The sequence below is a fragment of the Pongo abelii genome, chromosome Y, assembly GCF_028885655.2.
Source record: "Pongo abelii isolate AG06213 chromosome Y, NHGRI_mPonAbe1-v2.0_pri, whole genome shotgun sequence".
NCBI classification, from domain to species: Eukaryota; Metazoa; Chordata; class Mammalia; order Primates; family Hominidae; genus Pongo; species Pongo abelii.
The window spans coordinates 40,257,886-40,329,974 of NC_072009.2; the positions used below are offsets into that span (position 1 = coordinate 40,257,886).

General features: G+C 36.0%; 1 protein-coding gene across 1 annotated transcript; it reads right to left on the reverse strand.

Annotated features, from left to right (window-relative positions):
• Positions 1-29,345: 29,345 nt before the first annotated feature.
• LOC129053177 (deleted in azoospermia protein 3-like) lies at positions 29,346-55,188 on the reverse strand. Its single transcript, XM_063721496.1, has 13 exons — positions 55,150-55,188; positions 54,784-54,875; positions 54,172-54,223; positions 53,673-53,736; positions 53,444-53,583; positions 47,100-47,189; positions 44,702-44,773; positions 42,283-42,354; positions 39,870-39,941; positions 37,418-37,507; positions 35,020-35,091; positions 32,593-32,664; positions 29,346-29,357 (listed from the first exon to the last, which is right to left on the reverse strand). The coding sequence occupies exons 1-13, from the start codon at positions 55,186-55,188 to the stop codon at positions 29,346-29,348; spliced, it is 939 nt and encodes a 312-aa protein (XP_063577566.1).
• Positions 55,189-72,089: the final 16,901 nt, after the last annotated feature.

Sequence of the window (72,089 nt, forward strand, 5' to 3'; positions counted from 1 at the left end):
TATCTTTCTTAAGCAGTCATGTATTAAAAAAATGAGAATTATACTCTAAATGCTATTTTTATAAACTCATTGCTATTTTTCAACATTCCTTTTCCTAATCAGGAGCATGCAGTAGATCTCATGAGATGTTGCATCTTTTTTTTTAATGTGATGTCAGCTATTGTCATTTATATGCATTGGGCTGACATAAAATTCTGCAGAATCTAACTCAGGCCACCTATGTTCATTCACCTCTACCTTATCTTGTAGGTGCTGCCTCTTGTCCCAGTGTGGAAGGAACCGTGACCTTGCAATTGAAAGGCCTTTCTTCTGGTGCTGACCATGTTCTGACCCTCGGCCATCCCTTAAACCTCCCTAAGTTCCAATGTTCTGTTCCGTAAAATGAAGGTTGTAAATATTTGCCCTGCCTGCCTTCTTCCTACCGGCTATTCCCTCTACCAAAAACTGGGCTACTTGACCTCCAGGAATCTACAGGCCAGTGGGGGATACAGGTAAGAAAAAACAAAATTGCAAAACACTGTCAAGGGCTACCTCTACCCTAATACCCTAACAGTTTGTTCTCAACTCAGTATCTAGAGTGACTCCTTAAATACATAAATCAAATCTTGCCACTTGTATTAGTGTGTTCTCATGCTGCTAATAAAGATTGGATGATTTATAAAGAAACAGAGGTTTAATGGACTCACAGTTCCACCTGGCTGGGGAGGCCTCACAATCATGGTGGAAGGCAAAGGAGGAGCAAAGGCATTTCTTACATGGTGGCAGGCAAGACATTGTGTGCCGGGGAACTTCCCTTTATAAAACCATCATATCCCATGAGACTCATTCACTATCATGAGAACAGCATGGCAACCACCACCCACTCCCACCATGATTCAATTACCTCCCACCAGATCCCTCTCATGACATGTGGGGATTACGGAAGCTACATTTCAAGATGAGATTTAGGTGGAGACACAGCCAAACAATATCAATACTGCTCTATTCAAAAATATTTCAGTGGCTAAGAACTCATTCGGAGTTAAAAACAATGTCCTCACTATGATCTCTGAGGGCCTTTGTGATCTGGCCACCCATTACCAATCTGTCCTCACTCCTGCCACTGTGTTCTTCCCTCACTCCACTTCAGCTACACCAAAAAATCAACAGACTTGCTGTTCCTTAAGATCACTAGGCATGCTTTTCCCTCAGACCCTATGCACTAGCTGTCCCCACTGTCTGCAATGCTCTTCCCCAAGATATCAGTATGATTTCCTACTTGACCTCTTTCAAGTATTTGCTCATTTGTAACTTTCTGAGTAAGGCCTGCTGCCACCATTCTATTTAAAATGGAAATCTCACTCTGCTGAAGCCATGTGGATCTCCCTTGCCACCTTGCTCTATTACTACTTGTTAACCTTGCATATGTGTCACTGCTTATTCTCCTTATCATCTTTCTCCTTCACTAGAACATACGCGCTACAAGGGCAAACATTTTTATATGCTTTGTTTCCTGATATTTCTGTCTAGAACAATGTCTAGTGTAGTAGATGCCAAACAAATCCTTGTTGAATTAACTGGATAGAGCTGAACAGAGAATGGGAGGTGGGAAGACTGCCTCATCACACAACTCTGGGGGCATCCTTCACATTGTAGTCCACGTGATGGCATCTCCTGGAATTGTGCAACTACACAGGCTTCACAGCTGTGCGGCAACCCCAACAACAACCATGGAAGTACTTTGTCAAAGAGTATGAATTATTAAATAAAAATATTTTTTCTAGTAATGAAAAAATGTGAAAACAAAAAAAGGAAAAAAAATCATCTCAAATTCTTCAACCTAGTGATAATATCTTCATTAATATTTGCTGAACATCCTTTGGACACTTCTGTACTGATATATATATGTACCAATCTTCATTTTGCATAAGTGACATCATACCATAAATGCTATACTGATATCTGCTTTTGTTTTTACCCAATAGTATATTACAATCAGCTCTCTTTGTCAGTAAATACAAATCCATATCATCTCTATAAACCAGGGGTCTGCAAATTAAGGCTCACAAGCCAATTCCACCTGGTTTTTTTTTTTTTCATAAATAAACAAAGTTTTATCAGAACATGAATGTGCTGATTCCTTTATGTACTATCTATGGCCATTTCTGTGCTACAATAGCAGAATTGATTATTTCTGACAGAAATCACAGGGCCCACAAATCTACAATACTTACTATCTATTCTTTTCCAGAAAAGTTTGCCAGCCCTGCTTCGTAGCTGAGTATTAAATGGTATGAAAATACTCTATTTGAATTATTCCTCTATTAGAACATATTTAGCTTGTTCCAATTTTTGTTGATGAATATGTCGTATACACATCTTTCAACTCATCTCCGGTATATCACCTTAAGATAACTTCCCAGAAGTGGATTGGCTGGGCCAGACATGAACTCTATAAAGGTTCTTGATACACATGATTAAAATGTCCATGGCATGGAACCCTCATCTATTTCTGTGCTTTTGTATTTTCTGTGCGTATTTCAGTTTTGTTTAGTTGGCTCAAGTAAAATTAGTTCCTTTTGGAAACGTTCAGCTTGTAGGAACTCAACTAAGGGTACCAGGAATTTCCATCCACAACCCAGCCAGGAGTTTGCCAGAGGCCAGGAGAGCTCCTGTCCAGGCAGCTCCAAAGAGGCCCGGGGTCCAGTGAGGAATGGAGAAGAGCAAGACTGAAAACTTAGAAGAGAGCAGCCAGGGACTGATGCCAGATCCTTTGACCCTGTCAAAAGATCTGAACTCTGGCCCACATTTGTCCTTTTGACCCCATCAAGTTAACCAAGAGTTTAGCCATCCATGCTCCACACAACTGTAGCTTTTCTTCTTCTTCTGAGCACCTATAACTCTGTCTCATTAGATTGCTCTGAATTTTGTTACTGATTATCTAGGAAATAAATACAAACAACTTTTTGCCTATTTCCCAATTGTTGCAGCTGGTAGAAATAATCAGCATAAAATAAAACTGACAACAGGTGATACCACACATGGCAACAGTGCTATTGATTAAAAATGGAAAGAAGGCTCGCATCCTTTTAATAAAATTCATTCAAATTTTATTTTTTGTTTTGTTTTTACTTTTTATTTTGATAGCTTTAGGGGTACACGTGGTTTTTTGTTACATGGATGAATTGTGTAGTGGCGAAATGTGAAATTTTAGTGCACCCATCACCTGAGTAGTGTATATCGTACCCAAAATGTAGTTTTTAGCCCTCATGCCTCACCCACCTTCTCCCCCTTTTTGAGTCTCTGATGTCCATTGTAGAACTCTGAATGTCTTTGTGTCTTTATAGCTTAGCTCTCACTTGTAACTGAGAACACATGGTTTCTGGATCTCCATTGTTAAGTTACTTCATTTAGAATAATGGCCTCCAGTTACATCCAAGTTGCTGCAAAAGACATTTTCTTTACATTTAGACTTGCAACATTTGATGTCAGGGAGATTTGGATTTGGAAAACAAAAGCAAAAATTGCAGTGGTTGAAACTAAATAAGGAAAAATTAATGTGATACAGAAAACTGATCAATGAATCTAATTTGTGTAAAAACAATGGAAATAAGGAAAGAATTGCAGTGAAAAGAAAGTTCAACGAAATAAAAATAAACACAGCAAACATGGAAACTGGCTTTGCTGCACGGTACAGAATACAATCAAGGGATTAAATTGGCTTGAGATTGTGCTGGAAAATATTTTCTTGATGAAAAGCCACCTATGTTGGGGATGAAATTTCTTTAAACCAACAGCTAGACAAATAACTTTCTACTCATTATTGGACTTCTTTAGTCAATTTTTCACAAGAATGTTGGGGTCTCTGAAATCACTAAAGCCCCAGTAAAAAGGAAAATGGAATCTCCTATCAGTTGCTGTATGTAGAACCTCTTTTGTAAGCAAGTGGCAGCCAATGTTAACACTTCTCACACTGACCTTAACAGTTCTTAGAATATTAAAAAAATTCTGCACAGAAATTAAGTATTACGTACTTATTTCTAATAATTTCAAGGAGGTAAACATTATTGTACAATTTCAAAGTCTTTTTATAGTGCACATTTAATAGCAAATAAGAGAATATTTTACAGTTTGATTACATAATTTTACATGTGAGTTTTGTAGGGTTTATAGGCCATATTACTTCTTACCCATCTACTATACTTATTTAATAGGCTTCTGGAGAGGATTTTATAATGTTACACTAATTTGTCTTATTTTTATTAGAATACGCTTTTTATTGAAGATTTCCTATATCAAAGAAACAAAAGAGAAAAATAAAATACAAAAATTAGAAATCAGCCATAGCCTCTATGGAGTGCAGTCACCAATATGCCAATTCCAGAGGCAAAGTATTTTTGTTTTATTTATATTGTTATGGCTCATGTGGTGACTTCATTTAAAGACACTGTTCCCAAAGCTGAATTATGTATGAAAGCAAATACGGGAGACAGGAAGCAGGGAAGGGAAAGAGTAAAATCAAGAAAGCAACATCTCAAATACCATGAATGATCCCGTTACTTTTTCCCCCTCATCAGGACTGACTCAAGGCCAGGGCTGCAAAATACTGAGAAAGACCAATTAAAAACTAAACTGTCTGAAATGACTGTGGTCACACAGGTGAAATTTTTTCTTAAGAGAAAAGAGAAATTTGTCAGCTTCTTGAGGGCAGAAATATTGTTGTAGATCTCTATGTTGCCGACACTTAGTAAAGAGCTAGTATAGTTCTTTTTGAATAAATGAATGGGTAAGAAAAAAATGATGCACAAATGAAAATATGTCATTATTTAAATACCTGGGACTTGTCTGTCTAGTCTTGCTCAGTGGTTCTCGGTGGTTCTCAACATTGACTGCACATTACAATCGTTTAGAGAGTTACTTTTTCTTCACTTTTTACTATGTATTATATACAGAGAAGTACACATTTCTAGGGGAGCTTTTAGAAACCGCTAATGACTCCTATAATGGTTTAAATTTAAAATACTGACAATATTGATGTTGTGGCAAAAATGTAGGACAACTGAACACTCACACATCACTGGTGGATGTGCGAAACAGTACAACTACTTTGAAAAATGGTTTGGAGGTTAGGCACAGTGGCTCGTGGCTGTAATCCCAGCACTGTGGTAGGCCGGAGAGGGTAGATTATGAGGTTAGGAGTTGGAGACCAGCCTGGCCAACATGGTGAAACCAACGCCTCTACTAAAAACACAAACATTACCCGGGCATGGTGGCATGTGCCTGTAATCCCAGCTATTCAGAAGACTGAGGCAGGAGAATTGCTTGAACCTGGGAGGCCGAGGTTGCAGTGAACCGAGATCACGCCATTGCACTCTAGTCTGGGAGACAGAGCAAGACTCTGTCTTGGAAAAAAAGAAAAATGATTTGTAAGTTTCTTATAAAGTTAAACAGACACTTACCATAAGACCCAGCAATTCTACTCCTACACATTTACCCAAGAGAAATGAAAACATATCTCCACACAAAGACTTACATGAACGTACACAGCAGCTCTATTCATGACAGTCAACACGTGGAAACAGCCCAGATATCCATCAACGGGTGAATGGATAAACAAAATGTGGTACCTCCATACAATGAAATACAAATCAGTAGTGAAAAAGAATAAACTATGGACATATGTAACTATGTGATGACTCTGAGCCAGACTGTTAGATTCTGTGTATACAAAATTCTCAAATAATCACCATTAATCTATAGTAACAAGCCAGATCAGGGGTTGCCTGAGGTGAAATGTGGGGTATTTGAAGATGATGGAAATATTGTATACTTGATTAGAGTGGTGTTTATACGGAGGATATATACTTGTCAAAACTCATTGAACTGTACACTTAAATGCATTTTGTTGTATGTAAATCACTACCTTTGAAAGACTGATTTAAAAAAAAAAAAAAAAAACTATTGACACCCAGACTCCACCTCAGACCAATTAAATTAGAATCTCTAATGGAATCCAGACATTAGACCTTATTTAAAAGAGCTTCCTGAGTAGTCTGATGTGTAGGAAGAGTTGAGAACTAGTGGCCTTAACTTTAAGAGAATACTGGAGAGAAAATAAAACAACAAAATAATTTTTTAAAGAGTGACATGAAGGATCATGGATGATTTTTATTTTCTTCTTTAAGCTACTCTTTATTTTTGGATTTGTTTCCATCATGAATTACGTGCATAATTTTCAAAGACAGTGTTATTTTATTTATTTACCTATTCTACTCCTTTCATCCTCTCCAATTTTGCCCTCTCATTCATTTTGGTTCAGATAAGCCATTATCTGACATTCGTTCATCCAAAGCTGATTAGCCATCCTTTTATGCAAAGGACTGTTTTAGGAATTGAAGGTGCAAAAAAGAACAAATAAATCTACTCCAGGCAATCAAACGCATGGGCGACAAAGATGTACACATTTATTTTTAAAAGAACCTCCAAATATTACAGTAGCACAAAGATGACAAGAGATAAGATTATGTTAATTTATTCTTGTGTGTTTCCAGAAAACAGTGTGGAAATTTCTTTAAAAACTTAAAATGCACCTAACATAGAACCTTGCTGTTCAATTCCTGGGTGTTTGCCCAGAAGAAATAAAAGCATACCTCTACACAAAGACTTACACACTAATGTTAGCAGCAACTTTATTTGCAATAGCCCCAAACTTGAAATAGCCCAAATGCCCATCAGCATAAGAATGGAAGCACAAGTTGTGTAAAATCCTTATTATGAAATACTACTCAGCAATAAAAATGAAGAAACTATTGATACATGCAACAACACAGACAAATCTAAAAATCATTATGAGAAATGAAAGAAGTCACAGATCAAAGGGTATATACTGTATGATTCCATTTATATAAACCTCTAGAAAGCTTGAAGTAATTCACAGTGACAGAAAACAGATTATTAGTTGAGGGTGGGTTGGAGAATGAATTACAATGAGATGATGGGAATGTTTCTTATCTTCACTGTTGTGATGGTTTCACAGTTGTATACATATGTCAAAACTCAGCAACGTGTACAATTTTAATATGTGCAGTTTATGTACTGCACATATTAAATAACAGCAATGAAGCTGTTAAAATTAAAAGGAGGAAGGAAGAAAAAGTGAAACCAACAAGGCTGTGAATGGGCCTGAATGAGACCCATGGCATCCAATTTGTATCCTTGCTAACAACAAAGAACCATTTCGTGGGTCTGGACTAGGGAGAAGAATCTGGTGACTTCCTAAACTTTAGAGTCTGTTACTAATAGGAGAAGCAGCCAGTGGAGAGGAGGACACTTGGGATGGGCCTTCTTTGAACCTTGAGAAGAACCTGCATGGATGACAGACATATCAAGAAAACATGCGGCAGAGTCCCAGCCCTTCCTTGTCTCATTGATTCTTTGGATTAAGCTAAAGTGATTTCAATCACTATTCAACAAACAAAAAGGTACCAAGACCTTTTAGTGGGGGAAAGAATTGTTTTTAATGATGCTGGGACCACTGAATATCCAAATGCAAAAGAAGAAAGACAAGACCCTACTTCATACTATATAAAACGTTAACTCAAGATGAATCAATAACCTAAATATAAAAGCTAAAACTATACCCCTTAGAAGAAACCATAGGTGTAAATCTTCTTGAAAGTGGATTTAGCAATAGATTATTACATATGACACCAAAAGCATGAAAAACAAAAAAAGATAAATTATATTTTGTCAAAATTTTAAAATTTTATGCATCAAAGCAAGGACATTACCAAGAAAGTAAAAATCCAGCCTACAAAATGGGTGAAAATAATTGCGAATCACATTTTTGATAAAGATCTGGTACTGAGAACATACATATAAACAACTTTTAACAACTCAACTACAAAAATACCTAACAATCCAATTTAAAAATGAGCAAAGGACTGAATAGGTATTTCTATAAAGAATATATACAAATGGCAAACAAACATGATTTACAAATGTTGAATATCATTAGTCATTAGGGAAATGCAAATAAAAGCCACAACAAAGTATCATTTCACAGCCTCTAGGATAGCCATACGTTTTTTAAACAGAAAATTAACAAGTGCTGGTGAGAAATTAGAACTTGTACATTGCTGGTTATAATGCAATATGGTTCGGCTGCTGTGGAAAACAGTTTGGCAATCTCTCAAAGGATTAAACACAGAATTACCATGTGACCCCCAAGTTCATTTCTGTGTATACCCCCAGGAGAATTAAAAATCGGAACTCAACAAAAAATAATAGATGCTAGTGAGGTTGCAGAGAAAAGGGAACCCTTATACACCATTGGTGGAGCGTAAATTCATTCAACCCTTATGAAAAGCGGTATGGCAATTCCTCAAACAGCTAAAAGCAGAACTACCATTCCACCCAACAATCCTATTACTGGGTATATACCCAGAGGAATACAAATCATTCTGCCTTAAAGACAAATGCACACAAATGTTCATTGCAGCACTATTCACAATAGCAAAAACAAAGAATCCACCTAAATGCCCATCAATGACAAATTGGATAAAGCAAATGTGGTACACATACACTATCAAATACTATGTAGCCATACAAAAAGAACAAGATCATGTCTTTTGCAGGAACGTGGATGGAGCTGGAAGCCATTATGCTCAGCAAACTAGTGCAGGAACAGAAAACCAAATACTGCATGTTCTCACTTATAAGTGGGAGCTAAATGATGAGGACTTATGAATACAGAGAAGGAAACAACAGGCACTGAGGGGCACTTGAGGCAGGAGGGTGGGAGGAGAGAGAGGAGCAGAAAAGGTAACTGTTGGGTACTGGGTTTAACTCCTGGGTGACGAAATAATCTGTACAACAAACACTCCCATGACACGAGTTTATCTATGTAACACACCTTCACATGTGCCCCCAAGCCTAAAATAAAAGTATTAAAAAAGAAGAAAATAGGGACTCATAAATAAGTACATGTGCACACATGTCTATAGCAGCACTATTTACAATAATCAAAAAGTAGAAACAGCCCAAAAGTCCAGCAGGGGGAATGGATAAACATAATGTGGTATATTCATGGAACGGAATATTATTCAACCATGAAAAGGAATGAAGTATTTGATACCTGCTACAATGTATGCTAAGTGAACAAAACATACTAAGTGAAAGCAGATAAAAGGTCACATACTGCTTATTCAATTTATACAACATATCCAGAAAAGGTAAGAGTGCACATTGGTGGTTTCCAATGATTGCAGTTGTAGTGGGATGGGGAAAAATTGCTTAAAGGTATTTTTACTTTGGCATGATGAAAACATTTTAGAACTAAGATAGAGGTGCTGTTTGTATGACATTATGAATCTACTTAGTGCTACTTTAAAATGGTTAATTTCATTATTTTAATTTCACCTCAACAAATTAATTTTTAAAAAGATTCTCCATATTCTAAACAAATCAGATCTGTTCTATGTAAACCACTGCCTTCTAAGAAAAGGGCATGGAGTGAGAAAGGATTGAAGTTTAAGTGACAGAGGAATTTAGGGTGGTAAACTGGGGGGCTCTGCAGTCAGACCCCTGACTCTGTAGCTAACTAACTCTGTGACATCAGCTAAGATATTTTATAGTATAAGTATTTGTGTTCTCACATACAAAAAATAAGAATAATATCTAACTTCACTAGGGTGTTGTAAGGATTAAATGAGGGGAGTTACTGAACGCAATTTTGTACAGAGCCTGCTGACACATGGTAAATTTTAGCTCAACCTATTCCAAGTAAATTTTTTTCTCCCTCAAATTTTAAGTTGTCCATTTCACATTATAGTCCTGGTTATAGCTTTTATAAAGCCCAGTCAAAAATATTTCTGTCTCTTGGATTAATTAAGAGCAAGGCTGACTAGAAGCCCCTAGAGCTTGTCTCCATCACAGATGCCAGAAAGACTAAAAAAGACGACATTTTAATGAGAGTAACTGAAGGAGAGTTCCAGAGAAACTCAGAGGAATAGCAGGAACCCTGATGAGCACAGAAACAGAACAGCTACAAAGAGAATGGAAGGAAATGCCAGGCCTTCACCACTCCATCCCCAAATTGAGGTAAGCTAGGAACAAAGAGGAACTTCTTCATACAGTGAGGAGGTAAGCAAGAGAACACCAGCAACCCCGATCAACATCTTGGACATCCACAGACCTCACCATGGCAGAGGTGGCCTACGGTCCTCACAGGCACTACCTAAGCCCACCTGAAGGAGCTGTCTAGAGTTCACAAAGCTGTGCTCCCTTCAGAGAAGTAGCTAAAACTATGTTCTCCTCTGTGGCCCACATGTCTACTGTGCTATATACCATCTTGCAGCTAGACCTACGGCTGGAGTGTGTTGTGCTCAGGGTTCAAGTAGGCACAGGGCCCCTTCACCCCTGAGGCTAAACTGCCACCACAACACCCCCAGCCTAGTGACTGAACATCCCCAAGGTGAGCTATAAGCAGCTGTTACACACTTCTCCTGGGGCCAAGTGGAGGTGGAGCTGATCCACCTACTCTTCCCCTGACTCCTCAGGCCAGATCTGAAACAGTACCCTGTCTCCAAGAAAACAATACCTTAGTCACTTTGAGCAGTCATGTCTCCCTGTGCCTAAGTTTTAGCAGTGCCCTGTGTCCCAGAAAATGGTGTCTGGGCCACCTGGGGAATCAGTGCCCTGGCCAAGCTGAACTAAACTGCTGCAGTACCTTGCATCCCAGAGAAGCAAAACCGTGGCTGAACTGAGACAGTCAGCCCTACAGGCCAGACAACTCTAGTATCCTAACTCCCTGGAGAGCTGGACTAGCCACCTAGAGCTGGAGCTGCTGAGACACCCCTCTCCCTGGAAAGTAAAATCATCACGGTGCTGTTTCCTGCCTAACACGGCCCAAAGGACAGCTGTTCTCCACTTGCTACTTGCTACTGCTACATCTGGCCTCAGGGTACTTGCTACTGCTACACCTGGCCTCAGAGAATCTGGAATACTGCTGACTCCACCATCACAATGTCTAGAGTAACTACTACTGCCACTACAACAACTACTACTACTACTACAACTACAACAACTACAACTACAACTACTACTACAACTACTTCTACGACAGCTACAACTACTACCACTACTACTACTACTACTACTACTACAATGGGACCCACATTGCCACTGATACCTATTGGCTTAGGTTCCCGAATTGCAGCACTACCCTGCCATCCCTAGGTCCAAACATCCAGAGCACCCCTTCTTCACCAGAGTTCGTCCAGTGCTGCTCCCTGGCCACTAGGGATAGAATCACAGCTGCAACCCAAATCCCTGTAAACAAGCTGCTAGGGGGTACCTCAGAGTCACACATCTTTGGGCAACCTGCATTCAACCTCACCACAGAGAATAAACAAGCACCCCAAGATCCAAGTGCCACAAACAGTTCATGAGACCTTGAGCCTAGGAACCTAGCACCATAGCCATTTGGAACACCTAAACCTGGAACCCAGCACTGCTATAGCTACTTAAAGGCCATGTCAGACTTGAATCCAGAAAGGATACTCTAGTCTAAATCTACCCAGTGTGTGGAAAATGAGAATGAAGAAAACCCCCAAAGCCTTTGATACGGAGGATATTAACAACTTATGCCACCATGACTACCACAAATTTTTATGGTCTAGGCAACTGAGGTACCCACAGCTACTGCTGATATTGAATGAAGCCAAAGAAGCTGCATGAGGCCATACCATTTCACCTATCTTGAAAAAGAGTCACTACACCCTTCTCAACTGGCACACTAAAACTCAGATGCACATGAAAGTCTTTCTCTACAAAGGCAAGAGAAAAGCATCAAGTCACATTTAAGGGAATCTCCATTAGACTAGCAGTGGATTTCTCTGCAGAAATCTTACAGGCCAGGAGAAAATGAGATGATATAATTCAAAGTGCTAAAAAAAAAAAAAATCAGTCAAGAATGCTATTCCCAGCAAAGCAATCCTTCATAAATGAGGGAGAAATAAAGTCTGCCTAAGGCAAGCAAAAACTGAGGGAGTCCATCACTGCTAGATTGGCCTTACAAGAAATGGTTAAGGAAGTCCTACATCTGGAAGTAAAAAGATGTGTCACTATTTTTTTTTCTGTTTTTTTTTGTTTGTTTTGTTTATTATTATTATTATTATTATAGAGACATAGACAAGTGTAAAGATCATTGGTAAAGCAGATATACAAAAAAAGGAATAATAATCAAATCTTATCACTATGGAAATGACCAAACTGCAATGATAAACAATGAGACAGAAATAAATGAACAAAGGATATACAAAACAACCAGAAAATAATTAACAAAATGACAGGAGTAAGTCCTCACCTGTCAGTAATACCTTGAATGTAAGCAGATTAAATTCCTCACATAAAAGACTTAGGCTAGCAGAATGGACTGAGAAAAAAAAAAAATGACCCAACCGGATGCTGCCTACAAGTAACTGACTTCATCTGTAAAGACACTTGTGTGATTACATAGACTGAAAGTGAAGGAACAGAAAAAGATATTCCATGTGAACAAAAACCAAAAGTGAATTAGAGTAGCTATGCATATCAGATGAAACAGACTTAAAGTCAAAAACTGTAAAAAGAGACCAAAAAGGTCATTATGTAATGATAAAGGGTCCAATTGAACCAGAAGATATAACAATTGTGAATATATATTCACCCAACATCAGAGCACCCAGATATATAAAAACCAAATATTATTAAATCTAAAGGGTGAGACAGACTTCAATATAGTAATTGTTGGGGACTTCAACACTCACTCTCTGCATTAGACAGATATATATATATATATATATACAGAAACCAACAAAGAAACGTTGAACAGGAAATGAATCTCAGACCAGACAGACCTAACAGACATTTCTAGAACATTTCATCCTATAGTTGCAGAATACACATTCTTTTCATCAGTAAATTCTGAACATGGAATGTTCTTGAGGAAAGACCACATGTTCATCCACAAAATGAAGTTTCAACAAATTTAAATAAACTGAAAACATGGTAAGTATCTTCTCTTACCACAATGGAATAAAACTAGAAATCGATAACAAGAGTAACTTTTGAAATTATACAAATACATGGAAATTAAACAGCATGCTCCTGAATGAGAAGTAAGTCAATGAAAAAATTAAAAAGATAATTTAAAAATTTCTGGAAACAGATGAAAATAGCAACATCTGAAAACCTATGCAATACAACAAAGCCATTTTAGGAGGGAAACTTACAGCAATAAATACCTATATCTGAAAAGTGGAAAGAAAATTAAAAACCTAACAATGTATATCAAGGAACTGGAAAAGTAAGAGCAAACCATGACCAAAATTAGTAGAAGAAAAAAATAATGAAGATCAGAGCAGAAATAAAATGGGAGCTACAAAAATACAAAAGATCAACAAAAGAAAAAGTTGGTTTTGTGAAAAGATAAAATCTGCAAATGGTTAGCTACACAAACCAAGAATAAAAGAGACAAAGACCCAAATAAATAAAATCAGAAATGAAATAGGAGACTACCAGAGAAATATAAAGGATCATTAGAGACTATTCTGAACAACTATACACCAAAAAATTAGAAAACCTAGCAGAAAGAAATAGACAAATTCCTGGACACATAAAACCTACCAAGATTGAACCAGTAAGAAATAGAAAACCTGGGCCGGGCGCGGTGGCTCATGGCTGTAATCCCAGCACTTTGAGAGGTCGAGGTGGGCGGATAATGAGGTCACGAAATCGAGACCATCCTGGCTAACATGGTGAAACCGCATCTCTACTAAAAATACATAAAATTAGCTGGGCATCGTGACAGGTGCCTGTAGTCCCAGCTGCTCAGGAGGCTGAGGCAGGAGAATGGCATGAACCTGGGAGGAGGAGTTTGCAGTGAGCCAAGATCGCACCACTGCACTCCAGCCTGGGTGACAGAGAGAGACTCCGTCTCAAAGAAAGAAATAGAAAACCTGAACAGACCAATTATGAGTAACAAGATTGAATCTGTAATAAACAGCCTCTCATCAAATAACTGAGGAGCTGAGGGCTTCAATGCTGAATTACACCACAAATTTAAATAAATAATAGCAATTCTTCTCAAACCCTTCCAGAAAGTTGAAGAGGAGAGAATTCTTCAAAGTTCATTATTTCAGGTCAGCATTACTCTAATACCAAATCCAGAGAAGGACACAACAAAAAAAAACAAAACTATAGACCAGTATCTCTGATTAACATAAACGCAAAAAACCTCAACCAAATACTAAGAAACTGAAACCAAATACTAAGCACATTAAAAAGATCATTCCCCATGACCTCAAGTGGGATTTATCCCAGAGATGCAAGGGATTCATCCCAATAGAGCAGATATACAAGGGAGAAAGGAAAAAGAATCAAACTTTGTCACCACAGGAAAATACTAAACTGCAATGATAAACAATAAGAAAGAAATCAACAAACGTTATACAAAACAACCAGAAAATAATTAACAAAATGACAGGATATTTCAACATATGCAAGCCACCTTAAATATGATACATCACATTGACAGAGTGAAGAACAAAAACCATTTGATCATCTCAATAGATGCAGAAAATGCATTTGATAAAATTCAACAGGACTTCATGATAAAAACTCTCCACAGGTCAGAGGTAAAAGGAATATATCTGAACACAATAAAGGCCATATATAACAAACCCACAACCAACATCACACTGAACAGGGAAAAATTCAAAGGTTTTCCTCTAACATATGGAACAGACAAAAATATCCACTTTCACAACTTTTATTCAGCATAGTACCAGAAGTTCTAGCCACAGCAATTAGGCAAGGGAAAAAAAAAAAAAAAGAGCATCCAAATTGGAAAGGAAGAAGTCAAATTGTCCCTGTTTGCAGATGACATTATCTTATACACACAAAACCCTTAAAACTCTACCAAAAAACTTTCAGAGGTGATAAATGAATTCTGTAAATTTGCAGTACACAAAATTAATATACAAAACCAGTAGAATTTCTGTGTACCAACAACAAGCCAGCAGGAAAAAATAATCAAGGAAGCGATCCCATTTACAATAGGTACAAAAAATAAAATAAAGTATCTGGGAATAAATTTAACCAATGAGATAAAAACCTCTACAAGGAAAACTATTTAAAAAACTTATGAAATAAATTAAAGATTACACAAAAAAGTAGAAAGACACCCCAACCTCATGTTCACAGGTTGGAAGAATTAATATTGTTAAAATAACCAATTCTGCCAAAAGTGATCTACAGATTTCATGCAATCCCCGTGAAAATACCAAATACTTCTTCATAGAAATTAGAACAAAAAAAAACTCATAAAATTCTATGGAACCACAAAAGACTCCAAGCAGTGAAAGCGATCCTGAGTCAAAAGAATAAAGCTGAAGGCATCACACTAGCAAATTTCAAAATGTACTGCAAAACTGTAGGAGTAACCAAAACAGCATGGCGTGTTGAAGGGATCTCTGCACTCTCATGTTCATTGCAGTACTATTCACAATATCCAAGATTTGGAACCAACCTAAGTATCCATCAACAGATGAATGCATAAAGAAAATGTGGTACATCTACACAATGGAGTACTACTGAGCCATTAAAAAGGATGAGATCCTGTCATTTGCAGCAACATGGATGGAACCGAGGACATTATTTTAAGAGAAATAAACCAGGCACAGAAAGACAAATGTCGTTATTCTCACACATATGTGGGAGCCAAAATAATTGATCTCATGGAGGTAAAGTGTAGAACAGTAGTTAACAGAGCCTATAGAGAGGGAGTGTTGGGGTTGGGGGAGGGGAATTAAGAGAGGTTGTTTACTGGATACAAAAATACAGTTAGAAGGAATAAGTTCTAGTGTTTGACAGCACAGGAGGGTGACTATAGTTAACAATAATTTATTGTGTAGTTCCAAATAGGTAGAAAATGCTCCCCACACAAAGAAATGATAAATGTTTGAGGTGATGGATATCCCAATTACCCTGTTTTGATCACCACACATTGTATGGAAGTATGAAATTGTCAGAGATATCCCATAAATGTGTATAATTATTATGTATTAGTGAAAATATTTCTGTATTTTGATTTGGAGAGTCTGCTATCTATGAGATAGTATAAAAAGCAATGGCCCAGATGTAAAGTCTCAGTTTCTTATTTATCTGAATCCCAGGGTGTGTAAATTTAAGAAAATCACACCTAAAACCTAGACATGTCAAGCACTTCAAAGGAGTTGACGAAGACTGAACAAAATCATATATACGAAGCAGCTCTGAAAACCCTAAAATCCTATACAAATATCAGGGAGTATGCATGTGATAAGAAGAATGGGATATGAAATCCTGCCTGCCACCTCCAGCATTCCATGAAGGAAAAACAGAAATTGTGCTTAGGGAATGCTGGCCTATGTACCATTATTTCACTCATTTGTTAGTGTTCTACTCATTCAAGGCCCTCTCAGAAAAAGGGAACTATTCTAGAAAATATCCTGAAGAGCCTAGCATAATGAGCTCCTTCCTACCACCAAAGAAGATACACAAAAGACTACATTTCAGGACACAGTCATTCACCAAACCATGGCTGCTCTGTACATAGACCACTTGTGAAGTTCTAGTTACTGAAATGTAAAGGCTACAGAAAACTTAGGTGGGTTTGAGTGGGAGGCAGGTGGGTAGATTTGTGGATGGCAAGCTAACCACATTGATGCGTTGCCCAATATAATCTCATCGTAACACTATGAAGTAGATATTAGTATCGTTGTTTTAAAAAGGAGGAAACCAAGACTCAGTGAGAAGCTCATCCAAGCTTACTCAGGAAGTATTTGGGGCTGGGATTTAAAGTTCACTCTTTATTGTGACATTCAAGTACCTAAGTGATCAGAGGCATTTAACAATGTTCGTAGGAGCATAGTTTGTAACAGCAATCAACGAATCAACACAATTTACATTTAAAATTTTAAAATGAAGAATAAAATTCAATTGTCCCCCAGCAAGGGAAATAATAAGCCATAAAATATTCAACTGATACAACTAAAAAGCAGTGAAAATAAATACAACCTCCAAGTCAACACGGATGAGTCTAACAACGTGCCAAAAAAAAAAAAAAAAATTCAGTATATGTTCTCTTAAATTTCAAAATCTTGGGAAAAGAAACATTTTATTCAGTTGATGATTAAACCAAAATTCAATTTAGTGGTTTCTTCTTCTTGGGGAGGAAGAGGGTGTGATCAGGGAGGGCACTTTTTTTAATTAATGAAATTTTCTATTTCTCAAGCCAACTTGGGTATTTATTATTCTTTAAATAAATATTTTTATACTTTTGAGTGAATTAAATGTGAAATTTTAAAACACAAAGACACATACAAAAAGAATATGGGTATCAAATGCCTAAGGCTGTCTCTGGAACTTGATCTCAACATATTTTTTGATATTGATTTGTTATTATCATTCTTGCTTAAAGATGTAAAAGGTAGTAGTTAATTCCACAGCAGGAAAAGGAGCAATGTCAGGCCATACTTTTCTAAGAACCATGGGTAATACTATTTGTAAAGTTTGTCAAGTGAGTCAAAGGCATAGTTCTTCACTCCAGGAGGCAAACACAGTGTTTCTGTCCTCACGATATCCACTCTGCCCCCTCCCACTGGAGCCTAGTCCCTCACCCTTGGCTTGCCTGCTCTTGGCCTTGGAACCCAGCTTTGCCTCTGTAGTCACTCCCTCCTGTCACTGATTTCTGGCCACAAGTCTTGATTTTCAAACTTTTTGTTCCATCTATTTCAGCCCACTCATGAATTACTCTTGCCTGTGGACAGACGGCATTCCCAGGCACGGGCTTGGCAGGGAAAGATGAATTCGGTGAATTAAGCCAACGGAATCCTTTCTGAAAGTCATAATTGACCTGACAGGGCCGTTTCTATCCTAAATCCAGGGGTAGCTTGAGATGATATAATGAGAGCTCCACAACTGAGGCCATATTTCTCAAAGTATGTTACACTGGTCAGAATCACCTGGGGCACATGTTAAAAATGCAGATTACTGGGCCCATCCAGAGCATTAGCACAGGAGCATCTGAGAATGGGGCCCAGGACTTGGCCTCTGAAAAACACCCCTTATGATAGCTCTGATGCTCTTTGACTTCCCTGTAAAATTGGTATCTTGAGGAAACCTGCCCTATCAAATATTGAACTGATCTAAACATGGACACAACTTTGGATGGTGAGCATATGGGTTTGTGAAAAACACATCACCAACCAAAATGATGAGCAACAACCAAGTCATGTTCAGGGAAAAAAAAATAAAAAGTGCAGGTCACACTTTTCTCAATATAGCCATTTTACTGCTTAAACACTGTTCAGATTTTACTCACAATGAAGCTGCTCCAACACTAGGTAGGGGATCAGCATAGGTAAAAACGAAGAGAAAATGTCTTCTGCCTTTTAAATTACCTCTCTCTATTCTTATTGGCCTAGTCAGATTTATGGAGGGTGTGAAGGAGGCGGGAAGAGTCATATCAAAATTTTTAAACAAATGTAGAAGGGCAGAGGGGACATGTCCACTTAAACAGCTGGCCTGGTTGTATCATTATCAACTGCCTTTCTTCTGAAGTTTCATCTAAGATTGAGCCAGAACGGAGTGTGTCTCTATCCATTTTATTTTGGGCAAAGATAATAGATGTGATTAGAACCTTAGTGTATTTTTGCTAGATTTTTCTATAAAAAGATCTGATTGAGGATTATGAAACCTCCAGTTTTCCAAAGTGCTTAAAATGTTATACTATTGCTTCAAATTTATAAGGAGTGTTCATGACCTGAATATCCCAGTCATGCAAGTATTTCTTCTATTGTTAAAGACCTAGTGAACTGGTTGGTATCTTGAAGTTTCATGTGGAAAAAGGCACATTCCTGGCATGCAGCATTAATGAAGGTGCACATAAGATACAAAGCCTTGTCTTGGGAAAACGAACTAGAGACTTTAACTAGAAAACTGTTTCAGATCAGTTAAAAATGTAAAATATAGCGACCATAGAGTTTAATTGTACAGTGGTAGTTTCAACTTCTGTACCAAGAGACAATTTTTTTTTTTGCATTTTCTTGGGATTGGCCCACAGCTACAGCCATATTGGACAGATGTTTTTAACTCTAAATGCAATGTTGAATTACCTATTATTTATTTGCTATGCAGACTGAATATTTTGCATGAACATTCAAAAACATCTGTTCATAGTTTGAACTTATGTCTATTGTTTTCTACTACAAAATGTACTGTCTAAAGATGGAAAGTCCTGTCTTTGATGAGTGGTAAGGAATTGCTCACAACCACCAGTTACATACACAGACATACTACCCATGTTGGGAAGGGATAGATTACAGTTATCAAAATATGTACAGGAGCAATCCTTATCTAGGGACTCCAAATGATCATACTCAATAGCTGGCCCATTCGCAAGACGTGGTCAAGGGAAAATAATGCTACTTTTCTCTCCCTTATGTTTCCCCACTTTCTCTATTGGCATCTTTGTGAAAGCAAGGTGGCATGCTGCCTTATCGTTGCTGCTCCTTATTACCCTCAACTGACAGCAAGGGAAGTAGGCAAGGCGATTAAGCAATGTGGCAGCCCATTTTTATCAGTTTACCTTTTAAAAAAGCCAAGAAAAATTTCGTGAAGAAGGGCTAGAGGTGCTTTATAACGAGGGAAGTGCTGTGGAGTATTTATTTTTAAGAGTCAATGACTTCCCTGCAAGACAGGTACTGTCAATTTTGAAGTTATTTTCAATTAAAGGTAATCTGATTTTACATGAAGAAAAAACCAACATGCAGAATACACTCTTGGAGGTGACCAACCTTTTTAGAGCTGATTTCGCCATAACTTGAACTTTTTACAAAAAAGTGCTCAACTATTGTTTTTCAATTCCAAAGATTTTTGTGTTAATAATTTAATATGAAACTAGAAACAAGCTGGTGTAAAGCAACTATCTTAACGCATATGTAATCTAGTTTTGGGGTTTGAAAATACTGAAAACTTACTAGCTTCATCAGCTAGAACCAAATATTCTGGATAATCAGTAGTATGTATGTAACCACAGATACATGCAATCATAGATACATGCATATATAGACACATGTATACATATATACACATATGCACATAAAAGAATTACCAATTTTTAGCCTATTATTGGACACTAAACATCACAATTTAATCTTTGGTGACACACAAAGCACTGTTTGCTATCCTGCAGATCCTTGGAGTCAACTTTATGGTTATGAATCAGCAAGCTTACTAAGTAATGAAATACAAGAGTGTCTGAGGAGAGTTTCCTCTCCATTGGACTCAGCTTATAGAACTGAGTACCAACACTAGAGCTAGAAGAAGTGGTACTGATTTTTTTGATTGTATCCACATGAAGTACATGCAATATAAAAAATTTAAGCTCCATTAGGCAACTGCAATACCCCAAAATAAATGATCTAGAGACTAGGCCCAAAGTGTACAGTACACAAAATGCTTCATAGCATCCAAAATGTGAGGGACCTTAGCCGTGAGATAGCAGAGTTGGATGCGTTCATCAGCATTCCTATTCCGCACTGCTGTGGATGCACCTCTTAAATTTATCTTTGTACCTACATTTGATTTTATGGGCTAACTCAGACAGATTAGTAAATTGAACTTTATACTTCTGCATTTTAAGAATCTAAAGCTTGTTATACGAATTTACACCTTGTTACACAGTTCCCACACAACTCCCCACCATTTTAGATTATTACATCAGAAAGCCAGAAACACTTTTGAAGAAAAAAAGTTTATTTTTATTCATTTATGCAAAGACAGTATCAGCAACAGGTAGCAGAAACATTTTTCTAAGTTCAGAATTAATTTTCCATTTTGAAAGGTTTAGGACTTAATATCTCTTTTACCTTACGCTTTTAAATACTTCACTCCAACAAAGACAAAAATTTATTCCCTTACTTTTCCTTAAGGTCATATCGGAATAATCCGAATTAGCTCTTTAGAATATAGGTATCATTTATAGAAATCTGGAGATTTAATCATAGAATGATGTACATCAGAATGTTAAAGCACTAAAAAAACTATGGGTGATTTTTAATGGACAAATTCATGGTGCTTTTGATTTCTGAGGTGTAATAAAGCCCTCTTGAGAATTCTAAAGTTAAAATACTCTCTCCTTCAGATTCAGAATGAAAATGTTGAGAAATCATAGACCCCAGTGGGCATTACTAATATGGCCCATAGTAACTACATTAACTTAAGAGTCTCCATGTTTTAGGGAAGAAGCCATTGAAAGAAGGGCCAGAAAGCCACTTTAAACTCATGTCCATGGCAGATCAAATGATACTGATACAAATGTTTCCCTCAGAAAGGTATTATATCCCATTGCTACCATTCCACGGCTTGGCCCTTGAACTGCTCATACAGCTACTTCCATTCTTTACATCACCAGTCCTAAGAGCAAACCTCCTGAAAGACTAGTAAAAGAGGCTGGGAAAAAAAGACTGTGAGTATAGCAAAAGGGCTCCGGTGCTCTAGCTGTGTGGTCACAATATAAAATGAGGACACTACCTAATCTAGAAACAACGTTAACTTTAACTCTAGCAGATTCTTAAGATATACTTACTAAACAACTTTTGTGATTTAGAAATATCAAAACTACCTATTTTGTCTCCTCTGGACATATTTTATTTTACAAAATGAAATATAACAGGCTAAACAACAAAAATAAAAATCTATAGCAAGTAACTAATACTTCAATGTTTTTATAAAAGCAATTCCTGATTAATCTTTGAGTGACATAAAAAAGTTGCAGCGTTAATACCAGTTATTTTGCAAATTTCACATACAGCCATTAAGTTTAGCATTTCAAGGAACAATTTTTTTTTAATAAAAACGAAGAATGGTAACTCATTGAGAAGGTTATATACCTAGTAAAGTTTAGTTTGCCTTGGATTCTTTAAAAAATTAGGCCCAGAATTTTAGTTACCTAATTACTATCCCAATCGAATTGGATATATATATATATATATATATATATATATATATATGTGTGGATTCTAGATAAAAGATAACATACTTTGAACAAACATTATGATTCACTGACTGGACTGTTTGCTTAGAATCTGTTTTACTGGGTTTGGATAAGAAGACTTCAATAAAGCTAATTATACATTGAGTTCCACTGATTAAAAATGCAGTTTTAAAAATTCTGCTTTTCAGGTAAATTTCTAGATAAATCATAAATGCAAAGCTCAATACTGAAATACTGTACTGTTCACAGGTACTTCTTGGAGAAGTGAAATGCTTGTGTTCGGACTATCAAAATTCTTAGCTTTCAAATCAGGTTTTAAAAACTTGTTTTTGAAAATCAGTATTTGCTTTTAAACACTTAAAATGCAAATTTCATTTTTTTAAAAATCCTTGCAGATAAATCTTAACATTCTTTCAGTCTCAATTATTTTTTACTTTAAACTATATATTAAACACAGAACCAGGTTCTAAATAAACATCTAAGGAAGAACAGTTTCAATGTAAGATAAAACTAGAGAGTCTAATAATACAACTTATACAGAAAGTTTCAGTGTGATTTACCAAAATTCAGAATTTCTGGAACAGTAGAAAACTTTTAGCTTAATATTCAAAACCACCAACTTCCCACAGAACTAGACAGCTGAGAGGATCAAACAGATTTAAATACTGTCAAACTTCTTCTGAAGCGATGCACTCTTTTATCCTGGAAAAGACAGAAATAGTCCTTTTATTTTACCGAAAATTTCTGATGACTACTATGGGTCTGAAAGTCGTCAAAACTTAAACCGTTTGTTTTGAGTTTAAACATTACAAATAATAAGAAAAAAAGATGATTCTTTTCAGGAAGCATATTTGAACACTGGGATGATAAATGTACCAAGATGGCTAGTTTTATTAAACAGTTAAAAAAGAAATCAATAATTAAAGAAAACAAATTCCAGTAAACTCAGAAATAACAGGACTTAAACTCAGTATCATTTTATGTACTTCTTAGTTAATAATTTTGCAGTGATGTCCCAAAGACAGCTGGTAGAAAATGTAATTGTAAAAAATACTTTTTTTCACTAATTGAACTGCATTTAATAGCAACTACAGCTTGCGAACAGCTCTCCAATCTGAAAGTTCATGTTTTTAGATTAAAATATGTAAGTTTTGGCATTTAAAGACGTATCATTAACCTGTGAAGACATGCCATTCTTTAGAAAGGAAGATAAAACTTTAAAATACATGCAAAACTTTATTTTCACTCTATGTTGCCTACAGACATGCAAAGAGAAGTGAGAGGCCTTACAAGGAGGAATGGGAATGAGTAAATGAGTAATAACATTTCCTTTTCTACAAAGCTGTGCCCTTTTTTTAAGACTTCAGTTTCATTTTCAGCCTTCATTTTTAAGGCTTCAGTTTCATTTCAAGCCATAAAAGTGGCTTCTGGAAGTTACCTCATCTGTCAAAAGAGTGATAATCTATTTAGGTTAAAATCTAGAAAACTGGACACCAACATGTATCTTCAGAGGTCATGTAGGAAGCAAGATTGTAAAAGGGCTGGATAATTAAGACAATGAAGAGTGAAATCAGCTATGGAAATTGTAAATACATTCAAAAATATCTCAGGCATTCTAATTCAATATAACAACATGCAGTCAATCAAAATAGGTCTAGATGTTAGACAACTGCAGGATGCCAACTTCTGATTCCTCTCCCAAATAAGCAGAAAACTCTGCAAGTTTCAAAGGGAGTCTTTTGTCTAACACCAGACTTGAGTTCTCAAGTTTTAAACTTGAGAACTCAAGTTTAAAAAAATATTTTCTGGGCCGGACATGGTGGCACACGCCTGTAATCCCAGCACTTCGGGAGGCTGAGGCAGGAGGATCACTTGAGCCCAGGAGTTGCGCACGGTGGCTCACGCCTGTAATCCCAGCACTTTGGGAGGCCAAGGCAGGCATGTCACAAGGTCAGAAGATCGAGACCATCCTGGCTAACAGGATGGAACCCCATCTTTACTAAAAACACAAAAAATTAGTTGGGCGTGGTGGCAGGTCCTTGTAGTCCCAGCTACTCACGAGGCTGAGGCAGGAGAACGGCGTGAACCTGGGAGGGAGCAGAGCTTGCAGTGAGCGAAGATCGCACCACTGCACTCCAGCCTGGGTGACAGAGTGGGACTCTATCTCAAAAACAAAAACAAACAAACAAAAAAAACTTTTTAACTAGCTAAGTGTGGTGGTGCATGTCTGTAGTCCTAACTATTCGGGACGCTGAGGCAGAAGGATCCCTTGAGTGCAGGAGTTTGAGGTTGTAGTAAGCTGTGATTGCGACACTGCACTCCAGCCTGGATGACCAAATGAGGTCACCTCAAAAAAAAAAAAAAAAAAAGAAAACAATCTTTTTAACCAGCTAAGTGTGGTGGTGCAAGTCTGCAGTCCTAACTATTTGGGACGCTGAGGCAGAAGGATCCCTTGAGTGCAGGAGTTTGAGGTTGTAGTAAGCTGTGATTGCGACACTGCACTCCAGCCTGGATGACCAAATGAGGTCAACTCAAAAAACAAAACAAAACAAAACAAAAAAACAAAAACAAAACAAAACAAAACAAAAACACACGAAAGACTGTCTTCTGCTTTGAACATCATTTAAGTACTACTGCAGACACCAATGTAATCAGAACTTTGGGCAAGGTAAGCTGATGTACAATTCCAGTTCTTTCTTTTCTAAATTATACTATCTATGTAGAATGAAGCAACAAGAGAACAAATGTCAAATTTAAATATGTTTACTCCCTGTTGCAAAGATGTTAAGAACTTAATTCTGCTATGTGCCTCTACTCTTCTACATTATACAGATGATCCATAATACAACCTTTTAAAAAGTCTTAAGCTTCATCCCATATCCATTCACAGATGAAAAAAAGCTGGTTGTGTTTTAAGACACAAAGCGATGGTTAAACATTTTCTTTCTAATGTAAAGTGTGTAGCCAGTTTTGACAAATCTGGCAGTTCCACTAAAGGTTGAATATGACTTAGCAATTCCATTCCCAAGTATATACGCAAGAGAAGCAAGCACGTATGTCCACACAATAACTTGTACGTGAATGTTCACAGCATTATTTATAACAGCTAAAAAATGGAAATAATCCAAATGTCTTTAACAGATGAACGCATAAACAGAATAAAGTAATATCTACAAATGAAAAGAAATGATGAAGTTCTGATAAGTGCTAGAATACTGACGAACCTTACAAACATTAAGCTGAGTGAAAACATCCAGTCACAAAATGCCACATCATTATGTGTGATTCCATATACAAGAAATGTCCGCCACAGGAAAATCCTCAGAGGAAGAAAGTAAATTAGTGGTTGCCTGGGGATACACAAGTTCTGGGAAAATAGCAGGTGACTGCTAAGGTAGTGGGGTGATTTTTGGGGTGATTTAAATATTCTAAAATTGATTGTGGACATGGTTGCACAACCTTGAATATACGAAAAAACAGTGAAGTGCACACTTTAAATACATAAATTGTATTACTGCTATTATTTCAATAAAATTGTTACTTAAAAAACACCTTCCCTTTATTAACCATAGTATTTTTCTCCCACTGGGCTGACCAGGTTAGTTCTTTTTCATATTTATAGACTTAAAACCACAAGAACCCAGAAACCTTTAGTCCTGTACCTTCTCATTCTAGACTTGTAAAAACTAGAACCTTAATAAAAGATTTATCTATCCAACATGGATAGAAAGTGGGAGCAGAAATCAGATCTTTCTGGAATTCAACTAGCCACATTCTCTTCCACTTCACCAACTCTGAATCAACCTTTCTTTCTTTCTACTGAACTTTTTACTGCTTCATTTTACCCCTTTTCTCCCTTCACACTGTTCAGGTGTATCATCTGAATAAACCATTTCTTTTCTTCTCTTTAGTCCAATACGCACGTGTTAAGTTCTACTTTTCTTTTCTTTTTTTTATTTTTTTTGAGAGAAAGGTCTCTCACTCTGTTGCCCAGGCTGGACTACAATGGCACGATCACGGCTCGGTGCAGCCTCAACTTTCCAGGCTCAAGCAATCCTCCTGCCTCAGACTCCTCTGGAGTAGTTGGGACTACAGGCATGTACTATCACAACTGGATGATTTTTGTATTTTTTTGTAGAGATGGTGTTTTGCCATGTTACCCAGGGTGGTCTCAAACTCCTGAGCTCAAGCAATCCACCCACCTCAGCCCCCAAGTGTTGGGATTACAGGCGTGAGCCACTGTACCCGGCCAAGATCTGCTTTCTGTATCTAAAATTTTCTTTTACTATTTGGTCATGGTAGTCAACTAACTCTCTTCTCTAGTAAACCCTTTCAATTACAGATTTCTGCCGCAGGGTTCTTCCCTAAATTCGACTACATATATATATCAAGGTTTGGCAGCAGAAAATATACTGCCAAGTAAAACCCACACTGGTTTACTGGGTTACAGTCAAATGCCAACAGTTCAATTAAATGCTCTAGGCCGAGCACGGTGGCTCACGCCTGTAATCCCAGCACTTTGGGAGGCTGAGGCGGGCAGATCACGAGGTCAGGAGATAGAGAACATCCTGGCTAACACGGTGAAACCCCGTCTCTACTAAAAATAGAAAAAAATTAGCTGGGCGTGGTGGTGGGCGCCTGTAGCCCCAGCTACTTGGAAGGCTGAGGCAGGAGAATGGCATTAAGTAAACCCAGGAGGTTGAGCTTGCAGCTTGCAGTGAGCCTAGATGGTGCCACCGCACTCCAGCCTGGGTGACAGAACGAGACTCCGTCTCAAAAAAAAAAAAAAAAAAAAAAAAAAAATTCCTCTAAGAAATCTCAAAATACATGTACCACAAGGAAAACAGCTAACTTGAGAGGGAACAAGTGGGCTTTTTAATTATGCATACCATTCCTTTCATACCTTGAAGTAGTCATCTTGAGTAACAACAGAATTTATCAGTCTGCTCTCTGGATTAAACAGACAAGATACCACCATCTGTATGCTTCGGTCCACAGATTTCTGAAACACACAAGTTTTCAGTAATGTAAAGACAACTCGTTCTTTCACTCGCTCTTAATAAGGGTGTGTGTTTCTTTTATTTTGATGGTTTACTGAACATATTAGTTTATTTCTAAAGAAACGCAAAAAATGCTAAAAGAGGCTGGCAACAGTGGCTCACACCTGTAATGCCAGCATTTTGGGAGCCCGAGGCAGACAGATCACCTGAGGTCAGGAGTTCAAGACCATCCTGGCCAACACGGCGAAACCCCTTCTCCACTACAAAATACAAAAATTAGCTGGGTGGCGGGCGCCTGTAATTCCACCTATTCAGGAGGCTGAGGTAGGGAGAATTACTGGAACCTAGGAGACGGAAGTTGCAGTGAGCCGAGATCACACCACTGCACTCCCAGCCTGGGTGACACCGGAAGACCCTGTCTCAAAAAAAAAAAAAAAAAAAAAAAAATTCATAAAAATGTGATTTGTAATTCCTACCACATATCCTCAGTATGTAAGTTTTCTGACAAATCAAAGAATTATTTTAGAACCTTAGCGATACAATACTGGTTTAAAAAGCTCAGTTTGTTAAATCCCTAAGTGAACTCCAATGTTTCAAGAAAAAAAAAAAAAAAAAAAAAAAACTCAGGACAAAACCTGCCAATTACACTGTAAGAGTATGTTTTAATATTTATTCACTATTTAAAATCCAATATCAAATCAAGGAATTTACACTCCAATGGGATTTCTTGGGTATTATACCTATTACCAGTACATCAACTACTTCCACACTCCCACCTATTTAACAGAACATATGTGATGCAAGAGTGACAGTATTGTTATTACAGAAATTTGCAGTAATGATAAAAAACAGAAACAACGCTGTCTACTTCAGTATTTGAATAATTACTCCTGACTTCACCACTGTTGGAAACTTCTGCCACATATAATGTTATGGATAGAATGCTTATTTAAATAATATTTTTCACTGCTTAAGATCAAAACTGTGGTAAAAGAAAAGGGACATGTAATTCATACGAATTCTTCTTTTGAGTAGAATTCTAGAGGAAACCCTCCCATAGCATTCTTCCAAATCATATTAATACAGTATTTATTAAAGAATGGCTTTTTAAAATTAGTGGAACTGAAATACAGGAAACGACTGCTGAATCAGAAACTTTATGTACATACTGAATATTTGGGGTATCTGAAATTTCAACAACCTTCACATTAACTTCTGAGTATCGGTCCATTATTTAAGCTCCGTGATTTATGGCTAACATCTTAAAATTTGGGCAAAACTGTTTGCTTCTCAAAAAAAGTTATTAAAACTAGAAAAAAACACAAAATACATATTTTAAAAAAATTCAAAGTTAGATGTTTGCCTTCCTTCTGTGGGCCGTTTCCAGAGGGTGTGGTAGCTTCATGAATTGAGCATTCATTTGGCACAACATCACCTCCTGTTATCAACTTCTCCACAGTGATAGTTAAGAGCTGAATAAGGCCTATATTTAAAATAATGAAAGTGTAATTAAACAGATACACAGATACGTTTAAAAGCTACTTATTTATTCCTCAAAAAGGTGAGCTGGTATCAAAAGTTTCAACGTAGGTTGTGTTGAAATTCAATTGGGCTACTTCAGAAACCTTGTTTTAAACGAAAAGTCGAAATACATTAAGGCAGCCTTTGGTTTTAAAATCTCTTCCAGGCATCAACATAATCAGAGGTAGAAGGATTCTAAGAAACAAAGGTAGTACGGGAGTGTTTGAGAATTTTAACACTTATTATATCCTTCAAATATCCGGTCGTGATGTAAGACAGCAGCTCTGGTGTATTCGAGGTAATACTCTAATTCCTCTTTAAGAGGAATTAATAGCAAAACATTTTATTCCGATTCCTCTTTAAGAGAAATTAATAGCAAAACATTTCGGTTTCTCTTCAACAAATTTTTTATGGCTAGTAAAGCCAGAGGCATATTCTAGGCAGATACATGCTAATTCTAAAGCCAAGTTAATACTACCATTCCTGGATTATATGGTCTATCAACAAGTAACTGAACACTTATCATTATGTGGACCAGCTACTGTTTCAGCACACAAAAACCTGAGAGACAAAAAGGCACTGTTGCTCCCATGGGAGTTTACAATTGGGTTAAAGTAACAAAACATAAAACATTAATATAAAGAACCATTTAAAAATATCTATAGGCATATATGGCATAGAAAAAAAAGTCAAGAAAGATGAGGAAGTCCATGTTTCATTAATTTCACTTTACTCCATAACCTCTTTTGCTCCCCAACAGGCCACTATGGTGGCATCTTTAAAAAAAAAAAAAAAAAAAAAAGGAAGGAAACCAAAACTATTAAAATATTCTTACACATTTTAAAACACTCATGAGATACACAATATTGAAGCACTTATCATGCTGGCTCCTTTGTTACTAAAATGAAAGAAACAGAGTAGAAAAAAGAAGTACTTATGTTTCTAACCCCTGACGTTCTTGTTACTTTTGTATGTAAAACCTCGCCATTCTCCCAATTTTCTGGAGTTGGCATTGTGGAAATCTCAAGGATACGAGTTCTTTCAATTTATTACTTATCACCATAGATATGATTATGGGTCACAGATATAGTCACATCTATGAAAAGAGGCCCAGAGAACTACTATCATGAAGCAGCAAACTAAAATAGAAATATAATTGGAATTCTGTGCTCTAAGAATGGGATGATAATTTTATTTCACTCTATCTCCCTAAACAATTGATGAAAGTCAGTCTGGATGTTTCAGCTATTTGACAGTGAAGATGAAAAACTACATGCTGAAATACAGATGGGGACAATGAATCTCAGAAAACTGTTTTACAGAGAATCTCAGAAAACTGTTTTACAGAGAATCTCAGAAAACTGTTTTACAGAAAAGTTATCGCTAACTATATTCCTGTCACAATGTTAATCCATTACTTCTAAATAATACAGAGGGCTTCATTCTAGACCAATTGCAAGTGTTTTCCTAAATTTTAGGTACACTTCACGTTTAAAATGACACACTATTCAGGAAATTTGTATAAACAACTTAAAGGGCTCAACAGTATCTGAAAATAAATCATTTTACTCCCTCTTCAGTTACCTGATAATTATATACAGGCAACTGATACCCAGTGGTGACCTGACCTGGTGAATCTGGGTAAGATATGTCTGAAAGTAAGTTTACAGAAAGAATGAATACGGTAAAACATCTTTTTAAATTAGAAAGAAATATTATTCCCAAAATTTAAAAAAAAAAATGAAAAACTTTAAAATATTTGTTACTTTTCTAAATACAACAATGCGGAATTCTAAATGAATGAATCACTTTAGGAAGAAAGAAATATTCTCTATCAAGTGCTAAGCCCCTTTGGGTGGGGCAGGGGAACACACAAATGACAAAAGTAGTGACTATTTCACCAAGCAAAGTTTACCTAACTTACACTGTCTACTTACGCCCACCCAGAAGTTATTTCTTACACTGCTGATAAGGCTCCATTAAGACAGATGTCAATGTAAGTTAAGTTAATACATTTGCTATTTCTTTGTCAATATACTTCCAGATAGTTTTGTGTTTGACAATACTACACGGTAATATGTAGTTCTCCTACAGATGTTATGTTTTTTTCTGTACTTCATTTCGAAAAACTAAGGGCAGTATACAATCCAAAACTGGAGAAGGACAGTACAATGTCTTATATGTTTCAATAAATACTTATTGTTTGAAAACATATAGGAAGCAGCATACATGAATACACCCAGATTCAGTAACGGCTCACTGTAAATGTTAGAAACAAGTAGGGCTTTTTCTCTAGCCATTGTTCAGAGAAGAAAAAAGAAGAAGAGGTATAATCCTACACATTTCAAGTACATGCAGAATGTCAATAAATGAGAGACACTGAAGAACTATTTCACTACTATTTTGTTACTTTATTTTCCATCAAAGAAAATGTCTTTTCAACTAACACATAAAGAGAATGGACTAAGAAGAAAATAAACGTTATTTATCACCAATAAGTGATAGAGTATGTCAAATCCTACTTTAAATATCAAAGTAATCAGGATCAGAGAAATTACATGCCAGAAATTCACAGGATTTATAGGTATAGTAAATGACATCAGAAATCTATACATTCCAGAACCAGAATATACCCAGAAGTCAGCAGTTTATATGAGGTGGCATCTGGAAATCATTGCAAGTAAATAAGAGCTAGATTAATCGCTATCCTTAAAGAATAAACTAGGCAGAAACATCAGAACAGCTGCTTTCTAATATTTTCGGAACTAGGTATAAGGGGGGAAAGAAGCTCAGGTGTTTTAGAGGTAATACTCTTTTTTATTCCTACTCTTATTTAAGAGTAATTAACAGCAAAACATTTCTGTTTCTCTTCAACAAGTTTTTTGTGGCTGGTAAAGCCAGAGGCAGACCCTAGGCAGATACATGCTAATTCTAAAGTAACATTAATACTATCTTTCTTAGATTACACAGTCTATCAACAAGTAACTGAACACTTATTATGTGGACCAGCCACTGCTTAAGCACACAAAAACCTGAGACAGAAAAAGGCACTGTTGTGCCCATGGGAGACTGCAACTGGGTTAAAAAGAAAGTAACAAAATGTAACACATTAATATAAAGAACCATTTAAAAATACTTATAGGCATATATGATATGGAAAATAATCCAGAAAGAACAGGAAGTGCATGGTAGGCTAATTCACTTTACCCGAGGTACAACCTACCTCCTTTGCTCCGCAACAGGCCACTGCAGTGGCATCTTAAAAAAAAAAAAAAAAAAAAAAACAGGAAATCAAAATTACTCAAATATTCCTAAACATTTTCAAAAACACATGATATATATAATATTGAAGTACTTATACTGGCTCCTTTGTTATTATAATAAAAGAAACGGAATGGAAAAAAAGAAGTGCTTTATGGTTCTAATCCCTGATATTCTTGTTACTTCCACATATAAATATAAAACCTCACCTTTCCCCCAATTTTTTGGATTTGGCATTGTGGAAATCTCAAAGATGTTACTACTTTCAATTTATTATGACAGATATGATTATTGGACATAGATAGAGTCCTATCTACTATGAAAAGAGAACCAGACAACAACTGTGGTGAAGCAGCCTGCTAAAATGAAACTATAATTTGAATTACGTGCTCTAAGAATTGGGTAATAATTTTATTCACTCTATATCCCTAAAAAATTCATGAAAGTCATTCTGGATGTTCCATTCAGCTATTTGACAGCAAAGATGAAAACTATATCCTGAAATATAGAAGGGCCAAATCTCAGAAAACTCTTCTACAGAAAAGTTATTGCCAAGTATAGTCCTGTCAAAATATTATTCCATTACTTCTAAGTAATACATAGGTCTTCATTCTAGACTTATTCTAAGTGTTTTCTTAAATTTTACCTATACTTCACTAGTTTAAAATGACAAACTATTCAGGAAATTTGTATCAACAACTTTAAGGCCTCGATAATATCTGAAAGCAAACATTTTACTCCTTACATTACCTGATAATTATATACAGGCAACTGATATCCAGTGGTGACCTGAATTGGTGAATTTGGATAAGCAGGAAATGCCTGAAAATAAAGGTTACAGAAAAAAATGAATACGGTAAACCGTGTTTTAAAATTAGAAAGAAATACAATTACCAATATAACAAAAATATGAACAACTTTGAAACAGTAATTGTTTTTCTACGTACAGCAATGCAGATTTCTAAATGACTGACTTTATAAAGAAATAAAAATTCTCTTGTCAAGTGCTACCCTTTGGGTGGGGAGGGGGAAGAGACAAATGACAAAAGAAGTGACTATTTCACCAGCCGAAGTTTACCTTATATATATCGGGTACTTATGTTCACCCAGAAGTTATTTCTTACACTGGTGATAAGGCTCCATTAAGACAGATTGCAATGTAAGTTAAATTAACACATTTGCTATCTCCCTGTAAAAATATTTCTAGACTGTTTTGTATTAGACAATATTATAGGGTAACATGTAGTTCTATAGATGTTATGGCTTTTTCTGTACTTCATTCCGAAAAACTAAGTGCAGTCTATAATCCAATAGTGCAGAAGAGAAAGTATGTCTTGTATGTTTCAATAAATTCTTATTGTTTGAAAACATACAGGCAGCAGCATACATGAATACACCCAGATTCAGTAATGGCTCACAGTCAATGACACAAACAAGTAGGGCTTTTTTTCTAGCCACTGTTCAGAGAAGGAAAAAGAAGAGGTATACCATACATGTTTCAAGCACGTGGAAAATGTCAACAAATTAGAGACACTGCACAACTGGTTCACTATTATTTTGTTACTTTATTTTCCATCAAAGAATATGTCTTTTAAACTAACACATAAATAAAATAGACTAAGAAGAATACAAACGTTATTTATCAACAGTAAGTGATAGAGTATGTCAAATCCTACTTTAAATATCAATGTAAGCAGGATCAGAGAAATCAGATGCCAGAAGCTCACGCGATTTACATATATATATATCAAACCACATCGGAAATCTACCCATTCCAGAACCAGAATATATCCAGAAGTCAGCAATTTACATGAGGAGGCATCTGGAAATCATTTCAAATGAAGAGTAGCTAGATGAACTGCTAAACTTACAGAAGAATAAAGTGGGCAGACACGTAAGGAGAGCTGCTTTCATGCACTTTAGGAACTGGCGATAAGGGGGGAAAGCAGCTCAGGTGGTTTAGAGGTAATACTCTTGTTTATTCCTATTCTTATTTAAGAGTAATTAACAGCAAAGCATTTCTGTTTCTCTTCTACAAATGTTCTATTGCTGGTAATGCCAGAGGCAGATGCTACACAGATACATACTAATTCTAAAGCCATGTGAATACTACCTTTGATTATATAGTCTATCATTATGTGGACCTGCCATTGCTTAAGCACATAAAAACCTGAGAGCAAAAAAGGCACTGTTGCACCCATTGGAGTTTATAATCGGGTTAACAAGAAAGTAAAAAAACAAATAAATAAAACATTAATATAAAGAATCATTTAAACATATTTATAGGCACATATGACATGGAAAAAAATCAAGAATGAACAGGAAGTGTACGTTTGGCTAATTCACTTAACGTCAAGTACAACACAATCCCTTTGCTCTCCAACAGGCCACTATGGTGGCATCTTTAAAAAAACAAACAAACAAACAAAAAAAAACAAAAAAAAAACGGACACCAAAACTATTAAAATATTCCTACACATTTTCAAAAACACATGAGAAACACAATATTGAAGTACTTATCCTGCTGTCTCCTTTTTCACTATAATAAAAGTAACAGAATGGAAAACTTAAGTACTTTATGTTTTTAGTCCATGACATTCTTGTTACTTTTATATATGAAACTTCACCTTTCTCCAAATTTTCTGGAGTTGGCAATGTGGAAACCTCAAAGATAGTAGCTCTTTCAGTTTGTCACCATAGATACAATTATGGGTCACAGACATAGTCCTATCTATGAAAAGAGATCCAGAGAATTACTACCGTGAAACAGCCAGCTAAAATGAAAATATAATTGGAATTCTGTGCTCTAAAAAGTGGATCATAATTTTACTTCACTCTATCTCCCTAACAAAATTCAGCAAAGTCAACTTTGGATGTTTCATTCAGTTATTTGACAGCAAAGATGAAAACTACAATCCAGAAATGAAGAAGGGGACACCAAATCTCAGAAATCTGTTCTACAGAAAAGTTACTGCCAAGTATATTCCTGTCAAAATATTACTTCATTACTTCTTAATAAGACAGAGGTCTTCATTCTACACTAATTCTAAGTGTTGCCTTAAATTTTAGGTACACTTCACTAGTTTAAAATGACAAACTATTCAGGAAATTTGTATAAACAAGTTAAAGGCCTCTATAATATCGGAAAGCAAATCATTTTACTTCCTCTTACATTACCTGATAATTATATACAGGCGACTGATATCTAGTGATGACCTGAACTGGTGCATTTGGATAAGTACGATATGCCTGAAAATAAATTATACAGAAAGAATGAATTAATAAGGTAAAACTTTTTTTTTAATTAGAAAGAAATATTCCCAGTAGAACAAAAATATGAAAAACATTGAAATACTAATTATTTTTCTATACACAACAATGCAGAATTGTAAATGACTGACTGATTTATGAAGAATGTATTATTCTCGGTCAAGTCCTACGGTTGGGCGTGGAGGGGGAACAGACAAATGACAAAATAATTGGCTATTTCACCAGGCAAAGTTAACCTTACTTATATTGTGTACTTATGCCCACCCAGAAGTTATTTCTTTCACTGGTGATAAGGCTGCATGAAGACAGAGTTCAATGTAAGTTAAATTAATACATTTGCCATTTCGCTGTAAAAATGCTTCCGGACTGATTTGTGTTTGACAATACTATAAGGTAATATGTAGTTCTACAGAATTTACGGCGTTTTCCGTACTTTAAGTTGAAAAACTAAGTGCAGTATATAATCCAATACTGGAAAAGAGAAAGTATAAAGTCTCATATGTTTCAATAAATACTAATTGTTTGAACACATATAGGTACGCAGCAGGCATGAATACACCCAGATTCGGTAATGGCTCACAGTAAATGTTAGAAGTAGGGCTTTTATTCTACCCATTGATGAGGTATACCGCACGTGTTTCAAGCACAGGGAAAACGTCAACAAATGAGAAACACTGAATAACTATTTCACTACGATTCTGTTACTTTATTTTCCATCAAAGAAAATGTCTTTTCAACTAAGATATAAATAAAATGAACTAAGAAGGAAATAAGCGTTATTTATCACCAATAAGTGACAGAATATGTCAAATCTACTTTAAATAGCAAAGTAACAAGGATCAGAGACACTACATGCTAGAAACTGATGGGATTTACAGATATCTAAAACTATCAGAACTCTACCCATTCCAGAATCAGAATATATCCAGAAGTCAGCAATTTATATGCAGAGGCATCTGGAAATCATTTCAAATAAAGAATAGCTGGATTAATTGCTAAACTTAGAGAAGAATAAAGTAGGCAGACACATGAGAAGAACTGCTTTCAAATATTTTAGTTACATGGGGGAAAGCAGCTCAGGTGTTATAGAGGTAATGCTCTTTTTAATCCTACTCTTCTTTAAGAGTAATTAACAGAAAAACATTTCTGTTTCTCTTTATCAAATTTTTTATGCTTGGTAAATCCAGACGCAGATTCTAATCAGATACATGCTCTTCTAAAGCCAAATTAATACTACCGTTCTTAGGTAAAGCCACATTAGGACTACCTTTCTTACATTAAATAATCTACCAACAAGTAACTGAACACTTGTCATTACGTGGATAAGCCATTGCTTAAGTATACAAAACCTGAGAGAGAAAAAGGCACTGTTGCTGCCATGGGAGGTTAAAAAGAAAGTAACAAAACGTAACACATTAATATAAAGGATGATTTAAAATATTTATAGGCACATACGACACACAAAAAATCAAGAAAGAAGAGGAAGTATATGTTTCACTAATTCGCTTTACCAGAGGAACAACATAACTCCTTTGCGCCCCAACAGGCCAGTGCAGTGGAATCTTTTTAAAAAAAAAAAAAAAAAGTAACCAAAATTATGTAAATACTCCTACACATTTTCAAATCCCGTGAGTTACATAATATTGAAGTATTTATCATGATGGCTCCTTTGTTATAATGAAAGAAACAGAATAGAAAAAAAGAAGTACTTTAGGTTTCTAATCCCTGAAGTTCTTGTTGTTACTTCTACATGGAAAACCTCAATCTTCCCAATTTTCTGGAAATAGAATTGTAGCATCCTCAAAGATATTAATTCTTTGAATTTGTTACCAGACATATGATTACGGGTCATAGATAAGACTTGTTATCGTTGAAAACAGACCCAGAGAACTACTACCATGAAGCAGCAAGCTAAAATAAAAATACAATTGGAATTCTGTGCTCTAAGAATTGGGTAAAGCTTTTATTTCACTTTATATCTCTGCAAGATTCATGGAAGTCAGCCTGGATGTTTCAGCTCTTTGACAGCAAAGATAACAAAATACATGCTGAAACAAAGACGGAAACACAAATCTCAGAAATTGTTCTACACAAAAGTTATTGCTGAGTACACTCCTGTCAAAATCTGATTTCATCACTTCTAAGTAACACAGAGGTCCTCATTACACGAATTCTAAGTGATTTCTTAAATTTTAGGTACATTTCACTACTTTAAAATGACAAACTATTCAAGCAATTTGTATAAACAAGTTGGAAGGCCTCAATAGTAGCTGAAAGTAAACCATTTTACTCCCTCTTCAATTACCTGATAATTATATACAGGCAACTGATATCCAGGGATGACGGAATTTATAGATGTAAATTGACCTGGTGAATCTGGATAAGTAGAATAAGCCTGAAAATAAAGTTGACAGAAAGAATGAATTAATACGGTAAAACGTTTTTTTAAATAGAAAGAAATACAATTCCCAATATAACAAAAATATGAAAAACCTTGAAACAGTAATTGTTTTTCTACGTACAGCAATGCAGATTTCTAAATGACTGACTTTATGAAGAAATAAAAATTCTCTTGTCAAGTGCTACCCTTTGGGTGGGGAGGGGGAAGAGACAAATGACAAAAGAAGTGACTATTTCACCAGCCAAAGCTTACCTTATATATACCGGGTACTTATGCCCACCCAGAAGTTATTTCTTACACTGGTGATAAGGCTCCACTTAGACAGATTGCAATGTAAGTTAAATTAACACATTTGCTATCTCCCTGTAAAAATATTTCTAGACTGTTTTGTATTAGACAATATTATAGGGTAACATGTAGTTCTATAGATGTTATGGCTTTTTCTGTACTTCATTCCGAAAAACTAAGTGCAGTCTATAATCCAATAGTGCAGAAGAGAAAGTATGTCTTGTATGTTTCTATAAATTCTTATTGTTTGAAAACATACAGGCAGCAGCATACATGAATACACCCAGATTCAGTAATGGCTCACAGTCAATGACACAAACAAGTAGGGCTTTTTTTCTAGCCACTGTTCAGAGAAGGAAAAAGAAGAGGTATACCATACATGTTTCAAGCACGTGGAAAATGTCAACAAATTAGAGACACTGCACAACTGGTTCACTATTATTTTGTTACTTTATTTTCCATCAAAGAATATGTCTTTTAAACTAACACATAAATAAAATAGACTAAGAAGAATACAAACGTTATTTATCAACAGTAAGTGATAGAGTATGTCAAATCCTACTTTAAATATCAATGTAAGCAGGATCAGAGAAATCAGATGCCAGAAGCTCACGCGATTTATATATATATATATATCAAACCACATCGGAAATCTACCCATTCCAGAACCAGAATATATCCAGAAGTCAGCAATTTACATGAGGAGGCATCTGGAAATCATTTCAAATGAAGAGTAGCTAGATGAACTGCTAAACTTACAGAAGAATAAAGTGGGCAGACACGTAAGGAGAGCTGCTTTCATGCACTTTAGGAACTGGCGATAAGGGGGGAAAGCAGCTCAGGTGGTTTAGAGGTAATACTCTTGTTTATTCCTATTCTTATTTAAGAGTAATTAACAGCAAAGCATTTCTGTTTCTCTTCTACAAATGTTCTATTGCTGGTAATGCCAGAGGCAGATGCTACGCAGATACATACTAATTCTAAAGCCATGTGAATACTACCTTTGATTATATAGTCCATCATTATGTGGACCTGCCATTGCTTAAGCACATAAAAACCTGAGAGCAAAAAAGGCACTGTTGCTCCCATTGGAGTTTATAATCGGGTTAACAAGAAAGTAAAAAAACAAATAAATAAAACATTAATATAAAGAATCATTTAAACATATTTATAGGCACATATGACATGGAAAAAAATCAAGAATGAACAGGAAGTGTACGTTTGGCTAATTCACTTAATGTCAAGTACAACACAATCCCTTTGCTCTCCAACAGGCCACTATGGTGGCATCTTTAAAAAAAAAAAAAAAAAACAAACAAAAAAAAACAAAAAAAAAACGGACACCAAAACTATTAAAATATTCCTACACATTTTCAAAAACACATGAGAAACACAATATTGAAGTACTTATCCTGCTGTCTCCTTTTTCATTATAATAAAAGTAACAGAATGGAAAACTTAAGTACTTTATGTTTTTAGTCCATGACATTCTTGTTACTTTTATATATGAAACTTCACCTTTCTCCAAATTTTCTGGAGTTGGCAATGTGGAAACCTCAAAGATAGTAGCTCTTTCAGTTTATCACCATAGATACAATTATGGGTCACAGACATAGTCCTATCTATGAAAAGAGATCCAGAGAATTACTACCGTGAAACAGCCAGCTAAAATGAAAATATAATTGGAATTCTGTGCTCTAAAAAGTGGATCATAATTTTACTTCACTCTATCTCCCTAACAAAATTCAGCAAAGTCAACTTTGGATGTTTCATTCAGTTATTTGACAGCAAAGATGAAAACTACAATCCAGAAATGAAGAAGGGGACACCAAATCTCAGAAATCTGTTCTACAGAAAAGTTACTGCCAAGTATATTCCTGTCAAAATATTACTTCATTACTTCTTAATAAGACAGAGGTCTTCATTCTACACTAATTCTAAGTGTTGCCTTAAATTTTAGGTACACTTCACTAGTTTAAAATGACAAACTATTCAGGAAATTTGTATAAACAAGTTAAAGGCCTCTATAATATCGGAAAGCAAATCATTTTACTTCCTCTTACATTACCTGATAATTATATACAGGCGACTGATATCTAGTGATGACCTGAACTGGTGCATTTGGATAAGTACGATATGCCTGAAAATAAATTATACAGAAAGAATGAATTAATAAGGTAAAACTTTTTTTTTAATTAGAAAGAAATATTCCCAGTAGAACAAAAATATGAAAAACATTGAAATACTAATTATTTTTCTATATACAACAATGCAGAATTGTGTATGACTGACTGATTTATGAAGAATGTATTATTCTCGGTCAAGTCCTACGGTTGGGCGTGGAGGGGGAACAGACAAATGACAAAAAAACTGGCTATTTCACCAGGCAAACTTAACCTTACTTATATTGTGTACTTATGCCCACCCAGAAGTTATTTCTTACACTGGTGATAAGGCTACATTAAGACAGAGTTCAATGTAAGTTAAATTAATACATTTGCTATTTCGCTGTAAAAATGCTTCCGGACTGATTTGTGTTTGACAATATTATAATGTAATATGTAGTTCTACAGAATTATGGCGTTTTCTGTACTTTATGTTGAAAAACTAAGTGCAGTATATAATCCAATACTGGAACAGAGACAGTATAAAGTCTCATATGTTTCAATAAATACTAATTGTTTGAATACATATAGGTACGCAGCAGGCATGAATACACCCAGACTCGGTAATGGCTCACAGTAAATGTTAAAAGTAGGGCTTTTATTCTAGCCATTGGTCAGAGAAGGAAAAAGAAGATGAGGTATACCGTACGTGTTTCAAGCACAGGGAAAACGTCAACAAATGAGAAACACTGAATAACTATTTCACTACGATTCTGTTACTTTATTTTCCATCAAAGAAAATGTCTTTTCAACTAAGATATAAATAAAATGAACTAAGAAGGAAATAAGCGTTATTTATCACCAATAAGTGACAGAATATGTCAAATCTACTTTAAATAGCAAAGTAACAAGGATCAGAGACACTACATGCTAGAAACTGATGGGATTTACAGATATCTAAAACTATCAGAACTCTACCCATTCCAGAATCAGAATATATCCAGAAGTCAGCAATTTATATGCAGAGGCATCTGGAAATCATTTCAAATAAAGAATAGCTGGATTAACTGCTAAACTTAGAGAAGAATAAAGTAGGCAGACACATGAGAAGAACTGCTTTCAAATATTTTAGTTACATGGGGGAAAGCAGCTCAGGTGTTATAGAGGTAATGCTCTTTTTAATCCTACTCTTCTTTAAGAGTAATTAACAGAAAAACATTTCTGTTTCTCTTTATCAAATTTTTTATGCTTGGTAAATCCAGACGCAGATTCTAATCAGATACATGCTCTTCTAAAGCCAAATTAATACTACCGTTCTTAGGTAAAGCCACATTAGGACTACCTTTCTTACATTAAATAATCTACCAACAAGTAACTGAACACTTGTCATTACGTGGATAAGCCATTGCTTAAGTATACAAAACCTGAGAGAGAAAAAGGCACTGTTGCTGCCATGGGAGGTTAAAAAGAAAGTAACAAAACGTAACACATTAATATAAAGGATGATTTAAAATATTTATAGGCACATACGACACACAAAAAATCAAGAAAGAGGAAGTATATGTTTCACTAATTCGCTTTACCAGAGGAACAACATAACTCCTTTGCGCCCCAACAGGCCAGTGCAGTGGAATCTTTTTTAAAAAAAAAAAAAAGTAACCAAAATTATGTAAATACTCCTACACATTTTCAAAAACCCGTGAGTTACATAATATTGAAGTATTTATCATGATGGCTCCTTTGTTATAATGAAAGAAACAGAATAGAAAAAAAGAAGTACTTTAGGTTTCTAATCCCTGAAGTTCTTGTTGTTACTTCTACATGGAAAACCTCAATCTTCCCAATTTTCTGGAAATAGAATTGTAGCATCCTCAAAGATATTAATTCTTTGAATTTGTTACCACACATATGATTACGGGTCATAGATAAGAGTTGTTATCGTTGAAAACAGACCCAGAGAACTACTACCATGAAGCAGCAAGCTAAAATAAAAATACAATTGGAATTCTGTGCTCTAAGAATTGGGTAAAGCTTTTATTTCACTTTATATCTCTGCAAGATTCATGAAAGTCAGCCTGGATGTTTCAGCTCTTTGACAGCAAAGATAACAAAATACATGCTGAAACAAAGACGGAAACACAAATCTCAGAAATTGTTCTACACAAAAGTTATTGCTGAGTACACTCCTGTCAAAATCTGATTTCATCACTTCTAAGTAACACAGAGGTCCTCATTACACGAATTCTAAGTGATTTCTTAAATTTTAGGTACATTTCACTACTTTACAATGACAAACTATTCAAGCAATTTGTATAAACAACTTGGAAGGCCTCAATAGTAGCTGAAAGTAAACCATTTTACTCCCTCTTCAATTACCTGATAATTATATACAGGCAACTGATATCCAGTGGTGACCTGAACTGGTGAATTTGGATAAGCAGGAAATGCCTGAAAATAAAGGTTACAGAAAAAAATGAATACGGTAAACCGTTTTTTAAAATTAGAAAGAAATACAATTCCCAATATAACAAAAATATGAAAAACTTTGAAACAGTAATTGTTTTTCTACGTACAGCAATGCAGATTTCTAAATGACTGACTTTATGAAGAAATAAAAATTCTCTTGTCAAGTGCTACCCTTTGGGTGGGGAGGGGGAAGAGACAAATGACAAAAGAAGTGATTATTTCACCAGCCAAAGTTTACCTTATATATATCGGGTACTTAAGCTCACCCAGAAGTTATTTCTTACACTGGTGATAAGGCTCCATTAAGACAGATTGCAGTGTAAGTTACATTAACACATTTGCTATCTCCCTGTAAAAATATTTCTAGACTGTTTTGTATTAGACAATATTATAGGGTAACATGTAGTTCTATAGATGTTATGGCTTTTTCTGCACTTCATTCCGAAAAACTAAGTGCAGTCTATAATCCAATAGTGGAGAAGAGAAAGTATGTCTTGTATGTTTCCATAAATTCTTATTGTTTGAAAACATACAGGCAGCAGCATACATGAATACACCCAGATTCAGTAATGGCTCACAGTCAATGACACAAACAAGTAGGGCTTTTTTTCTAGCCACTGTTCAGAGAAGGAAAAAGAAGAGGTATACCATACATGTTTCAAGCACGTGGAAAATGTCAACAAATTAGAGACACTGCACAACTGGTTCACTATTATTTTGTTACTTTATTTTCCATCAAAGAATATGTCTTTTAAACTGACACATAAATAAAATAGACTAAGAAGAATACAAACGTTATTTATCAACAGTAAGTGATAGAGTATGTCAAATCCTACTTTAAATATCAATGTAAGCAGGATCAGAGAAATCAGATGCCAGAAGCTCACGCGATTTATATATATATATCAAACCACATCGGAAATCTACCCATTCCAGAACCAGAATATATCCAGAAGTCAGCAATTTACATGAGGAGGCATCTGGAAATCATTTCAAATAAAGAGTAGCTAGATGAACTGCTAAACTTACAGAAGAATAAAGTGGGCAGACACGTAAGGAGAGCTGCTTTCATGCACTTTAGGAACTGGTTATAAGGGGGGAAAGCAGCTCAGGTGGTTTAGAGGCAATACTCTTGTTTATTCCTATTCTTATTTAAGAGTAATTAACAGCAAAACATTTCTGTTTCTCTTCTACAAATGTTCTATTGCTGGTAAAGCCAGAGGCAGATTCTACGCAGATACATACTACTTCTAAAGCCACGTGCATACTCCCTTTCTTTGATTATATAGTCTATCACTATGTGGACCTGCCATTGCTTAAGCACATAAAAACCTGAGAGCAAAAAAGGCACTGTTGCTCCCATTGGAGTTTATAATCGGGTTAACAAGAAAGTAAAAAAACAAATAAATAAAACATTAATATAAAGAATCATTTAAACATATTTATAGGCACATATGACATGGAAAAAAATCAAGAATGAACAGGAAGTGTACGTTTGGCTAATTCACTTAACGTCAAGTACAACATAATCCCTTTGCTCTCCAACAGGCCACTATGGTGGCATCTTTAAAAAAAAAAAAAAAAAAAAAAAAAAAAACCGGACACCAAAACTATTAAAATACTCCTACACATTTTCAAAAACACATGAGAAACACAATATTGAAGTACTTATCCTGCTGTCTCCTTTTTCACTATAATAAAAGTAACAGAATGGAAAACTTAAGTACTTTATGTTTTTAGTCCATGACATTCTTGTTACTTTTATATATGAAACTTCACCTTTCTCCAAATTTTCTGGAGTTGGCAATGTGGAAACCTCAAAGATAGTAGCTCTTTCAGTTTATCACCATAGATATAATTATGGGTCACAGACATAGTCCTATCTATGAAAAGAGATCCAGAGAATTACTACCGTGAAACAGCCAGCTAAAATGAAAATATAATTGGAATTCTGTGCTCTAAAAAGTGGATCATAATTTTACTTCACTCTATCTCCCTAACAAAATTCAGCAAAGTCAACTTTGGATGTTTCATTCAGTTATTTGACAGCAAAGATGAAAACTACAATCCAGAAATGAAGAAGGGGACACCAAATCTCAGAAATCTGTTCTACAGAAAAGTTACTGCCAAGTATATTCCTGTCAAAATATTACTTCATTACTTCTTAATAAGACAGAGGTCTTCATTCTACACTAATTCTAAGTGTTGCCTTAAATTTTAGGTACACTTCACTAGTTTAAAATGACAAACTATTCAGGAAATTTGTATAAACAAGTTAAAGGCCTCTATAATATCGGAAAGCAAATCATTTTACTTCCTCTTACATTACCTGATAATTATATACAGGCGACTGATATCTAGTGATGACCTGAACTGGTGCATTTGGATAAGTACGATATGCCTGAAAATAAATTATACAGAAAGAATGAATTAATAAGGTAAAACTTTTTTTTAATTAGAGAGAAATATTCCCAGTAGAACAAAAATATGAAAAACATTGAAATACTAATTATTTTTCTATATACAACAATGCAGAATTGTAAATGACTGACTGATTTATGAAGAACGTATTATTCTCGGTCAAGTCCTACGGTTGGGCGTGGAGGGGGAACAGACAAATGACAAAATAATTGGCTATTTCACCAGGCAAAGTTAACCTTACTTATATTGTGTACTTATGCCCACCCAGAAGTTATTTCTTTCACTGGTGATAAGGCTGCATGAAGACAGAGTTCAATGTAAGTTAGATTAATACATTTGCCATTTCCCTGTAAAAATGCTTCCGGACTGATTTGTGTTTGACAATACTATAAGGTAATATGTAGTTCTACAGAATTTACGGTGTGTTCCGTACTTTACGTTGAAAAACTAAGTGCAGTATATAATCCAATACTGGAAAAGAGACAGTATAAAGTCTCATATGTTTCAATAAATACTAATTGTTTGAACACATATAGGTACGCAGCAGGCATGAATACACCCAGATTCGGTAATGGCTCACAGTAAATGTTAGAAGTAGGGCTTTTATTCTAGCCATTGATGAGGTATACCATACATGTTTCAAGCACAGGGAAAACGACAACAAATGAGAAACACTGAATAACTATTTCACTACTATTCTGTTACTTTATTTTCCATCAAAGAAAATGTCTTTTCAACTAAGATATAAATAAAATGAACTAAGAAGGAAATAAACGTTATTTATCACCAATAAGTGACAGAATATGTCAAATCTACTTTAAATAGCAAAGTAACAAGGATCAGAGACACTACACGCTAGAAACTGATGGGATTTACAGATATCTAAAACTATCAGAACTCTACCCATTCCAGAATCAGAATATATCCAGAAGTCAGCAATTTATATGCAGAGGCATCTGGAAATCATTTCAAATAAAGAATAGCTGGATTAATTGCTAAACTTAGAGAAGAATAAAGTAGGCAGACACATGAGAAGAACTGCTTTCAAATATTTTAGTTACATGGGGGAAAGCAGCTCAGGTGTTATAGAGGTAATGCTCTTTTTAATCGTATTCTTCTTTAAGAGTAATTAACAGAAAAACATTTCTGTTTCTCTTTATCAAATTTTTTATGCTTGGTAAATCCAGACGCAGATTCTAATCAGATACATGCTCTTCTAAAGCCAAATTAATACTACCGTTCTTAGGTAAAGCCACATTAGGACTACCTTTCTTACATTAAATAATCTACCAACAAGTAACTGAACACTTGTCATTACGTGGATAAGCCATTGCTTAAGCATACAAAACCTGAGAGAGAAAAAGGCACTGTTGCTGCCATGGGACGTTAAAAAGAAAGTAACAAAACTTAACACATTAATATAAAGGATGATTCAAAATATTTATAGGCACATATGACACACAAAAAATCAAGAAAGAAGAGGAAGTATATGTTTCACTAATTCGCTTTACCAGAGGAACAACATAACTCCTTTGCGCCCCAACAGGCCAGTGCAGTGGAATCTTTTTTAAAAAAAAAAAAAAAAGTAACCAAAATTATGTAAATACTCCTACACATTTTCAAAAACCCGTGAGTTACATAATATTGAAGTATTTATCATGATGGCTCCTTTGTTATAATGAAAGAAACAGAATAGAAAAAAAGAAGTACTTTAGGTTTCTAATCTCTGAAGTTCTTGTTGTTACTTCTACATGGAAAACCTCAATCTTCCCAATTTTCTGGAAATAGAATTGTAGCATCCTCAAAGATATTAATTCTTTGAATTTGTTACCACACATATGATTACGGGTCATAGATAAGAGTTGTTATCGTTGAAAACAGACCCAGAGAACTACTACCATGAAGCAGCAAGCTAAAATAAAAATACAATTGGAATTCTGTGCTCTAAGAATTGGGTAAAGCTTTTATTTCACTTTATATCTCTGCAAGATTCATGGAAGTCAGCCTGGATGTTTCAGCTCTTTGACAGCAAAGATAACAAAATACATGCTGAAACAAAGACGGAAACACAAATCTCAGAAATTGTTCTACACAAAAGTTATTGCTGAGTACACTCCTGTCAAAATCTGATTTCATCACTTCTAAGTAACACAGAGGTCCTCATTACACGAATTCTAAGTGATTTCTTAAATTTTAGGTACATTTCCCTACTTTAAAATGACAAACTATTCAAGCAATTTGTATAAACAAGTTGGAAGGCCTCAATAGTAGCTGAAAGTAAACCATTTTACTCCCTCTTCAATTACCTGATAATTATATACAGGCAACTGATATCCAGGGATGACGGAATTTATAGATATAAATTGACCTGGTGAATCTGGATAAGTAGAATAAGCCTGAAAATAAAGTTGACAGAAAGAATGAATTAATACGGTAAAACGTTTTTTTAAATAGAAAGAAATACAATTCCCAATATAACAAAAATATGAAAAACCTTGAAACAGTAATTGTTTTTCTACGTACAGCAATGCAGATTTCTAAATGACTGACTTTATGAAGAAATAAAAATTCTCTTGTCAAGTGCTACCCTTTGGGTGGGGAGGGGGAAGAGACAAATGACAAAAGAAGTGACTATTTCACCAGCCAAAGCTTACCTTATATATACCGGGTACTTATGCCCACCCAGAAGTTATTTCTTACACTGGTGATAAGGCTCCACTTAGACAGATTGCAATGTAAGTTAAATTAACACATTTGCTATCTCCCTGTAAAAATATTTCTAGACTGTTTTGTATTAGACAATATTATAGGGTAACATGTAGTTCTATAGATGTTATGGCTTTTTCTGTACTTCATTCCGAAAAACTAAGTGCAGTCTATAATCCAATAGTGCAGAAGAGAAAGTATGTCTTGTATGTTTCAATAAATTCTTATTGTTTGAAAACATACAGGCAACAGCATACATGAATACACCCAGATTCAGTAATGGCTCACAGTCAATGACACAAACAAGTAGGGCTTTTTTTCTAGCCACTGTTCAGAGAAGGAAAAAGAAGAGGTATACCATACATGTTTCAAGCACGTGGAAAATGTCAACAAATTAGAGACACTGCACAACTGGTTCACTATTATTTTGTTACTTTATTTTCCATCAAAGAATATGTCTTTTAAACTGACAAATAAAATAGACTAAGAAGAATACAAACATTATTTATCAACAGTAAGTGATAGAGTATGTCAAATCCTACTTTAAATATCAATGTAAGCAGGATCAGAGAAATCAGATGCCAGAAGCTCACGCGATTTATATATATATATCAAACCACATCGGAAATCTACCCATTCCAGAACCAGAATATATCCAGAAGTCAGCAATTTACATGAGGAGGCATCTGGAAATCATTTCAAATAAAGAGTAGCTAGATGAACTGCTAAACTTACAGAAGAATAAAGTGGGCAGACACGTAAGGAGAGCTGCTTTCATGCACTTTAGGAACTGGTTATAAGGGGGGAAAGCAGCTCAGGTGGTTTAGAGGTAATACTCCTGTTTATTCCTATTCTTATTTAAGAGTAATTAACAGCAAAGCATTTCTGTTTCTCTTCTACAAATGTTCTATTGCTGGTAAAGCCAGAGGCAGATTCTACGCAGATACATACTAATTCTAAAGCCTCGTGAATACTACCTTTCTTTGATTATATAGTCTATCACTATGTGGACCTGCCATTGCTTAAGCACATAAAAACCTGAGAGCAAAAAAGGCACTGTTGCTCCCATTGGAGTTTATAATCGGGTTAACAAGAAAGTAAAAAAACAAATAAATAAAACATTAATATAAAGAATCATTTAAACATATTTATAGGCACATATGACATGGAAAAAAATCAAGAATGAACAGGAAGTGTACGTTTGGCTAATTCACTTAACGTCAAGTACAACACAATCCCTTTGCTCTCCAACAGGCCACTATGGTGGCATCTTTAAAAAAACAAACAAACAAACAAAAAAAACCAAAAAAAAAACGGACACCAAAACTATTAAAATATTCCTACACATTTTCAAAAACACATGAGAAACACAATATTGAAGTACTTATCCTGCTGTCTCCTTTTTCATTATAATAAAAGTAACAGAATGGAAAACTTAAGTACTTTATGTTTTTAGTCCATGACATTCTTGTTACTTTTATATATGAAACTTCACCTTTCTCCAAATTTTCTGGAGTTGGCAATGTGGAAACCTCAAAGATAGTAGCTCTTTCAGTTTATCACCACAGATATAATTATGGGTCACAGACATAGTCCTATCTATGAAAAGAGATCCAGAGAATTACTACCGTGAAACAGCCAGCTAAAATGAAAATATAATTGGAATTCTGTGCTCTAAAAAGTGGATCATAATTTTACTTCACTCTATCTCCCTAACAAAATTCAGCAAAGTCAACTTTGGATGTTTCATTCAGTTATTTGACAGCAAAGATGAATACTACAATCCAGAAATGAAGAAGGGGACACCAAATCTCAGAAATCTGTTCTACAGAAAAGTTACTGCCAAGTATATTCCTGTCAAAATATTACTTCATTACTTCTTAATAAGACAGAGGTCTTCATTCTACACTAATTCTAAGTGTTGCCTTAAATTTTAGGTACACTTCACTAGTTTAAAATGACAAACTATTCAGGAAATTTGTATAAACAAGTTAAAGGCCTCTATAATATCGGAAAGCAAATCATTTTACTTCCTCTTACATTACCTGATAATTATATACAGGCGACTGATATCTAGTGATGACCTGAACTGGTGCATTTGGATAAGTACGATATGCCTGAAAATAAATTATACAGAAAGAATGAATTAATAAGGTAAAACTTTTTTTTTAATTAGAAAGAAATATTCCCAGTAGAACAAAAATATGAAAAACATTGAAATACTAATTATTTTTCTATATACAACAATGCAGAATTGTGTATGACTGACTGATTTATGAAGAATGTATTATTCTCGGTCAAGTCCTACGGTTGGGCGTGGAGGGGGAACAGACAAATGACAAAAGAACTGGCTATTTCACCAGGCAAACTTAACCTTACTTATATTGTGTACTTATGCCCACCCAGAAGTTATTTCTTACACTGGTGATAAGGCTACATGAAGACAGAGTTCAATGTAAGTTAAATTAATACATTTGCTATTTCGCTGTAAAAATGCTTCCGGACTGATTTGTGTTTGACAATATTATAAGGTAATATGTAGTTCTACAGAATTTATGGCGTTTTCTGTACTTTATGTTGAAAAACGAAGTGCAGTATATAATCCAATACTGGAAAAGAGACAGTATAAAGTCTCATATGTTTCAATAAATACTAATTGTTTGAATACATATAGGTACGCAGCAGGCATGAATACGCCCAGGTTCGGTAATGGCTCACAGTAAATGTTAAAAGTAGGGCTTTTATTCTAGCCATTGGTCAGAGAAGGAAAAAGAAGATGAGGTATACCGTATGTGTTTCAAGCACAGGGAAAACGTCAACAAATGAGAAACACTGAATAACTATTTCACTACTATTCTGTTACTTTATTTTCCATCAAAGAAAATGTCTTTTCAACTAAGATATAAATAAATTGAACTAAGAAGGAAATAAGCGTTATTTATCACCAATAAGTGACAGAGTATGTCAAATCTACTTTAAATAGCAAAGTAACAAGGATCAGAGACACTACATGCTAAAAACTGATGGGATTTACAGATATCTAAAACTATCAGAACTCTACCCATTCCAGAATCAGAATATATCCAGAAGTCAGCAATTTATATGCAGAGGCATCTGGAAATCATTTCAAATAAAGAATAGCTGGATTAATTGCTAAACTTAGAGAAGAATAAAGTAGGCAGACACATGAGAAGAACTGCTTTCAAATATTTTAGTTACATGGGGGAAAGCAGCTCAGGTGTTATAGAGGTAATGCTCTTTTTAATCCTACTCTTCTTTAAGAGTAATTAACAGAAAAACATTTCTGTTTCTCCTTATCAAATTTTTTATGCTTGGTAAATCCAGACGCAGATTCTAATCAGATACATGCTCTTCTAAAGCCAAATTAATACTACCGTTCTTAGGTAAAGCCACATTAGGACTACCTTTCTTACATTAAATAATCTACCAACAAGTAACTGAACACTTGTCATTACGTGGATAAGCCATTGCTTAAGTATACAAAACCTGAGAGAGAAAAAGGCACTGTTGCTGCCATGGGAGGTTAAAAAGAAAGTAACAAAACGTAACACATTAATATAAAGGATGATTTAAAATATTTATAGGCACATACGACACACAAAAAATCAAGAAAGAAGAGGAAGTATATGTTTCACTAATTCGCTTTACCAGAGGAACAACATAACTCCTTTGCGCCCCAACAGGCCAGTGCAGTGGAATCTTTTTTAAAAAAAAAAAAAAAAGTAACCAAAATTATGTAAATACTCCTACACATTTTCAAAAACCCGTGAGTTACATAATATTGAAGTATTTATCATGATGGCTCCTTTGTTATAATGAAAGAAACAGAATAGAAAAAAAGAAGTACTTTAGGTTTCTAATCCCTGAAGTTCTTGTTGTTACTTCTACATGGAAAACCTCAATCTTCCCAATTTTCTGGAAATAGAATTGTAGCATCCTCAAAGATATTAATTCTTTGAATTTGTTACCACACATATGATTACGGGTCATAGATAAGAGTTGTATCGTTGAAAACAGACCCAGAGAACTACTACCATGAAGCAGCAAGCTAAAATAAAAATACAATTGGAATTCTGTGCTCTAAGAATTGGGTAAAGCTTTTATTTCACTTTATATCTCTGCAAGATTCATGAAAGTCAGCCTGGATGTTTCAGCTCTTTGACAGCAAAGATAACAAAATACATGCTGAAACAAAGACGGAAACACAAATCTCAGAAATTGTTCTACACAAAAGTTATTGCTGAGTACACTCCTGTCAAAATCTGATTTCATCACTTCTAAGTAACACAGAGGTCCTCATTACACGAATTCTAAGTGATTTCTTAAATTTTAGGTACATTTCACTACTTTAAAATGACAAACTATTCAAGCAATTTGTATAAACAAGTTGAAGGCCTCAATAGTAGCTGAAGGTAAACCATTTTACTCCCTCTTCAATTACCTGATAATTATATACAGGCAACTGATATCCAGGGATGACGGAATTTATAGATATAAATTGATCTGGTGAATCTGGATAAGTAGAATAAGCCTGAAAATAAAGTTGACAGAAAGAATGGATTAATACGGTAAAACATTTTTTTTAAATAGAAAGAAATATCATACCCAATATAACAAAAATATGAAAAACTTTGAAACAGTAATTGTTTTTCTATGTACAGCAATCCAGATTTCTAAATGACTGACTTTATGAAGAAATAAAAATTGTCTGTCAAGTGCTACCCTTTGGGTGGGGAGGGGGAAGAGACAAATGACAAAAGAAGTGACTATTTCACCAGCCAAAGTTTACCTCATATATACCGGGTACTTATGCCCACCCAGAAGTTATTTCTTACACTGGTGATAAGGCTCCATTAGGATAGATTTCAACGTAAATTAAATTCATACATTTGCTATTTCTTTGGCAAAATACTTCTAGATTGTTTGGTATTTGACAACATTATAGGGTAATACTGTAGTTCTTCGACAGATGTTACGGCTTTCTCTATACTTCATTTCCACAAATTAAGGGCAGTATATAGCCATAACTGGAAAAGAGACAGTATAACGTCTTCTACGTTTCAATAAATTCTTACTGATTAAAAACATACAGGTAGCAGCATTCATGAATATACCCAGATTCAGTAATGGCTCACCGTAAATGCTAGAAACACGTAGGGCTTTTCTTCTAGTCATTGCTCAGAGAAGGAAAAAAGAAGAAGAGGTGTACCCTACACGTTTCAAGTACACGGAAAATGTCAACATATGAGAGACACTGAAGAACTATTTCACTACTATTTTGTTACTTTATTTTCCATCAAAGAAAAGGTGTTTTAAACACACACTGAAATAAGAGGAACGAAGAACAAAATAAATGTTATTTATCACCAGTAAGTGACAAACGATGTCAAATCTCACTTTAAACATCAAAGCAACCAGCATCAGAGAAATGACATGCCAGAAACTCACGGGATTTACATAGAGTAAAAGAGATCAGAAATCTACCCATCCCAGAACCAGAATATATCCAGAAGTCAGCAATTTATATGACGAGGCATCTGGAAAGCACTGCAAGTAAAGAATAGCTAGGTTAACCGCTAACCTTGGAGAACAATAAACTAGGCAGACACATAAGGAGAGCTGCTTCCAAATACTTTAGCAACTAGTTACATAGGGTGAAAAAGGAAGAGACAGGAAGAGATTTGTTCATGTGTCTAAAGAGGTCATTTCTGAGAGAAAGCCTTGCAAAGTACATAGAAGATTTTTAGCTCAAATAACCAACACTAAGAGTAAGAAATTTCTAACAAAAGTAACAAATTTCCCATTACTCACACTGTTTAAACAGGGATTCCATTGCCACTTACTACGGAAAGTGTAGATACAATTCCACAGACGCAAGGATGACTACAATAAACAAGAGAACAGGACCATAAGCACTTCTTACCTGAACGTACTGAGTTATAGGATTCAGCGTGATTAGGGGCTGCAGGCAAGTTTCAGTGTTTGCATTCCTCCAGATGTTCTGAAACTGTGGTGGAGGAGGAGGATTTAATACCAAAGGACGTGGCTGCACAAGACGAGCGCCTTTTTGAAAAGCAAGAAGAAAAAAGCCTATTTTTAGTTATTTGAAAAGCTACCCGGGTCAAAAAAGAACAATTTCTTTTCCTACTCACAGAACTTTTGTTTCCTGATTGCAGGGCCCAGCTTCAGCTTTTTACCCTGGAGATGTACCTGTGACTGAAAAGAGAACAGTAACAAAACTAGAATCCATTTTCAAGTCTTAGCTTCCAAGACTTGGGTAAACATCTAAAGCTTTCTAAGGTTCCTATCATCATAGACGATCAGTGACAACTACGCACCAAATTAAATGTTGTCATCATGAAGCCACCTTATTTACCCTTGCCACTCTAATCAGTGTCAAGAGGCATCAAGTGAAAGTTGATCAAAAACTTTTCATCACCCTGTCTCCAACCTTTCCTGTCTGTAGTTCATGAACCTAGGTGTCCACTCAAAAATAAACATGATCTATCAAGTTATGGGAGGTTACTCTGAGTTTGGATTTTGAACAGGAAGTCTAACTTTCTCCAAATTTTACACAAGTCTGAGTATATCACTAACACTAAACGTCGTATCAGTAAGATAAATAAGGGACTTTTCCATTGAATTACTTACCTCTACTATCTTCTGGACATCCACGTCATCAACAAATGAAACAAATCCATAGCTATGAAGGCAGACAAATGAAGCATAAAATCACCATCATACAGTACATGGTTCAGAACTTCTACTATTCTATATACAGAAGTGATCATGACCAAAGATGAATAATATACCATGATAAGTATTTGCTAACATGCACATGACAGATCCTCTACAAATACTACTTTTTCTTAAGTAGAACTATGTCAAAATGTGCTAGGATTAGGGTACTGTGAAAACTTCATTGATTAACAAAGAATTCACATCTGTGAACCTGAATTTAACTTACTATCTAAGACAAGGTGGTTAAAATTAAAGATGCTGTGCAGTGTATGAAGAAAACAACAATTTGAGAAAACTGATTAACTCACCTGTATGAAATAAAAATTGCAGACATTTCAAAACAAACATTAGAAAAATGATTAAATAAAAGAACTGGTAATAACCTTTTATCCCCTACGTGAAAGAAATTAACACCGCAAACAGTTTCATTTACACAAGGGTCAGAATATCAGTTTTGAAGTCTTGTCTCATACCTATAGAACAGGGGACTAGAGTTCAGATATTTTTGATAAAATTACTCACCCTTTGGACACACCACTTCGATTTGTGATTATCTTCACTTCTTTCACTGAACCGTATCTACCTAAGCAGCTTCTGATCTCAGTTTCATCCGTCTATGGAACAGAATGGAACGTCAGAGTAAAAATTCAGCATTCAAAAATTTCAACTTTACTACAATTTTACTACCATGAGGGGGAAATTTCTTCCCCATTTATCCCCAAAATGACCAGTAGCTCTTTGTCAAAGATATTTTTAGTACCTATGGGTCAAACCTGAAAGCAATTCTAAACCTCCATGAAGTACAAAAACACATTAAGTTTGTAACAGGGCCCAAATCCCACTGTTCATGATGTACTTTAAGGTAACAATGAGGTATGAATACAATACCCTATCATCAATTCCACCAACGAAAACAGTGTTTGGCATGATTTTGCCTTCTGGTAAAACCCAGCCTTGGCTAGCCGCAGCTGATGAAGACTGGGTGCTGGCCTCTCTGCAGATGGTTGAGTTGGGAGTCTCAGGATTTGCAGCAGACTGTAATTTGGAAAGTAGACATCATAATTACGTATGCAGGCAAAACCCATACACAATGTGAAATATCATTTTTGTATTTTAAGTATAATATATTTTACATAAGTTATTTTCATTGTAAATTAGTCACCAGTGCAGCTCAGTGCAGGCTCAGGATTTAAACTAATCAGAGGACATCAGCATGGAATTTTAACCAAAGGATATACTACTTTCTTAAACCTAGTGTCGCTCATCACCGTGTCTTGTATAATGCTGTGGAAGAATACTCATTCAGTATTTGTGAAAATACTCTGTGAAGTAGTTAAAAAAGACACCCAAAACTAGAAAGTTTAGATTTGTAAAAATTAAAGTTTTAAAATCATCCTGTTCTACATTCGTGAGCAACTTTTCACTTTACTGAGTAGACTAAAGATAAACCTTAAAAAAAAAAAAAAGAAGCCGCACCAAAAACAAAATAAACCTCAATGTTTTAAACCAATTTCTTATAATCTTCTTCCCTAACGCTAGGGTGTTCAAAGCATCTTCTGAAATAACATTTTTCTTCCTGAGTAACACAAAATCAGTCCAAGTGATAATTCTAATTTTCACAGTGGCCTGATAGATATAAATGAGTGAATTCATTTTGTACGTATAAAGTGGTAAAAGTGGAAAAGTGGTATGCCAATGTAAGTTAGTGTCCTGTTATTTGAATTTATTTTCAGCAGATTTGTTTTCGAGTTTCTTTTTTGGCTCCACTATTTAGCTGACTTATTTTGAAAAAAGTTTAATTAAGAACTAATCGAAACATCAGGAAACTACGACACATCATTAATTTAAAAATCACTGGTGAAGTGCTGTTGACTCTGAAAGCACAAAAAGCTGCCTAAGAGAAAGCTATTACACATACAGCTGTCTGAAAGAAAACAAAAGACGAAAGAAACTGTGTATCTTTTTGAACAACACAATAATGTTATAGTAGTAAGAAAGGAGTTCCTACTTTGTTAATTAGATGCTAGAAGTTACTGATTCTACACAGCTTTACTATACATGAAATCTAAATTGTGAAATCAACTGAAGCCGAGGTTACTGCACTTCTCTTTTCTTTCCTGCCTGTACTTGCTATTTTGGGTTTGTAACTAATGCCTAATGCTTTCCTTTAACAGCTTTATTTCATGACAGTGTTGTGGAAGAAAAATTTAAAACACTATTTTTAAGTTTTTCCTTTCTAAAAATGTCTTCCATTATTGTTTTTTCCAAATGACATTAAGCTGCATTATCTTGAACTATTAGGAACCTGATTAGATTTCCCTTCCCTATACACAATTCACCAATTCCTTCTCAGTTCATTCAGAAATCCCAAACAGAATAAAACAAAAGAAATTCTGAAATTCTTGTAGTTCTTCTCTTTTTCAATTCCCCCTTGATTTGTGGATGAACTTTGGCTATGTTTTTCTTTGATAAACAAGCTACATTACAGTATTGTCTCTGCACCATAGTGTTTGGATGTATTTTAATTTAGAAATCTAACATCTGGCAGAAACCTGTATCAGATTATGAGAGGTTATGGAAATGCACTGATTCTCAACTGGGCAAGATTTTTGAGCCCCAGGGGCATTTAGCGACGTTTAGAGATTGGCTGTCACAGCTAAGATGTATTCCTGCAATCTGATGGGCTGAAGCCCAGCCATGCTACTGCACATCCTACAATGCAAAGACAGCCTCCTACAATAAAGAATTATTTGGTGCCAAATTTGCAAAGGGTCTGGTTAAGAAACCTTGTGACAGTGCCACAAGAATTGAAGAGGAAAATTCTTGTTTGGGAAGAACCTGATTTCCATTGCTCACGAAAGTGAATCTTTTCATGACCTCAGTTTCAGTTTCCTTGCTTCAAAACAAATGGCTGGAAAAGATCTCTGGTGCCTCTTCTGATTCTCATACTCATTTGGATACCCGAAACAACCGTAGTTTGGTAAAGAAGAAAAAAAAGGCATTTGGTTTTATAAGAAGTTTGACTTTAGCTTGGATCTTATAAACTGGCTGCCTGCTCAACTGGAATCGTACATATAAAATTCACCGAATCTCTTTAATAGAGTCATCATATTTTAAATTAAGGAAGTAATGATCATGTCCTAGTCCTCGGCCAGCAGGTGGCGATCAAAGCAAACAAAGTAAGCAACGTACTTCATTTTTTGCAATGTACTTCATTTTTGCCATGGCTCGATTAGCAGGGATTGTTCAATTCCCACGTGTGTGTATTTATACATAATTATATAATGTATATATAAAAATCCACAATCAACAGACAACCTTTGGTTACTTCTAAACTATGGCCAAAAATATAAATCAATGCTTAGGATAAGAAAAGTTTAAGTTTAAAGAAAGTACCAACGTAACCGTCAATGGCATCCTGAAAACAAACTGCATTAAAGAAGTAATTTTCTTAATCATATCTTCAAGTGAGTTGTTGAATTTTGAAATGAGAAATGTTGGAATAGTAAACAGGAGTGAGCTTCAAGACCATCATATACACAACTCTCATTGCCACATAGAGCAAATACATTCCTTGTTACATGTGGACAACCAAGTGACGACGACAGCTAAAAGCTGCAAAAAAATTATCGTTATTTAAACTCCTGGGAGGTCAGCTCCTTTGCCAGTATTATCTAATTCAATTACTGTGTCAACATGTAAGCAAATTGGTATTTATATAAACTGACCAGGAAAAAGCCTATCATTTGTAGTCAGCAAAGTTACATTGGCAGCAAAAGAGGAGGAGCAAATAAAGAGAGTGATAAAATTTAGAAAATACGACGTGAAAATCAGAATGAAAACTTTAGTAAATCAAAGCGCAGATTCTCGGGGAGTGGTGCGTGGGGAGGATGAAATTCAAGCAATAAACAATCCTGGCAAAACAAAGCAAGAAAACACAAGAAAACAAAAGTATATATGAGACCTGAAAAATGGGTTGTGGCCACAGATAATAAAAGAATGCTATGCCGAAACTCTGTTTTCAAAGAGGAAGAAAGTATTTCTCAACGCATTTTACAAAGCTAAAAGCATATAAGCAACAAAGCCTCACCCAGATGATCCATCCCTGCCCTCAACACAAATGGGAAATTCCAGCAGTATATAAAGAGTCTAAGTTTATATTGGGAATGCAAGAATACTCAATTTGCAGGACACATTACTTTAATTCATCACTGAAAATCATTTGACAAAATACAGCACTCATTTTTAAATTTTTTTAAAACCCAAGTAAAATAGAGATAGAGGAATCTTCTTTTCGATCAATCTCATTCTACCCTATCATCAAGCTTACAAGTGAACTAGTTGAGTCAACTGAACTGAAAATAGGAATAAGGTAAGGGCACCAGGGCACCTCCTTATTACTCCTATATATTTTTTCCACTATGTATGACAAAAGTGAATACCAATACAAAGTCTTCTATGAATCAGTAAGAAAAATAAAATTAAAAACCTAATTTAAAAAGCTAAAGATCAATGATCAACTTCAATGATGATTTTAAAAAGTGGGCATCAACACAATGTAATATTTTCCAGCTATTAGGCTGACAATTTAAAAAATACTAGTAACTTTCACTGGAATGGGTGTGGAAAAGAGAGCGCTCTACACACCGTCAATGAGAAAATACCAATACGTGATTTACCAAGAGTACTGTGGAAAAGGTGCATCATGATTTGATAAGCGGGGATACTCACCAGTATACTAAAAAGGAGAAGTAGTTATAAAATTGTTATAAAAGGGGCAAAGTGCTTTCACCTAGCTATTTCACTGATAGCAATTCATCTCAAGAAATTAATAGCAGAAGCGTGCCAAGATATTTACACAAAGATATTCATGGCATCGCTTTTTTTCAGACTGAGTCTCTCTTTGCTGCCTAGGCTGGAGTGCAGTGGCACAATCTCAGCTCACAGCAACCTGCGTCCCAGGATCAAGTGATTCTGCTGCCTCAGCCTCCCGAGTAGTTGGGATTACAAGTGTGCGCCACCACGCCTGGCTAATTTTTTTGTGTTTTTAGTAGAGACAGGAAACAAAAATCATTCAAATATTCCTTCACATTTTCAAAAATACATGAGATAACACAATATTGAAGTACATACGCTGGCTCCTTTAATTTGTTATTATAATAAAAGAAACGGAACAGAAAAAAGAATTACTTTAGGTTTCTAATCTCTGACGTTCTTGTTGTTAACTCTATTATGTAAAACCTCAACTTTTTCCCAATTTTCTGGGGTTGGTATTGTGGAAATCTCAAGGATATTAGTTCTTGGAATTTATTACCACAGATATGATTATGGGTCACATACACAGTCATATCTATGAAAAGAGACGCAGAGGACTATTATTGTGAAGCAGCCAGCTAAAATACAAATATAATTCAAATTCTGTGCTCTAAAAGGTGGGTAGTAATTTTATTTCACTCTGTCTTTCTAAAAAATTGATAAAAGTCAGTCTGGATGTTTCAGCTATTTGACGGCAAAGATGAAAAAAAACCATGCTACAATATAGAAGGGGACACCAAGTCTCAAAAAACTGTTCTACAGTGAAGTTTTTGCTAAGTACATTCCTGTCAAAATATTATGCAATTACTTCTAAATAATACGGAGGCCTTCATTCTAGACTAATTCTAAGTGTTGTCTTAAATTTTAGGTACATTTCACTACTTTAAAATGGCAAACTATTCAAGCAATTTGTATAACAAAGGGCTCAATAATATCTGAAAGTAAATCATTTTAGTCCCTCTTAAATTACCTGACAATTATATACAAGCAAATGACATCCAGTGATGACGTGAACTGCTGAATTTGGATAAGTAGGATATGCCTATAAATAAAGTTTACAGCAAGAATGTATGAATACGGTAAAACATTTTGTTAATTAGAAATACTATTCCCAATATAAAAAACTATGAAAAAGTTTTAAAACATTACTTTTCTATATACAGCACCGCAGATTCTAAATGAGTGACTGATTTTATGAAGAAAGAAAGATTCTGTCAAGTGAGGCCCTTTGGCTGGGGAGGAGGAACAGACTAATGAAAAAAGAAGTGACTATTTCACCAGACAAGTTGACCTTATTTATACTGTGTACTTATGCCCACCCAGAAGTTATTTCTTATTCTGGTGATAAGGCTCTATTAAGACAGACTTCAATGTAAGTTAAATTAATGCATTTGCTTTCTTTCTTTCTTAAAATACTTCCAAAGGGTTTTGTATTTGACAAGACCACAGGGTAATATGAAGTTCTCCTATAAATGTTACGGCTTTTTCTGTACTTCATTTCAAAAAACTAAGGGCGGTATATAATCCGCAACTGGAAAAGAGACAGTATAATGTCTTCTACGATTCAATAAATACTTAGTGATTGAAAACATATACATAGCATCACACATGAATACACCCAGATTACGTAATGGCTCACAGTAAATGTGAGGAACAGGGCTTTTTTTCTAGCCATCGTTCACAGGACGAAAAAGAAGCAGAGGTATACCCTACCCGTTTCAAGTACATGGAAAATGTCAACAAACGAGAGACACTGAAGAACTATTTCACCACTATTTTCTTACTTTATTTTCCATCAAAGAAAATGTCTTTTAAACTAAGACATAAATAAAACAAACTAAAAAGAAAATAAACGTTAGTTATCACCAGTAAGTGACAGAGTATGTCAAATCCTACTTTAAATATCAAGGTAACCAGGATCAGAGAAATTACATGCCAGACACTCACGGGATTTATAAATATAGTAAAACACATCAGAAATCTCCCCATTCCAGAACCAGAATATACCCAGAAGTCAGCAATCTATATGAGGAGGCATCTGGAAAACACTGCAAGTAAAGAATAGCTGGATGAATTGCTAACCTTAGAGAAGAATAAACTAGGCAGACACACGAAGACAGCTGCTTTCAAATATTTTTGGAACTAGTTATTTGGCGGGAAAGCAGTTCGGGTGTTTTAGAGGTAGTATTCTTTTTTCTTCCTATTCTTATTTAAGAGTAATTAATAGCAAAACATTTCTGTTTCTCTTGAACACTTTTTTTTTTTTTTTTTTTTTTTTTTTTTTTTTTTTTTACGAAGGGAAAGGCCAGAGGCAGATTCCAGGCAGATACACGCTCATTCTAAGGCCACATTAATATTACCTTTCATGGACTGTATAGTCAATCTAAAAGTAACTGAATTCTTATCATTATGTGGACCAGCCATTGCTTAAGCATGCAAAAACCTGGGAGAGAAAAAGGCACTGTTGCTCCCATAAGAGTTTAAAATTGGGTTAAAAAGAAAGTAACAAAATGTGCCACATTAATACAAAGAACGATTTAAAAAAACTACAGGCACGTATGAAATAGAAAAAAATCAAGAAAGAACAGGGAGTGTACGTTTGGCACATTCACTTTACCTGAGGTACAGCATAACTCCTTTGCTCCCCAACAGGCCGCTGTGGTGGCATCTTGGGGGAAAAAAAAAAAAAAAAGGAAACCAAAATTATTCAAATATTACTACACATTTTCAAAAACACGTGAGACAGACAACATCGAAGTACTTCTCATGCTGGCTCCTTGGTTAATAGAATAAAAGAAACAGAATAGAAAAAATAAGTACTTTAGGTTTCTAATCCCTCAACTTCTTGTTCTTCCTTCTACATAGAAAATCTCACCTTTTTCCCAATTTTCTGCAAATCGCATTGTGAAACTCTCAAAGATACTAATTCTTTGAATTTGGTACCACACATATGATTATCGGTCATAGATATAGTTGTATCATTGAAAAGAGACCCAGAGAACTACTATCATGAAGCAGCAAGCTAAAATAAGAACACAATTGGAATTCTGTGCTCTAAGAATTGGGTAAAGCTTTTACTTCACTCTGTATCTCTAAATTCATGAAAGACAGTCTGCATGTTTCAGCTCTTTGACGGCAAACATAACAAAATACATGCTAAAACAAAGATGGGAACACCAAATCTCAGAAATTGTTCTACAGAAAAGTTATTGCCAAGTACCCTCCTGTCAAAATATTATTTCATCACTTCTAAATACTACAGAGGCCTTCATTACGCTAATTCTAAGCGTTTTCTAAAATTTCAGGTACACTTCACTAGTTTAAAATGACAACCTATTCAGGCAATTTGTATAAACAAGCAGAAGGCCTCAATGGTAGCTGAAAGTAAATCATTTTACTCCCTGTTCAATTAACTGATTATTATATAAAGGCAACTGATATCGAGTGATGACCTGACCTGGTGAATTTGGGTAAGTAGAATAAGCCTGAAAATAAAGTTTACAGAAAGAATGGATTAATACGGTAAAACACTGTTATTTTAATTAGAAGGAAGTATCATTCCCAACGTGACAAAAATAGGAAGAACATTGAAATAGTAATTGTTTCTCTACCTACAGCAATGCAGATTTCTAAATGAATGACAGACATTATGAAGAAACAAATATTCCCTGTCAAGTGCTACCCTTTGGGTGGGGAAGGGGAAGAGACAAATGACAAAAGAAGTGCCTATTGCACCAGCCAAAGTTTACCTTATTTACACTGTCTACCTATGCCCACCCAGAAGTAATTTCTGACACTGGTGATAAGGCTCTATTAAGACAGATTTCAACGTAAGTTAAATTAATATATTTGCTATTTCTTTGGCAAAATACTTCCAGACTGTTTTGTATTTGACAATATTATAGGGTAATACTGTAGTTCTTCGACAGATGTTACGGCTTTCTCGGTACTTCATTTCCACAAATTAAGGGCAGTATATAAGCCACAAATGGAAAAGAGACAGTATAATGTCTTCGACGTTTCAATGAATACTTACTAATTAAAAACATACAGGTAGCAGCATTCATGAATACACCCATATTCAGTAATGGCTCACCGTAAATGCCAGAAACAAGCAGGGCTTTTATTCTAGCCATTGCTCAGAGAAGGAAAAAGAAGAGGAGGTGTACCCTACACATTTCAAGGACATGGAAAATGTCAACATATGAGAGACACTGAAGAACTATTTCACTACTATTTTGTTACTTTATATTCCATCAAAGAAAAGGTCTTTTAAACACACACAGAAATGAAAGGAACGAAGAACAAAATAAACGTTATTTATCACCAGTAAGTGACAGAGGATGTCAAATCCTACTTTAAATATCAAAGCAACCAGCATCAGAGAAATGACATGCCAGAAACTCACGGGATTTATAGACAGAGTAAAAGAGATCAGAAATCTACCCATCTCAGAACCAGAATATATCCAGAAGTCAGCAATTTATATGAGGAGGCATCTGGAAAGCATTGCAAGTAAAGAGGAGCTACAGAAATCTACCCATCCAAGAACCAGAATATATCCAGAAGTCAGCAATTTATACGAGGAGGCATCTGGAAATCATTGCAAGCAAAGAATAGCTAGGTTAACTGCTAACCTTAGAGAACAATAAGCTAGGCAGACACATAAGGAGAGCGGCTTCCAAATGCTTTAGGAACTAGTTATATGGGGTGAAAAAGGAAGAGATAGGAAGAGATTTGTTCGTATGTCTACAGAGATCATTTCTCAGAGAAAGTCTCACAAAGTATATAGAAGATTTTTAGCTCAAATAACCAACACTAAGAGTAAGAAATTTCTAACAAAAGTAACAAATTTCCCATTACTCACACTGTTCAAACAGGGATTCCATTGCCACTTACTATGGAAAGTGTAGATACAATTCCACAGACGCAAGGATGACTACAATAAACAAGAGAACAGGAACATAAGCAGTTCTTACCTGAACGTACTGAGTTACAGGATTCAGCGTGATTAGGGGCTGCAGGCAAGTTTCAGTGTTTGGATTCCTCCAGACGTTCTGAAACTGTGGTGGAGGAGGAGGATTAAATACCAAAGGACATGGCTGCACATGACGAGCACCTTTTTGAAAAGCAAGAAGAAAAAAGCCTACTTTTAGTTATTTGAAAAGCTACCCGGGTCAAAAAAGAACAATTTCTTTTCCTACTCACAGAACTTTTGTTTCCTGATTGCAGGGCCCAGCTTCAGCTTTTTACCCTGGAGATGTATCTGTGACTGAAAAGAGAACAGTAACAAAACTAAAATCCATTTTCAAGTCTTAGCTTCCAAGACTTGGGTAAACACCTAAAGTCTTCTAAAGTGCCTATCATCATAGACGATCAGTGACAACTACGCACCAAATTAAAATTTGTCATCATGAAGCTACCTTACTTACCCTTGCCACTCTAATCAGTGTCAAGAGGCATCAAGTGAAAGTTGATCAAAAGCTTTTCATCACCCTGTCTCCAACCTTTCCTGTCTGTAGTTCGTGAACCTAGGTGTCCACTCAGAAATAAACAGGATCTATCAAGTTATGGGAGGTGACTCTGAGTTTGGATTTTGAACAGGAAGTCTAGCTTCCTCCAAATTTTACACAAGTCTGAGTATATCTCTAACACTAAACGTCGTAGCAGTAAGATAAGAAAGAGATTTTTCTATTACTTACCTCTACTATCTTCTGGACATCCACATCATCAACAAATGAAACAAATCCATAGCTATAAAGGCAGACAAATGAAGCATAAAATCACCATCATACAGTACATGGTTCAGAACTTCTACTATTCTATATACAGAAGTGATCATGACCAAAGATGAATAATATACCATGATAAGTATTTGCTAACATGCACATGACAGATCCTCTACAAATACTACTTTTTCTTAAGCAGAACTATGTCAAAATGTGCTAGGATTAGGGCAGTGTGAAAACTTCATTGATTAACAAAGAATTCGCATCTGTGAACCTGAATTTAACTTACTATCTAAGACAAGGTGGTTAAAATTTAAGATGCGGTGCAGTGTATGAAGAAAACAATTATTTGAGAAAACTGATTAACTCATCTGTATGAAATAAAAATTGCAGACATTTCAAAGCAAACATTAGAAAAATGATTAAATAAAAGAACTGGTAATAACCTTTTATCCCCTACGTGAAAGAAATTAACACCGCAACAATTTCATTTATACAAGGGTCAGAATATCAGTTTTGAAGTCTTGTCTCATACCTATAGAACAGGGGACTAGAGTTCAGATATTTTTGATAAAATTACTCACCCTTTGGACACACCACTTCGATTCGTGATTATCTTCACTTCTTTCACTGAACCGTATCTACCAAAGCAGCTTCTGATCTCAGTTTCATCCGGCTATGGAACAGAATGGAACGTCAGAGTAAAAATTCAGCATTCAAAAATTTCAACTTTACTACAATTTTACTACCATGAGGGGGAAATTTTTTCCCCATTTATCCCCAAATGACCAGTAGCTCTTCGTCAAAGATATTTTTAGTACCTATGGGTCAAACCAGAAGCAATTCTAAACCTCCATGAAGTACAAAAACACATTAAGTTTGTAACAGGGCCCAAATCCCATTGTTCATAATGTATTTTAAGGTAACAATGAGGTATGAATACAATACCCTATCATCAATTCCACCAACAAAAACAGTGTTTGGCATGATTTTGCCTTCTGGTAAGACCCAGCCTTGGCTAGCCGCAGCTGATGAAGACTGGGTGCTGGCCTCTCTGCAGGTGGTTGAGTTGGGAGTCTCAGGATTTGCAGCAGACTGTAATTTGGAAAGTAGACATCATAATTACGTATGCAGGCAAAACCCATACACAATGTGAAATATCATTTTGTATTTTACGTATATTTTATATAAATTACTTTCACTGTAAATTAGTCACCAGTGCAGCTCAGTTCAGGCTCAGGATTTAAACTAATCAGAGGACATCGGCATGGAATTTTAACCAAAGGATATAGTACTTTCTTAAACCTACTGCCGCTCATCACCGAGTCTTGTATAATGCTGTGGAAGAATACTCATTTAGTATTTGTGAAAATACTCTGTGAAGTAGTTAAAAAAGACACCCAAAACTAGAAAGTTTAGACTGGTAAAAATTAAAGTTATTAAAATCATCCTGAGTTGAAAATTTAGGGGAGGAGCCAAGATGGCCGAATAGGAACAGCTCCGGTCTACAGCTCCCAGCGTGAGCGATGCAGAAGACGGGTGATTTCTGCATTTCCACCTGAGGTACTGGGTTCATCTCACTAGGGAGTGCCAGACAGTGGGCGCAGGTCAGTGGGTGCGCGCGCTGTGCGCGAGCTGAAGAAGGGCGAGGCACTGCCTCACTCGGGAAGTGCAACGGGTCATGGAGTTCCCTTTCGTAGTCAAAGAAAGGGGTGACAGACGGCACCTGGAAAATTGGGTCACTCCCACCCGAATACTGCGCTTTTCCGGCGGGCTTAAAAAACGGCGCACCAGGAGATTATATCCCGCACCTGGCTCAGAGGGTCCTACGCCCACGGAGTCTCGCTGATTGCTAGCACAGCAGTCTGAGATCAAACTGCAAGGCGGCAGCGAGGCTGGGGGAGGGGCGCCCACCATTGCCCAGGCTTGCTTAGGTAAACACAGCAGCTGGGAAGCTCGAACTGGGTGGAGCCCACCACAGCTCAAGGAGGCCTGCCTGCCTCTGTAGGCTCCACCTCTGGGGGCAGGGCACAGACAAACAAAAAGACAGCAGTAACTTCTGCAGACCTAAATGTCCCTGTCTGACAGCTTTGAAGAGAGCAGTGGTTCTCCCAGCATGCAGCTGGAGATCTGAGAACGGGCAGACTGCCTCCTCAAGTGGGTCCCTGACCCTGACCCCCGGTCAGCCTAACTGGGAGGCACCCCCCAGCAGGGGCAGACTGACACCTCACACGGCCGGGTACTCCAACAGACCTGCAGCTGAGGGTCCTGTCTGTTAGAAGGAAAACTAACAAACAGAAAGGACATCCACACCAAAAACCCATCTGTACATCACCATCATCAAAGAGCAAAAGTAGACAAAACCATACAGATGGGGAAAAAACAGAGCAGAAAAACTGGAAACTCTAAAAAGCAGAGGGCCTCTCCTGCTCCTCCAAAGGAACGCAGTTGCTCACCAGCAACGCAACAAAGCTGGACGGAGAATGACTTTGACGAGCTGAGAGAAGGCGGCTTCAGACGATCAAATTACTCTTGAGCTACGGGAGGATATTCAAACCAAAGGCAAAGAAGTTGAAGCCTTTGAAAAAAATTTAGAAGAATGTATAACTAGAATAACCAATACAGAGAAGTGCTTAAAGGAGCTGATGGAGCTGAAAACCAAGGCTCGAGAACTACGTGAAGAATGCAGAAGCCTCAGGAGCCGATGCGATCAAATGGAAGAAAGGGTATCAGCGATGGAAGATGAAATGAATGAGATGAAGCGAGAAGGGAAGTTTAGAGAAAAAAGAATAAACAGAAACGAGCAAAGCCTCCGAGAAATATGGGACTATGTGAAAAGACCAAATCTACGTCTGATTGGTGTACCTGAAAGTGACGGGGAGAATGGAACCAAGTTGGAAAACACTCTGCAGGATATTATCCAGGAGAACTTCCCCAATCTAGCAAGGCAGGCCAACATTCAGATTCAGGAAATACAGAGAACGCCACAAAGATACTCCTCGAGAAGAGCAACTAACTCCAAGACACATAATTGTCAGATTCACCAAAGTTGAAATGAAGGAAAAAATGTTAAGGGCAGCCAGAGAGAAAGGTTGGGTTACTCTCAAAGGGAGGCCCATGAGACTAACAGCGGATCTCTCGGCAGAAACTCTACAAGCCAGAAGAGAGTGGGGGCCAATATTCAACATTCTTAAAGAAAAGAATTTTCAGCCCCGAATTTCATATCCAGCCAAACTAAGCTTCCTAAGTGAAGGAGAAATAAAATACTTTACAGACAAGCAACTGCTGAGAGATTTTGTCACCACCAGGCCTGCCCTAAAAGAGCTCCTGAAGGAAGTGCGAAACGTGGAAAGAACAACCGGTACCAGCCGCTGCAAAATCATGCCAAAATGTAAAGACCATCGAGACTAAGAAGAGACTGCATCAACTAACGAGCAAAATAAACCAGCTAACATCATAATGACAGGATCAAATTCACACATAACAATATTAACTTTAAATGTAAATGGACGAAATGCTCCAATTAAAAGACACAAGACTGGCAAACTGGATAAAGGGTCAAGACCCATCAGTGTGCTGTATTCAGGAAACCCATCTCACGTGCAGAGACACACATAGGCTCAAAATAAAAGGATGGAGGAAGATCTACCAAGCAAATGGAAAACAAAAAAAGGCAGGGGTTGCAATCCTAGTCTCTGATAAAACAGACTTTAAACCGACAAAGATCAAAAGAGACAACGAAGGCTATTACATAATGGTAAAGGGATCAATTCAACAAGAAGAGCTAACTATCCTAAATATACATGCACCCAATACAGGAGCACCCAGATTCATAAAGCAAGTCCTGAGTGACCTACAAAGAGACTTAGACTCCCACACATTAATAATGGGAGACTTTAACACCCCACTGTCAACATTAGACACATCAACGAGACAGAAAGTCAACAAGGATACCCAGGAATTGAACTCAGCTCTGCACCAAGCGGACCTAATAGACATCTACAGAACTCTCCACCCCAAATCAACAGAATATACCTTTTTTTCAGCACCACACCACACCTATTCCAAAACTGACCACATACTTGGAAGTAAAGCTCTCCTCAGTAAATGTAAAAGAACAGAAATTATAACAAACTATCTCTCAGATCACAGTGCAATCAAGCTAGAACTCAGGATTAAGAATCTCACTCAAAACCGCTCAACTACATGGAAACTGAACAACCTGCTCCTGAATGACTACTGGGTACATAACGAAATGAAGGCAGAAATAAAGATGTTCTTTGAAACCAACGAGAACCAAGACACAACATACCAGAATCTCTGGGATGCATTCAAAGCAGTGTGTAGAGGCAAATTTATAGCACTAAATGCCCCCAAAACAAAGCAGGAAAGATCCAAAATTGACACCCTAACATCACAATTAAAAGAACTAGAAAAGCAAGAGCAAACACATTCAAAAGCTAGCAGAAGGCAAGAAATAACTAAAATCAGAGCAGAACTGAAGGAAATAGAGACACAAAAAAACCCTTCAAAAAATTAATGAATCCAGGAGCTGGTTTTTTGAAAGGATCAACAAAATTGACAGAGAAGAATCAGATAGATGCAATAAAAAAATGATAAAGGGGATATCACCACCGATCCCACAGAAATACAAAAGGAATTTGTATTTCAATTCCTAGAAATTTCAAAAGAAATTTGAAAGGATCAACAAAATCGACAGAGAAGAATCAAATAGATGCAATAAAAAATGATAAAGGGGGTATCACCACCGATCCCACAGAAATACAAACTACCATCAGAGAATACTACAAACAGCTCTACACAAATAAACTAGAAAATCTAGAAGAAATGGATAAATTCCTCGACACATACACTGTCCCAAGACTAAACCAGGAAGAAGTTGAATCTCTGAATAGACCAATAACAGGATCTGAAATTGTGGCAATAATCAATACCTTACCAACCAAAAAGAGTCCAGGACCAGATGGATTCACAGCCAAATTCTACCGGAGGTACAAGGAGGAACTGGTACCATTCCTTCTGAAACTATTCCAACCAATAGAAAAAGAGGGAATCCTCCCTAACTCATTTTATGAGGCCAGCATCATCCTGATACCAAAGCCGGGCAGAGACACAACCAAAAAAGAGAATTTTAGAACAATATCCTTGATGAACACTGATGCAAAAATCCTCAATAAAATACTGGCACACCGAATCCAGCAGCACATCAAAAAGCTTATCCACCATGATCAAGTGGGCTTCACCCCTGGGATGCAAGGCTGGTTCAATATACGCAAATCAATAAATGTAATCCAGCATATAAACAGAACCAAAGCCAAAAACCACATGATTATCTCAATAGATGCAGAAAAGGCCTTTGACAAAATTCAACAACCCTTCATGCTAAAAACTCTCAATAAATTAGGTATTGATGGGACGTATCTCAAAATCATAAGAGCTATCTATGACAATATTGACCCACAGCCAATATCATACTGAATGGGCAAAAACTGGAAGCATTCCCTTTGAAAACTGGCACAAGACAGGGATGCCCTCTCTCACCACTCCTATTCAACATAGTGTTGGAAGTTCTGGCCAGGGCAATGAGGCAGGAGAAGGAAATAAAGGATATTCAATTAGGAAAAGAGGAAGTCAAATTGTCCCTGTTTGCAGACGACATGATTGTATATCTAGAAAACCCCACTGTCTCAGCCCAAAATCTCCTTAAGCTGATAAGCAACCTCAGCAAAGTCTCAGGATACAAAATCAATGTACAAAAATCACAAGCATTCTTATACACCAACAACAGACAAACAGAGAACCAAATCATGAGGGAACTCCCATTCACAATTGCTTCAAAGAGAATAAAATACCTAGGAATCCAACTTACAAGGGACGTGAAGGACCTCTTCAAGGAGAACTACAAACCACTGCTCAAGGAAATAAAAGAGGATACAAACAAATGGAAGAACATTCCATGCTCATGGGTAGGAAGAATCAATATCATGAAAATGGCCATACTGCCCAAGGTAATTTACAGATTCAATGCCATCCCCATCAAGCTACCAATGACTTTCCTCACAGAACTGGAAAAAACTACTTTAAAGTTCATATGGAACCAGAAAAGAGCCCGCATCACCAAGTCAAAAGAACAAAGCTGGAGGCATCACACTACCTGACTTCAAACTATACTACAAGGCTACAGTAACCAAAACAGCATGGTACTGGTACCAAAACAGAGATATAGATCAATGGAATAGAACAGAGCCCTCAGAAATAACGCTGCATATCTACAACTATCTGATCTTTGACAAACCTGAGAAAAACAAGCAATGGGGAAAGGATTCCCTATTTAATAAATGGTGCTGGGAAAACTGGCTAGCCATATGTAGAAAGCTGAAACTGGATCCCTTCCTTACACCTTACACAAAAATCAATTCAAGATGGATTAAAGACTTAAACATTAGACCTAAAACCATCAAAACCCTAGAAGAAAACCTAGGCATTACCATTCAGGACATAGGCATGGGCAAGGACTTCATGTCTAAAACACCAAAAGCAATGGCAACAAAAGCCAAAATTGACAAACGGGATCTAATTAAACTAAAGAGCTTCTGCACAGCAAGAGAAACTACCATCAGAGTGAACAGACAACCTACAAAATGGGAGAAAATTTTCGCAACCTACTCATCTGACAAAGGGCTAATATCCAGAATCTACAATGAACCCAAACAAATTTACAAGAAAAAAACAAACAACCCCATCAAAAAGCGCGCGAAGGACATGAACAGACACTTCTCAAAAGAAGACATATATGCAGCCAAAAAACACATGAAACAATGCTCACCATCACTGGCCATCAGAGAAATGCAAATCAAAACCACAATGAGATACCATCTCACACCAGTTAGAATGGCAATCATTAAGAAGTCAGGAAACAACAGGAGCTGGAGACGATGTGGAGAAATAGGAAAACTTTTCCACTGTTGGTGGGACTGTAAACTAGTTCAACCCTTGTGGAAGTCAGTGTGGCGATTCCTCAGGGATCTAGAACTAGAAATTCCATTTGACCCAGCCATCCCATTACTGGGTATACACCCAAAGGACTATAAATCATGCTGCTATAAAGACACAAGCACGTGTCTGTTTATGGTGGCATTATTCACAATAGCAAAGACTTGGAACCAACCCAAATGTCCAACAAGGATAGACTGGATTAAGAAAATGTGGCACACATACACCATGGAATACTATGCAGCCATAAAAAATGATGAGTTCATGTCC

What these genes read in the sequence shown, in the direction of transcription:
- LOC129053177 (XM_063721496.1), bottom strand. Translation starts at nt 55,188, where the DNA reads ATGCCAAACACTGTTTTCGTTGGTGGAATTGATGATAGG. An exon ending in ATGTCCAGAAGATAGTAGAG is followed by an intron (nt 53,737 to 54,171) that starts GTAAGTAATTCA and finishes TTCTCTTTTCAG; the next exon opens with TCACAGGTACATCTCCAGGG. An exon ending in CGCCTGTATATAATTATCAG is followed by an intron (nt 42,355 to 44,701) that starts GTAATGTAAGAG and finishes CTTTATTTTCAG; the next exon opens with GCATTTCCTGCTTATCCAAA.